This window comes from Etheostoma cragini, chromosome 18 (assembly GCF_013103735.1).
Source record: "Etheostoma cragini isolate CJK2018 chromosome 18, CSU_Ecrag_1.0, whole genome shotgun sequence".
Classification (NCBI taxonomy): domain Eukaryota; kingdom Metazoa; phylum Chordata; class Actinopteri; order Perciformes; family Percidae; genus Etheostoma; species Etheostoma cragini.
The window spans coordinates 8,433,833-8,505,480 of NC_048424.1; the positions used below are offsets into that span (position 1 = coordinate 8,433,833).

Here is a 71,648-nt window from a genome sequence, read left to right on the forward strand (position 1 = left end):
CTTAGTTACATTTCACCGCACATCAAACGTATGTCCAGTGTGGGGAATGTGTGTGATAGTGGTTTGTAGTGATTATCCAAAGCCTCAAACTTAAGAAGGGACCTGAAAGCATCTGAACTAAAATGCCTTTGGTGGTCTTCAGGTTGATTGATTAAAATGTAAAAAAAAAAAAAAAAAACGGAACATTAAATTCTAATCTGGAGCGTTTGACTGTATCACACCGTCCACATGAGCAGATTTAAGCTTGCATGGTTATCGTAAAAATGGCCAAAAGTTCCAGAAAAAGCGAGTAAGTAGAGTTGATTGTTTTTGTAATTGCTTTTCCTAATGTCAAGAATGAACTGTAAAGCCCAAGTGTAAATGTTATTTGACACAAAATGGGATAAAACAAAGAATAATCAAGTTATTGATTTTTTGCATTATAATACAGTTTAGTACATCTTATGCAACATAAAAATAGATTTTGCTTCCTGGAATCCCAAACTACTGCTGAAAACCACTCAGTGTTGTCATGTCAGGGTAGTGTCTAGGAAATGTTCGGAGGTATGGTTGAGTTAACTAAAGCGTAGGGTAATTCCTAGTTTCAGCCTTTCTTGCAATATGCAATTATGGTTACGTATCATGAAAATATGCATGCAACTTCCCCAACACAGTACAATAATTGTTCCCTGTGCATCATCATATTTGCTGCTGCACAAGTATTTGCATATCTACTGATGTGATCAATCCAGACAGTTGATAAGTGGCAGCCTGGATGCTTAGGGAGCCGAGCCAATCGAGAGAGCTGTCAAAGAGGCTTTTCATTGGCCCAGCAGGAAGCTGGACAGCAGTGTCACTGATGGGGACTCTTCAGTCTGGCAGAGCCGGGTGAGCGCCTTGGCACTGGAAGTGGAGCCGGCATTCTGGTGGAGTAGTGACTGGCACCAGGAGCAGGCTGGCCTCTCCAGTGGTTAAAGAGGGAGATCACACACAACCACAAACACACACACACACAGACTCTGCCACACTCCTGCTGAGGAGCAAACGGAGGCTGGCAGGGAGGGCCACTCCTGAAAAGCTGCCGTTGTCTGTTGATGGCTTTCATGTGAATAGGAGTCTTAATAGGCGTTGTCTTGTGTGACGGCTGCTGCATGCTGAGCACCGAGTGAGCCTCTTCTGTTGGCTTATTTAATTAATAAGCAATGTTTGAAGGCCACAATGCACTTGAAGGGACAACACAGCGACTCCTTGGTGGCCTGGATGCTGTTTGTCTTTGAGTCATACTCAAACTCCCACTAAGGTGACCACATAAGTTGGGAGGGGCTGACATTTTTCATAAACTGTTTTCACTCATTGAAAAAATTAAAATAACACTACTAGGTCTACCAGAGCGCTGTGGCCTCAGTTATAATACTGAGAGCTTGTCAACTCACTACCTTTTCTCAAACTGAATAACAGTAATTAGGACCAAAACAATGTTTGTCATTTAAACATGATGGTAAAATGAATCACACTCACATGCATCAAAAAATCCTCTAAATAAAGAGCACCGTTGTGGTCCTTCTCTTCAACAATCTTGTTTATGCTCCAGGAACTAAAGTTAGTCAGTAAAGTGTGATTTAATATTCTGAGTTTATAGTGATGCTGTCAACATTAATCTTATGACAGTGATTAGTCTACCACTTAAAACGACCCACTGATCAACAGATACCCGTGTGTCTTTTCTAAAGCAGTGTAGAAAGGATTGCTATTTAATAGTACTGTAAGGACGGCACCAAACCACAGCTATTGTATTGAGGGTTAACCTAGGCTGTGCTAAAATGAGCACCATACCAAACATATTTACTGTAAAAAATTACAAAGTACAGATGACATAATTCATGAGGACACACACACACACACACACGTAATTCTGTTATGGACTAAGGGTGCCACCTGGTGGATAACAGAGATCACAAACTGAGGTACGCCCATTAAATGAGGAACTTAATATAGAAGTAAATATAATTTTCACCATATGAGGCGTTTGCTTTGACTCCTGGAAGAACTCTAAGATAGGAGTTCTCTTTGGACTCCTTTGGGATGGCAGTAGCTCAGTCTGTTTGGTTGGGAACCAGAGGGTTGCTGGTTCAAGTCCCTGTATGGACCAAAGTATGGAGTGTGGATTGGTAGCTGGAAATGCCACTTCACATTCTGAGCACTGCCAGGTGCTCTTGAGCAAGACACCGTAACCCAACTGCTCAGGGCGCTGGTCCAGCTGCTCACTCTGAGCAGTGTAGAAAGGATTGCCTTACTGACCTATTCATTAGCAGGTGTGTGTATTTCAGGCCTGTGTGCTTTGTTTACAAACTAAACAGTGTAAATTGTAATTTCCCCATTGGGGATCAATAAGCATCATAAATTATTTCACAAAATCAATCTAGGGAACAAATTGAATTATTCTGATTATTAAAATGTACACTAAAATGTATTTATTTTTACAGTTTCAGGGTGTGCTTGTAAGTCTTTTTGTTTGAGATTATTCTTATTTGAAAGTACAGATAGACAGGAAAGGGGGGACGGGTCAGATTCACACCCGACGCGTTGCCAAGGAATCAGAGTACACGGGGCACGCTGGACCAGGTGAGCCACAGGATTCCCCGGGAAGTAGGTCTTGAACCTTTATAGTGTGAAACTGAGTGGCCTGTAGAACCCAACAGCACCTTCTGTGCTACAATTACAGGGTCACACTCTTGTGGTGCCAAGGAAACCCAGACTGATCAATAATAGCACATTTCAGCAAGTTATCAGGACAAAAGGGTAGTAGGACATCTTACAGCAAAGATCATTTTAATGGTCCCAAATATTCTGAACAACTAAGAATACACTCATGTAAAAGGAAAAAATGAAAAGATATGACAAAAATCATCACATCTAGAATTCCACTCAATCTTTAATCAAGACGGGATTACAAATTCTCCAAAAAATCTGCAGTTTCAAAGGGCAAAAAGGGTAAAACTAGCTCACCTAATGAGGTCTTTAAAAACCTGTTCAAGTGTGACTGAAAACGTCCTGAACATTTAAAGGCAGGTCTTTTTTGTTATCATTTACAAAAAACAGGAGAAAGATTGAGAGACAAATAGAGAACAAAACAAAAATGAAGAAACTGCTGGCTTTTTTTTTTTCCTCTTCAGAGAAAGAACGTCCGCTGAGGAACGACGACACTGATGACATCATCAAACGACAACAAGGACAGCTCTTTGCCACATGCTGCCTCCCGTCTGGTCCTATATACTAACTTAAAAAAGGGACGAAAAGCAACAGACAAAGAAAGGGAGAAAGAGCAGAGGAGAAAAAGAAGTAGAAAGAAACAAGGAGGATGGCGAATTCTGGGGAGGGGCATGGGGGGTGCGAGTGTTGGTTCTGGGTCTGAATTGGCCAACCCATTTGGGCCGCTGTGATGTCCTTCCCTGAGTGGGGGGGCGGGGGGCAGTGGGTTATGGTCAGAGCCTGCAAGCTCTCTGGGATTTCAGTTTGCATGTACATGTGTTTTTGTATGTGGTCTTTTCCTCAAGTCGCTAAATAACCAAACTCCAACCTGTCTCATGCTGTCTGAGTGTGATCGTTTCTCTCCCAACTTTCACACGTCTGCTCCACGTTTCAGACGTATCACTCCTGGCTTCCTGATTGGCACTTGTATGAAGTGGGCTAGTCTGAGGAGGCTTCATATCCATTCAACGTCTGCTCCTCTGTTGGCCACCCGCTGATCGCAAGCGGTGGCTTTCATTCATTCAATTTGTTTACAAGTTTGATCATTCCTGTGTAGTCTATGCGCTGGAACTGTCCGAGCACAGCACAAGCGGAGACAGTGGAGCTTCTTTAGGAACTCAGTTTGGACTTCTTCGAAGGTGGCACAGGGTCCTCTTTACTCTCCCCATCCTCCTCCTCTTCTCCGTCCTCCTCCTCCTCCTCCTCGTCATCATCATCAGGATAGTCCACCAGTCCCACTAAACCCTGAAACAAATGACAACACGCACATCAAAAATCTATTCACGGTAGTCCAGATATTTTAGTTTGTAGAGCGGGCGTCCATTTATAGCGGTTTGCTCCTCGACTCAGCTATCCCTTTCAGCTATCCTGTAAAACTAAAGGCCGGAAATACCCAAATTTATATATCTCGCTCTGGCCTATTAATCAGACATGTTAAAGGTCCCATGACATTGTGTAAGCAAGGTGGAGGCTGGGGGTGTGGCCTTGACCAACTGCTACTTTGTTTGAAAGCCTTGATGTCTTTCTCTCATGGGTGGGCCAAATTCTCTGGGCCGGCAAAGCAGAGAAAGGGGAGGTAACCTTACAGGTAACAGATGCCCCTTATGAGGTCATAAGGGGCATCTGTGCTTTCATATATTCAAAGGCAGAGCAAGATACCCAGGGCTTGGTTTACACGTATCACCATTTCTAGCCACTGGGGGACCATAGGCAGACTGGGGGAGAGCATATTAATGTTAAAAAAAACCTCATCAATTGAAATTGTCATGCCACAGGACCTTTAAGTATTATTTGGCTCGGATACTAACACTATACTACAAGCCACCTTGTATACCTGGCTTGGGTTTGTTAGGCTATACTACCTGCAAATTTAGCAGATTAATAGTGTCTGTGTCTCTTCACAACTCTACCACAATCATCTCTTTGTGGTAGAATTCAATCACACCTGGGACAATTTTCAACATCCAAAACACACCTCTGTTTTTTGTCTCAATCTGTAACTCCTTATTGTGGTTTCTTCTATCTTGTATGGGTTTCTAATGTGCATCATTCTCATTTGATGTTAATTTCCCTCTTTTTAGACAATGATGTTGCTATCATTGGTAAATGCACTTATTCAAACTGACTTGACCTGTAAATCCAATGGATTTGTTCATGTGCCATTCCAGGGCTCCAGACTGCGACACAATGGTTGCATTTTGCGGCCATGTTTTGAGAGAGTGCGAGTAAATTAAAACTACTTGCACACGAAGCCACCTGCACATTTGAAGTTATTTATTTCATGTTGAAAAGGAGGCAAATGTGGGTGAGAGGGGGGGTGACGTCCGTGCAGCCCATCATACATTTATGAGTGCTTACCCGCATCCGTAGAGCATCTATTTTGTTCGCTAAAGACTGTACATCTGCGAGGAATACGCTGCGTAGTGATGGCCGGTGTGGAGCTGCCTTAGCCTAAAGTTAGCCCTCCTCTCTTTGTTTATGGTCTAGAGCCGGCTTGCCAGCCATCACTTAATTAGCTGTGCCTTCACTTATTTATTTGCATCTTTGCAACAATGCTAATGTGAGCTCCGACATTTGCCACACGCTGCGGTACCGCTCCCCCACTGGACAAGACAGGTAACGTAAGAGACGACAGGGACCGCTTCTTTGAAGAAAAAAAAAAAGAAAAAAAAAAGGCTGCTAAAAAATATTTACCTGGTAAAAATAAATAGTGCTTGTGTGAGTGTTCTTGTTAGTGTTAGATAGTTAGATACTCCCCTTTCCATGGTCGTCTAATCACTACAGAAATGGCTGCTATTTCAGCATAAACAAAAAAAGAGTGAGGGAGACCCTGTACGGGGCTGAGGCAATAATGTTATAACTGTCAATAATATTATTAATACTTTGTTTACATTTGTGAATGTGCATTTGTTAAGCCCCATTCAATTAAAATCTGACAGTGAAGAAAATCCAACAGCACATTGTAATCTCTGTATTTTTTCCCAAAGCATTATCAGTAAAACACTTAAAATGGGGGAAATGTGGAAAATTGTGTTGCAGGTCAATTTAAAGTGTGTGCCACTAAATTATTTCAGTTAGGGGCTTCAGTACTCCTAGTAGAACAAAGTTCTTAGTTTCCCTCCCTCCATTTCCCTTGTGTTTAAATAAAGAAAAAAAAAAGAAAAAAACGAGTACAAAATCTGTACAGTCCAATTGGACACTGGGGTGGCAATGACCATTCTTTGTAATACACAACAAGGATGGTGGGAGTTGTGTGAAAATTGACAGTCTAAGTGTGAAGATTCATGGTCAAAGCTCATATTCACCAAATTTGTTTGTTAAGTAGTGTAAGATACAGAACAGACATTGTACAAAATCCCTTTTGGCTATAGTACTGAAGAGAAGTTGTCTAACTTCACACAAAAAACAATTCAAGTTTAAAACCCACACCTTTTTCACATTTACATGCCGACATGTACCTTTGTGGTTACAGTTGTGGTGGAGGGTGAGCCCCGTGCCCCTGAGCCAGGAGAACCTGGTGATCCCGGAGAGCCTGGGTTCAGTGAGGCAGATGAAGGAGGGCTGGAGAGGCTGGTTTTAGTGGAGCCAGAGAAGGAGAGCTTGAAGCTGGGGTTCTGCCTGCCTGATAAGCTGGACTTCCCCAGTACTTCTTTGTCATCTGTGTCTTTCACTGAGGGTAGAGAGAGTTGAACAAGAAGTAGTTATTCTCTCTCCATTTAAAAGTTGTTTTTCAATTTAATGGGTTAACAAGATGCATGTTCTGTAACCAGGGTGGAAAACATGCCTTTCCATGCTTACATTTCTTTCTCTCCATGAACTTGCTTATAGGTTCCATGAGGTCTTCCTCACTTTTCATCTTGTCAGAGGGAGGAACCACTGCCTCACCATCCTCGAGGTCATCCTCATCGGTGTTAAACCACATCTCCTCTTCATCCTCCAGTGTCCGTGCATCACGGCGGAAACGGTGGTTCCTCAGGATGGAGCGCATGCTGAAGAGAGTAAAGCACCGTTTAGAGTTGTAAAAAAACATTTGTGCGTTTTAAACCAGTTTTCACTCACAATGTGTTTTAGAACCCCCCTTGCTCACTTTAACGCATATTGTCTCTCACAACCACTGTGCAGGCAGCTGCTGCACACCAGCTCACATTGTACACGTGCCCATTCTGCCACAGCTTTATAATGTACCACAAAATCAACCAATTGGAGAATTGAAGAAAGTAAATTCTAACTATTCTAAGTCTGAAATACAATGGCAAAATAAATATGCACAAAAAAGAACTAATACGCACACAGACGCATCTACACACACAACCAAACTCAGAAATATGTCCTGACGCTGACATTGCTGAGAGCCTTAAAAACTACGACCAGCACTTCTCATTCGTCATTGACGCACATTCTTCCTCCGTCACTTCAGTGATTATTGGCTGCAGTATTGTCAATGTCGCATTACTTTGCTAGGACACAATAGTTCCAAGATAAAGTGCTTGTAAAATGTGGAGATCTTGTTTTTTTGTAATATGTAATGCAATTGTATCTGTGTATATGTACACAGTACATACATATATACATACACACATTGTTTTTCTAAACAGGGCAGCAGTTATCAGATTCCCTCATGTTATTACATATTTGCCAATGGTTTCTCCACTGTTTCTCAGTTAGTTTTTTTGTTTTATTTTAAATGATCAGATTGGTAAAAAGAATGTGCATTTGGAACATTGGATGAATGGTTGCTGATAATGGGCAATGCAGATATTGCATTAATTATACATCATAACTGTATTTTAATTGTAAACCACAAGAATATAAAAAGTGAGCTGTGCAAAAATATAATCCTCACATTGGTATGGTACGAAAAGGTGCTACAACAAAAATCACAGGAGTAAATTTAAATTTAAAAAAAGAAAACACCTGCTGTTGTTGTTGTTGGAAAGAATGCCGAGTGTAGGTAGCGGCCTGACTTACATAATACATTGTATGCACATTGCACAATCTCAGCGGGTCACAGTCAGCAACTATTGTATTGTAACAAGTGTACAAGCAAAATGTCAAAAGTTGATGCAAATAAAATAGGAATTATCTTAGGGCTGGGCGATGTGGAATAAAATCACAACGCCGTATTTTTCGGCTGAAAGGTGATACACTATCTCTGTATTTTTGACAAAGTGGGTGGAATGTTCAGTTTTGAGGTAAAGACACATGGGAGATGTCACAAGCAGTTGTATTAAAACAGATTGTGATCATATCAGAGAGGGAGTGCGATGGTCTGAAGTGTATGATACAAAGAATTCTCGATCATGAAGCAGATTGTTACTGTACAGTTCTCTGGTTTATCAGTAAAGTGTCTGAACTATACTGCGGACTGGACTATCTACTCACATAGTGATGCAGACTGACTGATCATAAACTGGTCCATCGTAGATTGAATGCGTTTCGGCAGGTCAGCAGCATGACAAACGAAATGGGTAATTAAATAATGGGTAACGTAAGACTAAACCATTTAGATACAAATGGTATTGCCTAATCTCATACCTCGTTTAAATCAGCCATACACCATCTAAAACAAAAAGGCACTGCGAGAAAAGGACGCTTGACTCCAAAAAAAAATCATAATTCACAAAAGAAACAATATATTGGTGATTGGTTATTTGAGTCATCTGACTGAAATGTCACACTGACATTGTTCCTTCCATGTAGTGCGAGAGGCTGTCAGGCAAAGGAATCCCGTGCTCATTAAATAATTAGTGATGGTGTAATAGTTGTTGTAGTAGCAGCAGCAGCTGCAGCAGTATTAGTACTGCAGCCATGACTTTCTCACCTATCCAGTTTGGGGTTGTCTTGCCTCTCTCGCTGCTGTTCATACCGCAGCTTTAATCCTTTAAAGGTTTGGACATAGTCAACATCCTCCAGGGCTTTCCAGTAGTTCTCTACTATATGAGCTGTGAGAGACTTCACGTCCTCCTAGGGGCAATGGGAGGAGAGAAAAGGAGGAGTGTAGAGATGCAGTAGTATTTAGAAAATGAAGGGGAAAATATAGAAAGGTAAGACAGGGAGTTTTAGAGTTTTAGGACAGAGGTGAAGCAGACGAGGAATGAAGTGAGGAGAAAATCAGCAAGGGAGAGAGGGGGGGGGGGAGAGAGAACACCAAACTAGTTAAAATGAATCGAGAAAATGTATGTACTACAAGTTTTCACTTATAGGGATGTGGTTTGAGAGCCTACAAATATTGGTTCCTTTTTACAGCGTTGATCTAGAAATATAGTAAAAAATGCATTAAAAAACATTTCCATGTTAACTGCTGAAATTTAGACAGTTTGGACAAAAAAGAGAATGTATGTGAAAATTTAAGAAAATACTCACCACACGGACATACTCAAACATCTCAATGATGGCTGAGTTCATGAGATTGTAGCGTGAGCCGTTGTTAAGGAAGGCCTTAATGACAGGCTCGAAGAGAAAGTTTCTCATGATGTAGCGATTGTAGAATTCATCCTTCAGACCGATGATCCTCCGCATGAAGCGTAGGGCACCTGGGCACAGAAAGATAAAGATTAATATGAAGCTCAAAACAAAGGTTCAAAATTTGATTTTAAAAGTTTAATGACACACACATGTTGTCCAAGTTGACAGGTACTAAGAATTAAAGGGATAATATGGGACTCACATAGGGCCAGGAAGGCGTGCTGAGAGGCAGTGAGCACCAGTACCCTCCTGAGAATGTCCTTGTTGATGATGTAGTTCTTAATGTGATAGGTGTGGTGCTCAACACAGAACGTCAGCAGCTCCAAAATCAAGGCCAGCAATTGGGATGTTTGAAAATCATCTGACAGAAAGGTAAAGGTAGTTAGCAACATGAACTACTTGTCCATTATTCTCAAAGTTGTATTCACAGAGCCAACACACACATCCCGCAGGTAGTCAATACCTTTGCTTGGTTTTTCCTCCGTGGTGTTGGCCAGTAGGGGAGCTGAGAGGACGTGCATACAGTGCTTGTAGAAGAAGCTCAGGAACTCTGTTTTTTCCGTTTTCTGGAAAGAAAAATGAAACAACACATTTTTTTTTTTTACTAAGTAACAAGATTTTGATAGCTATGGCAATGACTGTTTTACACAACCCAACACATGTCTCAATGTTCCCAATGGTGAAGGTGCAGAGCTGTCCCTACCTGTAAATTGACTATCAGGAAAGTCCAGCTATATGGTAAGGGTATTTAATTTCTTTCAGCCAATATCCACATATGGACCACATTCATCTATTTTGCATGTATAAAAAGCAAATGTGGCACCTGCATATTTACAACACCATCTCCCTTTGCTAAGGTTTTAAAGTGCAAACTTTGAAAGGCCACGCTCCCCACACCACAAGACATGAAATTTCTCACACAGGTGCAGTTTAATGTGCTGTAACAAAAAAGCCTCAAGGACCATTAAGGTCCACCTAGAAAATCTTTTCCGCCATTTTGAGTTTATTTTTTGGAATCTCCTCCTACACCGTTGCTCCAATTGCCACCAAATCTTTAGTGAATCATCAATAGATCAAGCTTATTAAAAGTTGAATAAAGTACGTCCATATCTCAATTACCTTTTAAGTTATTGACCAATGAACTTTGAAAGGGGAATGGCTCTAGATATTAAATAACACAAATCAGCAACCGTAAGGCCCACCATCACAAAACTCACAAGGTATGCTTAGATAAGCGCCCCAGATATACCCAGACAGTTTTATATACATACAACCAGAGGGCACTACAAGCACAAGATAGGTGAGTGGCATTACACACATTCTACTATAAATCACATATTCATTGTCCAATCATCATAAATCTCTCAAGAAATGTCTTTGTTAGTACCTGAACAACAAACTGAAAGTTCCGTTCAAACTGAACACCAGGGGCGCTATTAATGCAAATAAATTGCAGGTGATATAGCGCAAATCAGGCTATAAATGACTAAATGTTTGTCTAATCAACACAAAACTTCCAGGAAATGGAACACACTTGCACTGCAAGTCTCATTCAAATTGACCACTAGGGGGCGTTTTAAATGCACAATGACTGGACGTGGAATGACACAAATCCAGGTTTGAGCTTTGAATTGCAGCTTTCGGCTTTATTGGCAAATGTTGTTGTGTTGGTCATAGGGCTGAACAATTATGGCCAAAATGATAATCACAATTATTTTGATCAATATTGAGATCATGATTAATTATCACGATTGTTTGTTGATTTTGACCAAAACTAATTCTATAGTCACATTGGCTATTTATAACTGCTTTCCCATCCATATTGTGCAGCATACGTCATGTAACGCGAAATTAAACCATTTCGATATAAACAAGATTGCTTTGTTTGTGGAGAGGCAGCGGATGCGAGGACGTTAGGTGCACCTTTGCGACCTAGGAAAAATGTTAGTAGCACCTTTACCAATTTTGGTCGTACTCTAAAGCCCTGTGAGCTAACAGACACAAACTAGCACTGGTCATTGCACAGACGGGACAAAATGTTGGGTTTACTGGTAAACTGGTAAACCTTGTGACCAACACATGACAGACTTCTATCTGTTGTGGAAGTCTATCCTCTGTGACTGTCTACATCTAGAAACTAAGCTTCGCGGAGCACGGAACCACTCTGACTGGCACATGATCAGACAGTGGTTTATGGAGCAATAGATAACCTGGAGCATTCCATGTATGGAATGACGCAATTAAAATATTGCGTGATTAAAATTTGATCAACTGTGTAGCCCTGGTTTGTCATCTCCTTTTCTCAAATTGACGTGAACTGGACTGAGCTACATATCACATTGAATTGAAAATAAATGTTTTTTGACAAATCAGTTACAGGCATTTTCAACAAACAAACGGGGGGGACCCTACCATACACATTGTATTAGCCTGTGGGGTTCTGCACAACATCGTGCTGAAAAACAGGGTGCCATAAATGTAGTGACTGAGCCAGATGACCTGATGCCCAGAGAGAAGTGTCCAGCACAGCCCCAACTGGGGGCTATACGAAGGAGACAGGATATTACTAATCGCTTTTAAAAAGGTATAGTGTTATGTTTGGTAATGCTATTTAATACAGGAAACATGACAAGGCACAACATTTTTATTTATTCCGCAGGTTTTCAGTTGTCATTCTGCCATTGACCGGCATATTTTGGCTTGTTTGGCTTGTTTTGCAATATAAAGCTGTATATTACTATTAGGACTACGGAATACATGTGTCAAGGATGTATAAATTAAATAAACTTCAGCAGCAGTCTGATTTACTGCAGCAACACTGTTGACTGCATCAGGGATCTCTTTCTATTCCGCGTTCTTTCTACAGCCTTCAATGCCAGCTTTTAGGATCCCAAATAGGACACACGTTGCAAATTAAACTGAGATATTAGGGTTTCAATCTCCACCTCTGGAAAGCGTTGCTTTTTAGGTGGAGTACGTCTCGCTAAGTCGTAAACTTTAGGGGCGGGGCCTCCAAACCGAGAACATGTGGGACGTGATATTTAGATTCCGACCGTTTCCAGCCGCTGCGGTTATCAATGTACGACCATTATTACGCTCTGATTGGTGTGATACAAACGTTTCATGAATCCAACGGGAAGCCTGTCGTAAGAGGATTTCTGCGCTCATATCTGTGCCGGTTTCTACGTTAGGTTGATAAATGAGGGCCAGTGTCTCTCTTGCATCTTTTATAATTAAATTGAAGGACCAAGGAGTTTCTGTTTGATCAAGATTGACTGAACTGAATTGAGCAAGCATTGTCACTTCACTCACAACTCAAAACATTCAATAGTGATTCTGGACATGGTGGGTCTAAGTATCAAGCACTCAGGTTTACTGTTGAGCCATTTTGTGTTTAAACAGACGTATTTAGGAGTAAAAACGCACACTCACATTTGCAGTAGCCAGCATGTTCTCAGGGTCCACCAGAGTCCGAAGCAGACCCATCAGCTGCACTGCTCCACCTAGCTCTGGGTCTGTGTCACAGATCATGTGTTCTATGATCAGGTTGATCAGGAGGATGTCCTGAAGGGCCAATAAATCATTAGTAACGTGTAAACAATTTATATCTACCTATGTGGTTAAATGATGAAAATCATTCCTTGTTATTTCTGGCAGACTTTATTCAAATACTTACGTCATCATTCTGCTGAGACTCCTGCATAACAAACTCTCGTACCATGGAGGGGTTGTACTCCACCAGATAAGAGAAAATATCTGTGGCTGCCCCACGCACCTGAACGTCATCCATTCCCTGTTTAATAAACATGAATAATATTTGTCAGTGGATTGTGAATGTGACTTTCCCCTCAAGGAACAAAATAAGCCATATTATCTTGATCATGTTAAGATGTTTATGATGTTAGAAAGCAGATTAAGAGCCGGATTGCATTATTTTGTGTTTGAGAGTTTTTGTGATATGTAAGATTATTGCGATTCTTCACTGTATATGGTATAAGGTTAGACTAGCTAACGCTAAGTGTGTACCGTCAGTAGGAACAGGGGGAGGTAGTGGGGTGGTTGTCTGTAACTTTCATATACAATATTCTGTTCGTTTGTGTCTCTACACTCCGACTGGTCTGTACAAACTGTCTTGTTTGTTTCAAATTTAGATCAAATTTGGATCACAAAAAAACTAATAAAATGGAATACACAATCAGATTGCAGAAAACATGGTTTCAGAGTGGCCGAGAGCCAACCTTAGAGCATACTCCTCAGACAACCTGCAGCAGCCACCCTGATGCTCAACTACATATATGTTTAATGAATGGCAATCCTTAAGGTTTAACGTTACAGAGACAATCAATATGTGGCTTGTTTTTATTATAGTACAAGTTTATTTGCTTGTAAAAAAAAACAATGCTGTGCCATGGTCACAATGAGAAGTACTTAAATACCCTTAAACTAGAGACTACCACTTTTTAATGTCATTCACTTCAAACAAGTGCTGCACACAAACAATACAAGTCAAAAAAACTGGTTCCTTAGCCACAACACAATGTAATTCAATACCAAAGTCAACATGTTCTAGTGTTGGGCACAATCCTTGGTGACCAAATAGCATTGCATGGATCAGATGCACAGATACAGTGTCAACACTGTAATATCATCTTCACTTAAGATTTCTGTTTTGCTTCATAATTTTTACTTCTAGGAGTACGTCACACAACTTTTAATTTAATTAGGCACATTCCATGATCTTAAAGCGTTCAGTATACTCGGCATCCCCGACCTGTCGCTCTTATTTCTACGAACTAGAAGATTGAAAAAGGTAAACAATGGCAGAACTGGCAGCAACATTGACGTCAATGTCAACAGTGGCTAAGATGATATTGGAGTCAATGGATAAGGAATAATTGTTGCTTTTGAGCCTGTTTGCAAAGAAACACAGAAAAAGAAGGTGGAAGGTTTGTCCTTTGAATAACGCCGGTCATAAATATGGCGAGTTCAATATCCTTCTGAAACAAATGATGATAGGCGTAGAGAAGCACTTTGAATTCTTCAGAATGTCTCCACAACAATTCAATGACTTACTTGGTCGGATCAAGCCATTAACTCACCATAAAAGACCTAGTCCATGCTTCTTATTTCTGCTTTGTCATGTGTTACAGAAAAACAATAGAGTGGTGCAAAACCTCTGGTCACGCACTTTAAATCCAGCCACAGCAGCAAGCTTTATGTCGCTTTATGTCATTTTACATCACATTGCCGCGCGACAGGTCGGGAACGGCGATTGTGAAGAGGCCTTAATGCAAAATTGGGTCACCCCACTACCAAAGCTACTAAAACCAGGAGCCAAATCCTTTGTATGTCGCAGCAAACTATCCAATTAACTCAATTCTGATTAATTATGAGGTTTCTGCACTCACCAGGATGACCTCTAGCGCAGGTAAAATGCCCATGTTTGACAATGTCTTGAAGAAGGCGTCCCTGTTTTGAGGTTGTAACGTTTGTGAGAATGCACAGAATTCCTTTAGGAAGTTCACCTGTGAGGAAGAAACAAATCATGCGTCTATGAAACAAGGGACAAGGATCCAAAAATTAAGACAGCAATTGATAAATAAACTCTGATTAAGGTCTGGCATACCAGTTCATGTCTTTTGTCGTCATCTGTAGCCTCATCTGTTAGCTGTGCAAAGAGGTCTGTCAGGAACTTCTCATCGTCCTGAAACCAAAAAGAGAGGAGAGATGAGACGGGGTGAGTATCACATTGAGAGTAAACAAATCAGGATCCAGAAAGAATTAACCTTGATCCTAAGATTTACTGAAGGTTAAATCTATTGTAACACAGGTGTTGTTGATCTGTAATGGTATAAATCAGATACAAATAACCAGCAAACAAAAATAACATTCAACCTATTTACCAATATCAGATTTTGAAGTTATAGTGTGACATAATTTGTCTTCATAAACATTGCTTTAGATTTAATTCACAACCAGAAATCACTGTTCACCGTAACTTAGAACCATTGCAGTTTACATTAATCCCATTTACTTAATATAAAAATTCTGAACCAGCATACCAGCATAACATTTGTGGGGTTTATTTACTGATGGATTATGTCCATAAGATTTTTACACACAACACATAATTAGATTAAGTGTTATTTCAAATGAACAAAGACTTGTGTGTTTATATGAAAAGTCTGCCTCAGAATAAGGAAGGAATAAAAGGTCCCGATCAGTAGTGTTCAACTTCAGAACTTCACATAGAACGCTGTAACAGAGTCAACCGCATGCCAGTTTTCCTCTAGCGTAGCATAACTGATTTACACAACACTTCTCCGTCTCTATGGAGACAGCCATACATAAACACTGCTGAGTTGACACAGTACAAAAACACAAAGGTCACATGACCATAAAAGACTAGCAGACAAACTCTGACTGGGTAAAGCGCAATCGGCCAAAAATTCCATCCTACAGATACTGTAATTTACAGTCCTCACGGAATAAACTTTTTTTTTTTTTAATATTCTCTCATGTGTGCCTTTTGAGGTTGTGGCAGGATTGTCTTGGTACAAGCATTTGTAGCATGTGCTTTTGCAATAGGAATATTTCAAAAATGAAAACACACATTATTTGAAAATAGTAAGAAATTTACTGGCAAACCTTAAAATACATATCTGTCTGCCCGTCTCACCTGTAGCATGCCCACAATCTCCACCTTGTTGAAGAAGATGAAGGAGTGCAGGGTGGACAGCATGTTTTCCTCAAAAACAGAGGGGGTGGGCAGCACCATGTCCTGAATATACTGCACCCGATACGTCTGGTGTATTTTCTGACGCAGTTCAGGATCCAAGATGGGAATCACCTCTTTAAAGCGGGCTGTCTTAGTTAGAAACTCCCGATGCCGCCGTGGCTGTGGGAGTGCTGGATCAAACTCCAGACAACCAATGATGTCCATGATGCACTCCTCAGAGAACATAACCTCAAAAAGTGCAGTACGATTGAGCAGGAAGATGCCTTTAATGATTTCATACAGGTGGTGCAGTCCCTCTCTGTTCTCCAAATCCTCACACACACGGAACAATTCCAGAAGCTTGCGAATGTATCCCTCGTTTTCCACAGCCAGGGCCAGTTTCTCGCGCCGCAGTGGGGATGGGAGTGAGGAGGCCACCAGCTCAGCCAGATCCTCCAAGCGGTTCAGTTCACATGGTGGTAACTCCAGACCTGGCGACGACATGTCGTCAAAGCGTTCCTCCTCAGACTCGTCCACCACATCTTGGGTGATGTCCACTGATGGGTCCTTTCCCTGCACCTTAACACATGAGTGACAGAGTATGTGATTAGTTACAGAACCTATTACCTTGAACACCCAAACACACTTGATACAAAATGCATTCACAGATCGAGCAGACAAACACACACCCACGTAAAAGATAAGTGCAGCTACCTGGCATATTTTCTCCCAGATTTCATCACAGCCAGCCTTCTCCTGGAAGCTGAGTGCCAGATCATAATTTTCTGCCTCTGACCATACTATCAATGTATCCTTTCCAAAAGAAAAACAAAGCCAATTTACAAATAGTACACATAGAAGGAAAATCCATATTCTAGCAGTATTCTGCACCATGCTAGATACTGACCTGTTGTTTCTGGTAGGCAGTGTTTGGATTGATTTTGGACTCCAGCAGTAGGGAACCTGTCAGATTAAAAACAAAGGTGTCCCACAAGTGTTGCCAAAATGACATGAAGAGGGTAGGTTACGGTGTTCACTGCAGGCAAATGAGGGTTACATGCATGGTTTAAGGTGATTAAAATAATTATGTGGAAGGTATTAGTTCCATATAGTAAGTAATGAGCATCTATAACGGTGACCAATACACTGCAAGTGATCTCGTAATTGGCATCCCTTTTAATAGTTACATCGCCTTACCATCACTCTCTGCTCGCACCAGTAGAGACGTGCCTTTCAAACGCTCCACATAGCCCGAGGAGACGTGCCCGGTTCCACGGTCATCCCACTGTCGGTCCTCATTGAGGGTATAGACTTTGACTCGGCGACGAGTGTCAGTCATCCTGGCAGGTAGTTGTAACCGGTTTCCCCCTTCCGGACCTTCTTGGCTTTTACAGGGTGCCTGCTTCACCTAACGTCAGTAACGCCACAACTTCAATTCACGGTTAACACCTGATCACGTCTACAATGCAGTACTAACTTAACTAGCTAGCTAGCTAGTGTCAGGGGTCAACCAGTTCAGGTCAACACTTCTTTGAAGGAGCTTAGAAGCGCAACACCCGGACGAGCATCAAGGATGATTCCCGGATCGATTATGCAGTTACGATTATAATATCTGATTATTTTAACGAGCTACGGATAATACGTATATTGCTTGTGTTAGAAGCAACGAGACCCACTAAATAATCTTACAGATCATTGTAGTAAGCTGACGATAGTCTAATATTACTTTACGTGGAGGGCATTAGCCAACATTAGATAACGTGTTAATCGACAAAACAAGGGGTGACGGATATTGCGGAGTCCTAGCACACAGTTAAGAGAGGAGTAACGCTATCCAGAATGAGCCCCACCGTAACGATATTTGGCCCCCAAAACAATCTGTCAGATTATTAGTAACGTCAGTTTGTACGCTAGCGGGCAACGTTAGCTAGAAAACCTAACGAGTTAACTAGCTAGCTAGCTAGTACGCTAACAGTCTACGCTCTATATTGTCAATGTTAAACAACCCTTTGAAGCAAAATGACTAGAGCTATACAGCGATAACATTATTTTTCTATTGCGGACGGCAGACACCGTGTTTACCCTGGACCAATGTTACTAATTGTGTCTGAATAATGCGCCAGCTAGCTAGCGTTAGCGGCTATGCTATTTCTTCCCCAAGTGTTCCGCCATGTTCTGGCTCGGGGCCGCGGAGAGACCACTCTCCCCTTACTGGTATTCATGCATTCCAAAACAATATGCAAACCAACAAACTGTAGTCGTGTAGTTACTTTAAGGTTACAGTTTACATTACAACGCTATTTGCCATTCATTCCCGATGTCTTGCTCAGATAATGGCTAACTGCCCCCCCTGTGAGTATTCAGCCATCTTGGGTCCCTTCAGTCAGTACGGGGTTTCCAGTACAGCAACAACAGGGCAGCCCGCCACATTTAAAGAGACAGTAACATAACAGCCCAGAAATTCCATTTCTAATGGTGATCAGCAGAAATTACTCGTCGAGGTTCCAGCAACATCCAACATCATTCTGCCCATATTTTATACAACTTACCATTCAGCATCACATTTAAGCAGTAGTGCAACTATTAGACAGATACATGGATCCCAATGTAGTTCCCTACCAAAAAGCTATTTCTATATAGAGACTCTGAATAAACAGGAAAATGTATTCCTTATTGTGTTAACGGTTGTATATTCAACACTGTAGACCATTCAGAAAACAGTTTATTTTGTTCATATCAGAGAAAACAAACAGGGATAGTTGAACTCAGATACTACACAAAATGTTAACAAAAACAGCATTTTACATCATGATAGTGGGATAAAGTAACAATAATAATAATAATAGATAAAATATTGGAAATAAATGTTCTGGGATCAGTTACATTAATGGGTTAGTCAATCTGCAGACATGTATGTCAAACAAAATCACCTGCATTCAAAATGCGCAGCATGTTCAATTCCAACTGCCCAGTACATGTATATAAAAAGTGTCAGAACTTTTAGGGAAACTGAAAGCACACTACTAAAATTTTGATCAAAAAAAGTTTTTATCAAGCCTGTGGAGCATTTGTCAAAGCCAGGATCCCTCTCCATCAATAAGTTAGTCCTTGCAGCACTCTGAACTCAGTGTAACAAATTACAGATGTACATATGCTGCCGGGCATGACTCCATTTTTTTTCTACAAACGCCGACATTTCTGATGTTTCCCCTTTGTGACAGCCCCTTCCTTTCCAAATGTATAGTATACATAAACCCTTCCCTTGTCAGTCTGACAATGTTGTCCTTATACACCCATCTTCAAGAAATACAGTGCTGCATAAACTCCTTCCAAGCGTGTGTAGCAGGACAACGCCTCACTGATGCTTTTACTTTGCTGCCTGCTGAGCCTGACGCCGCAGCAGGACATATATCTTTTCCTTGATCCAGTCTTTGTTGTATGGTTGGTATGTTTGAGTGTCAGCTCTGTACCTGTATAAAAATGTAATAGTTATATTTACTGGAAGTCATCAACACTTTCAATGCAAGGTTGACTGTTATTCAATAGATAGACATTGACCAACTAAATCTTATCTTAAAAAAAACTCATACTTACACAAGACAGCTCAGATCTGCCAAGTCGTCAATAAAGTCAAACAACTGACTAATGTCGTAAGTGATGGAGGGACTGTTTGGATTCATCCTCTTGAGATGCTCTTCATACATTTTGCAAACACCTGGAAGACAGATGCAGGACAATAAATTGAAGTAAACTATTTCCAAAAGTTTGCATCAAAAGAAAATGGCTAAAATTAGGCATATACATAAACTTTTATAAAGTATATAGCAGCTTTTGCAACAATGTAACAAAGTTTGAGAGACTGTAAAGTAAATAATACTACAGATTTCACTAAAAACATACAGAAGTACGCCAACGACAGCCATCGTTGGGTGTGACAGGGAGGAGTATCGGAGTCTTGTGAGGGGACTTTGCTTTCTGGTGGCGCATTACCTGCCTACAGCTCAACACATCAAAGATGAAGCAGCTGGTCATTGACTTTGGAAGGTCCAGACCAAGACCGCGACCAGTCCCGCAGGAGTGAGTTGAGGTGGAAGCAGTTCAAATCAAACAAATACCCCAGGCTGTGGCTGGACAACAAACTGGACTGGACAACACACACCAGCCAGGAAGACACAGAGCAGGCTGTACTTCCTGAGGTCTTTCAACATCTGCAGCAAACTGCTGTGGATGTTTTACCAGTCTGTGGTCACCAGTGTCATCTACTACACTGTGTTGTGCTGGGAGGGCCGCATATCGAAGGACACCTCCAGGCTGGATAAACTGATCAGGCGGGCCGGCTTTCTGGTTGGCATGAAGCTGGACTTACTGGTGACGGTGGCAGAGAGGACGACAATGGACAAACTGCTGGACATTACTGACAATGCCAGCCACCCCCTGCACGCCGTCATCAGCAGCCAGAGGAGCCTGTTCAGTGGAAGGGTGCTCCATCCCAAGTGTAGGACCAATAGACTCAAGGACTCCTTTGTCCCTCATGCCATTACACTCTACAAATCCTCTCTCGGGGGGAGGAGGAAATAGGGCTAAGAGAACAGTCCATACACACCTGGACTCACATAAATACCTGGACACTTTAACGCTAACACTTGACTCAATAATAATAATAATTATAATAATTATAATTATTATTATTATTATTATTATATCTACTACTGTTATATTTATACTGTCTTCCTCTTTTTTCTCTCTATACTGTATTCTTCTTGCTAAAAACTGCTGCTGCAAATTTCAAATTACAATTTGAATCCAAATCCAAAAAGGGAGAAAAAAGAGAAATAAAGAGAAATAAAATTCCAAAACTATTTATGAAATATATTCCAGTTGGTTGTCAGGTGAGAAATTACAAAATAAATGTAAAAACATATAAACTTAATATTTCTATAATCACGGGCATTGAATGGGTGCAAAGCTTCCTCGCAGATCCTAAATGGTAAATAGTCTTCTTTTCTTTTTTTAAATGTGAGATAAAAAAGATATGACTACTTAATGTTCAGTGGGTTTAGACTACGCTCAATATACCAAAAAGGTAAAAACAGAAACGTGATGTATTAGAGTAAAGTATTTTAAACAGCTGAAGACTCACCTTCCATACATTCATTCACTGACTCATAGTCAGCATATGTGCGGCCCTCGGGTCTCTTGGTTGGCTGGACAAGCAAAATTGTGTGCGACTGTAAAGATAATTAAATTACGTTACACAAAATAATGCAAGCTTAATATATCACACATTACCTGAATTATTGATGCGTAGATTTATGTTTTGCTGTGATGCATCTAAGCATGACGACGAGTAACGTTAACCTTCTCCCCCAGGTTTTCAAACAGAAGATAAGCGGTTGTTATTGAGCAACAGATCACCTACTGAAATGTCCCGCATAACTTACTTCATTTAGGATTACAAACAGAGATAAGTTGGGATAATTCAGCGTTAACCTTAAAACTAACGTTAGGTGTTCATGCCAAGGGAAGAAACTAGCTAGACAAAATACACGTTTGACTTCAGTAAGTAGCTAGCGTTAAGCATCGTAGCTTGTTAACGTTAGCTTAGCGACGATGGACTAACAGGAGCTAATGTGGCTAATGCTGCATGTTTTCACCTCTTAAAACGTAAAGCAAAACACTCTTACCATTTTTGCGCTGACTGCAGACTCTGTATATTAATTCAGGATGCAAAACTGCAAAAAGAAATCGTTGTTTATTGCTTTTCAATTCCCTGTTTGGTTTAGCGTTAGCTAGCTTGCTGTTGGAGAAGATTTCAGAGGAAATGAATTACGTTTTTTCTTTTTTTTCCGGTTGTAAAGTAAGGTGTCTTCAAAATAAAGTGTTTGTTTCAAAATAAAAGTCTGGCCTTAAAAAGGGATCAATGTTTTAATGTGTTTAGAAATATTTTGTCTGTGCTGGAAAATGCATTTACATACGTGGGTAGCAATCCCATGAAGTGCAAATGCCTTATTGCAAGTAAAAGTCCTGCATTAAAATCGTATTAAGTAAAAGTACTTAAAAAAATAGTATCAAAAGTAGGCTACAGTAAATGGTACTTGTCCGTTTTATATTGCTACAAATTTTATTACTGGATTATAATTTTCAATGCATTTAATGTGTAAATAGTATGCTAATGCAATCGCTGGTCAATGCTGTAGTAACAATGCTACATATTGTATACATCTAAGAAAGTACAATATTTTCCTATGTAATGGGGTAACATGTATATGTACAGTATAGTAAAGTACACATATATTTCTAGTACATAGTAGTACATATAGTAAATGTATAAATCATTTGTTTAAAGTAACAGAAAATGAGTATCCTCAATATTATTACCTCAAACTGTATTTAACTGCATTGCTTGAGTAAATGTAGCAAGTTACATCACACCACATTATTTTGTTTTGTGAAAACAGACCAATAGTCAAAAAAACATATTCGAAGTTAAGTGAAGGGCAGTTTTGGAAATATTGAAAATGAAGATGAAGACAAAGATAAACCACACCATTTTTATTGATTTGGTCGATGATTTAACTTGGGTAATCACATTGACATTATTTTATTGGAGTCCAGACTAAAAGTAAAAATTAATAAGTGAATATAAACTGAGCATCACAAAAAGATAAGAAAATCAGAACCCTCTGCTGCAATTATGTCACTTATATTGTGAGACTAGATCATTTTTTAATGTAAAGTGTGATGTTTAAATGAAAGGCAGGATGGGGTTAGTTGCAATACATGTTTGTGTGTGTCTTCATATATGTACATACTACATGTGTACAAATATCACGTACTAGCTTCATAGATATGGCCCTGATTTTGGGGCATTAGTTGTGAGCATGGTTATGACCTTGCCCTCAAAGCACCACTGGTTGACCCTCTCCTTGGGGTCCCTCTTGGGGTCGCCATACCCCCACACTCTCTACGGCATGCTTCCAGGGACACAAAGTTATTAGCGTTTCCATGGCAGCTTCCATACCAGAACTCAGTACATTTGCCAGTGTCTGAGTCGTAGTAGAAGCGGACAATCCAAGTATCACAGGGGCCCTCATCACGTGGCATGGAGCAAATATTACCAGTGGATGGAGGGGCAGGAGGTGGTGGCTGTTGCTTCCAAAGGACAGAAGGAGAGAGATAAATCACCCTGTATAGCCAGTAAATGTAGCATACATTTTTACAGTTATGTGTAGCAGGGACAGTTGCAGTTCTATTTTTTAAATAAGGTATTAAAGTAATATAGCGTTCCATTTCCGTAAAGTTGGGGGACTTGTTAAAGACAACTTAAAATAATAATGATCCAAACTTTTGCAGCAGGCACCAACATATCCTGATTTTTATTCGTTATTATGGTTCAAGCTCTTAAGACACTGCTTCCCACACTTCCCTTGTTACAACTCAATAGTGTCTTTCGCCAGAGCCTGCTCCCCTGGTGAATGCTAATTTTGACTTGTAAAGTCAGTGGAGAGTCCCTTTAATAAATCTAACGTAAATGAATTGATTGAAACAAGATGAGAAACGGATGTGACACCTACCACAGCTGTCAGGTACTCAGGACATCCAGCCCTTCCAAATCCTTGAGCTGGAGTCACACCATCCAAACAACAGCCGTACCTAAGGAAGACATTTCTTTTCTTCATGTTGGAGAAACTTAATATTTAGCCAATATGCATTTCATCAATTGAATTTATGTAATGTATTTTATCCAGGGAGCCGTGTTACCTGGTGCGAACACAGTCATCTCGGGAGCAGCCCTCGTTCCTGAGCCCTGTGGCAGCGGTTTGGCCGTCAGGACAGCAGCCATAGAATGACTGTGCACAGCGAGGACCAATCACAGGAGGGTAGGTAGCCATGTTTGTATGTGGCCTGGAAGCTAAAGCAAGGAAACACAGACGTGGTCAAACAAGCTTGCCATAGATCTGCTAAAATATGTGTTCATCCTTTGTTAAAGGTATGGGATTAAATTTAGTTGTAGTTAGGTTTGGCTGGATATTTTTTAAGAAAGTAAGTGTGACTTTCAGTAGTAAACTATTAAAATAAACACTTGGGGTTTTGTGTTTGTGAATGAGAAACAAGAAAGCCACAAAAAAGCAGTCCAGTCATGGTCTAGATGGCAATACACAACAAAAGGGCACCACTTCCTTTATTGCTCGAGAATGCATCCAATAAATGCATGAAAATAATGAGAGTAAATATCTAGGCTCGAAAAACTAGTTGTGCATTCTTCCTAACTACTGCTTTGACTGCACACCTAAAAATATTTTTATGTTCAATCACACATGGAAAGAAAATAACGTTTCAACAAAACATCCTCTACATGCACACACCTGAAGGGTCTCCTGGAACATGGGGCAAAAATCCTCTTATGGTGCTTTCATGTGCCCTGGGGTCCTGTACACTCGGGACCGCTAAACATAAAGTACATTGTTTACATACAAACAAGCACAGACAATCAAACCAAAAGAACGTTTGATTGGTACAGATTTGGCTCACTCTGTGCTCTGGGACATTGCTGTGAGTTGCATGTCTCCACAGAGAGAGGTCTACTGGCTGTTCCACAGCGGGCCTCTGAGTAAGGGTTTAGATCTGTATCAAAACAGCCCACTCTCCTCTCTCTCACACCACCACCGCAGCTTCTTGTGCACTGCAGAGAAAAACAGGACAGGGTAATTAATGTTGAGATAAAGGAGAGGCATGATCTCACTTCCCAGTGCACAACGCTTTTTATGCTCGGTTTCACCTACCAGTCCGTAGTCAGTCACATGCCAGGTGATGTGTGTGTGACAGGCAGGTCTGCGGCAGGTCTGGACAGACGTGGGTCTTGCCAGTCCACTACAGGCATGGTCATCCAGACGTTCCCCACCCGGCCCAACACAGGTCACCTCCCTCGTCTGCTGGCCCTCCCCACAAGTCACCGAGCACTGACCATCATATGTGACAAAACATAAAATTAGTTTTCAGTCCCACCAAAAAACTACAATTAAAATATCATTAACAATTCAATTTGGACTCCTCAGCCTAACGATCCTAGATAGTTGAGACCACAGTCAAGACAGTTGGTACTGTACCATGACAGTAACAGTACCAGTTAAAGCAAAATTTTCGCTCCACTCTTGGACAGTGCAAAAATACAGAAAAAGTGAACACAGATTTGTTCACTTATGTTGTATGTTCTACTGTGCAAATATACACCAGAAGTCTTTTGTTGGGCCTTCTTCCCATTCTGTCGCCAGAAACATGCCCTTGCCTGTCTGCACGATGCCCAAAATTTAAGATTCTCTACTGTATGGTACAAACCACACTGAAGCTGGAGACACTGTACTCCGCAGCACAAGGATGCATGTTGCAGGCCTGCTGGCTGTGTGGCCTCTGCAGGCGCTGGGTGATGCAGTAAGACTCTTCCACCACACGGGGGTTCCCTGGGTCCTGAACCCAACACTCCACGTTGCGATACTGCATGCCTCCATTGCATGAGGCAGAGCATTGTCCATAGACACCAGTTTTGTATATATATGTGAGTGTCTTGCTTGGGTGAGGAGCAACAGCAATGGGGGCAGCAGAGTGAACGGAATTAGTGTCCTCATCCAAGCCCATAAACTCTCCCTGGGTCAGTATCTGGAGAGAGACAAATTATTTTCAATCACAATACTGTACTTGTGCACTCCTGAATATAAACAAAGCTACTAATTAAGTAAAACAGAAAATTATATTCTACAGATAAACAGTACAAGAGCTCTGAAAGTCTGTCATCATATTTTGGATCCCAGTTTTTCCCCCACCCTGCAGAAGCCAGCCACACAGATATCAGTGCGGCCCACATAGCACGGAGTCCCGTCCACCACTGCAGTTCTGTGTCGGTAGAAGAAGTTCTCTCCTCTTGGGACACAAGTCAGCTCACATGGATTGGATGCTACAAAAACAAATAGTAGATTGGTAGATCCATTAGTGTACACACTAATTTTTAATATGTTTTGATTGACTAGGGTTTTCTGTATAGTGTGGTGCAACACAAATAGTGTCAGATTGTATATTATGACAAACTTGATTAACACCTACACCTCTGGTAATCAAAGGAGGTTAAATGACACACTAAGGAATGTGGATGTACCGAACATGATAGGTCTCATACCTCCATAATAAGGCACCCATGTCTGCCTCTTGCTCTGAAAGTCCATTCTGTCCAACTGGGCGCACTGCTCCTCCCTGAAGTCCCGTGATCCAGCTGGACATTCCTGTAATGACACAACTTGTTGGATTATTGTCATATTTAAAGACCCATTAGTGCAGGTTGTGGGTGGATGCAATTTAATGGGAGGAGGAAATAAATGGTTTAAGGATAAATACATGTGTGTTGCAGGTTCGGAAGGACTTAGAGGAGCCTCTGCAGTTATGTCCCCCATCTGTCCTGTAAGAGAAAGGAAAGAATGCTTTGCACTTGCAATCCAAATACATCTCTTTACTTTTAAATGTATTTGGCTTGATTGGTCATGTGTGCAACATATTTAATAGGTGCGTAACTTTACAATTTATCTTATTGTGATGTTTTATAAAGAATAAAGTAGTAACTGAAAATCAGAAGGCAAATAAAAGAGAGCCATAGATGTAGAATATAAAAAAGAAGATGATTTGACAAGTGATGTGCTGCTTTTATTCCTGATAAAATCCTAGCGGCCTGCACCCTACGTCTCCATGTCCTACCCATTGACTGTAAAATTTGTTTTAAAATGTATAAACAGTCTATGGTCCTACCTCGAAGTGATGCATTTCCTGGTTCGCATTGCCACTCCCGTGCCGCAGGTGCGGCTGCAGGGCCCATAGGCTCCAAACTCTCCCCAGTAGTCATGGGTTGGCTGTGTCAGCTGAAAAAAAACAACAACAGTAAAACTCTGATTCTGCAGCTCCGCCTCTGGAACACACAGTACTCTCACACACCATATCATAATCCATCACAAACCACTAACACACACTGGGGGCATGTTAGAATCACCAAAAATAGAAGCCAGAACATTTAACCTCAAACTGTCCCCCACAGGTTGCATAAAGTTGCTTTATGGCATGTGAACAGCATCATTGCTTGCACATGTGTCAAGTGTTCTTTGCTATTTCCATCCATACTAAAGCGCTTACTACTGACATGAACTTTCAAATAGTAAAATGTTATTAAAATCGTTAAAGTGAGACTCACAGTAAAAGCAGGTCCAGCCAGCAGCTGTAGGAGAACCAGGACTTGTAGGGTCTTCATTTTCAGGATGGCTGCAAAATAATTCAACTTTCAATGCAAGTACGTCTTTTCATTAGATGAGATTAGATTAAACTTTATTGTCATTATACAGGTACAGGTACAAGGCAACGAAATGCAGTTTAGGCCTAACCAGAAGTGCAATTGCAGTAAGTGCAGGATATACAATGGTTCCATTAGTGCAGGTTTCCATTTCAATTTTATTTATAGTATCAATTGTTCAAAGGTCCATTATGAATGATGAGTACATTAAATCAAAACCCAATTAGTGATTTCCTTGGACATTTCTTTACTTGTGTTTAATGCATGCATTTCATCTGCAAAGTATTTCACCTGGATAGATTATGTAAACTGCTAATAACATCATCAGGTCGGGTTTTGTCTTACCTTTTTGAAGTGAATTCCCAGCTGGTCAACGAGCAGTCCAGAGGGATGTGCACCTCACTAGTGAAGGTGAAGGCACTGACACCCAGCTTTCTGTCTTCTCACCCTAGCTGGTCACCAACACCACATCTCCTAAAGTGTCAGGTTTCATCCACACAAAGAAACTGTTTCCCCCCACCAAGAAAACGTGATTTTTTTTTTTTTAACGTTGAATATAAGCTGTGATTTCATCTATTTGGAGCACACGTGTTCCCACTTAAAACCCTCAGGCTGTCAGACTACTTATAGTTTTATATCAAGTATGCAGCCATGAGTTTTAGTTAAAGACGTCAAAATCAAAAAATGGGGTGTTGTGCAACAATTGAGTGAACTTATTTGTTTGTTCCAACACAAAGGACATTTTGATTAACAAATTAAATGGTTGCACATTGCAAATATGGAAGAAATCATATCCTTCATATGAGAAACCCAAAATGAGATTGAGGGTAAAACACATCTTTAAATTACCCATTGATTGATTTTTTTTATCTTGGTTGCTGGCCACTGATTATCCCTTTCACACACTCCACAACCACTAAATACAGACTAGTAAGTCAGCAGAGGAGCTGAGGAGCCCCAAGGCTCCATTTAGGTCTATTTTAGTGAGAAACCACAGTGGAGCCTAGTAACGTATGTACTTAAGACTGTCAACAAAGTATATATTGGTGGTGGAAGGTGTTTGTGTGTGTGTGTGTGTGTGTGTGTGTGTGTGCGTGTGTGTGAGCGGGTGCGTGTTTGAGTGTGTGTGTGGGTGGGTGGCCAGAAAAAAAACACTTATGTCAGCAGAAGTCATAGTAAATCATTTGTTGAGACACAGCACAGATCTTGGTGTTGATCCAACTTTATTATTTTCTTAGGTTGCATGCATTGTAATACTGGACTGAGTGTAGCGATACAGAATCACGCATTTTGCAAACTCTGTGAATGTGTTTGTCAGATATAGACTTAAAAAGCACAATTCGCACAACAAAATTTGTTATTTAATGCCATTCAAGAATCCCATTAAAGCAAATCTCAGCATCTCACTCCCCCTCCACATCCACATCCACAGCCCTCACAGTTTTGTTTTATCCTCAACGAGAAACCTTGCAGGCCTTCAGTCACTTTCTGTCCTTCAAAGCTGCTGGTCCAGTTTCTCTGCTTGCTTCTCTGTGACTTCGAAGTCACTCTTGGTGTTGAACAGGCCGTCCATTGTATTTACGATCTCCTGCATCTCTCTGGATAACTCACAGTAACCTTCCTTAAGGTCTTCTTGCTGCTGCCTCAGGTCCACCGCCGCACGAATCAGCTCAGTGGCCTGTTGGCTGCAGTGGCTCCGCAGCTTCTCCACGTCCGACAGCAGCACCTCCATGCTCTTCATCAGCTGCTCCAGCCGGTCGCCGGTTGCCTCGAGCCCAGATGAGTCCAGGGTCCCATCCTGTGTGTTGTCTATGGCCTGGGCCTCAGACTCCAGGTCTTCCTTTGACGCCATCCTCCAGTTGAAGTATCTCTCAGGCACCTGATACTCAATTCAGACTTCAATGAAACAGATGCTGTATCTGGAAGAAAGGGGAATCATTTAGCAGGCAGCCAATGGCTGTAAAAGGTTAAAGGGTAAAAACAACTCAATTATTAAGAAAAAGGCAGAGAAATGTCAAAGATGTGAAGCTGCTCCAACACTTTTTGTCTCTCTCAGCAGGGTAATAAGATCCTTGCAAGGTGTGAAAAATGCACTTCTGACTAATCCCCTACGCTTGTACACATACAGTGTGTGTGTGTGTGTGTGTGTGTGTGTGTGTGTGTGTGTGTGTGTGTGTGTGTTTGTGTGCAGGTCCATGTGTATGTGCGTTCAGGTGGCCTTTCACTGACTTATGCTGTCCTGTAATCCATTTAGGGAAGCTGCCCAAAGCGACACCCTCCCCAGTCCAGACCATCGCGTGGTCGAGTGAGCGGCAGGCGGGACATCAGATTACGTGGTTCTTCTTCCTCCGAGCCTATTCACTGCCATGGCTGTCTGAGTAGACAGATTAACCCACATCTTTCTGCGGGTGGCCTTGACGCTCACATGCACACACTCATAGGTGCAATACAATCTGAGTTTTTTAGTCTTTCTAACCACTCTGTCTTTCCATCTGCTTTTTTAAGGTGTTGCTCTATTATTGAACTTCTCACTGTGTGTTTGGGCCAAACTCTTGTTTATAGTTGATGGTATCATCAGTTGGTTTAAGACATACTTTGACAACTTTGAGGAGATAAAGCTCATGCACAGCAGCAGTTAGTCAAAGACTTTTCCACAGTGCTGCTGTGTATACATGTTAAAACTCATTCAAAACATTTGACAATCAAGCTATAGATACACGCATGTGAAGCTGTCTTTCTTCTATCTTCTATCAATACTTTACACATTTGTTTTAAAGATCATGTAAGTGGTTTAATCAATCAAACACAGACAATGGTTACAAACAATTTCTCTGGATTCTCAGTTTTCAAGTTTTAGAAAGAAAAGTGTGAGATGACGGCTCATTTGTTTGAGGGTGCTCCATTAAGAATAAAGAAAAGAATTACGACTTATATTCTCTCACATGACAAACAGCATATTCCAACTGTTTTTCTTCAGTCAGTGAGAAAGGGATGATGGAAGTCCACGTGTTTAAACACAAGTTAAAGAGCCATGATGGGTACCAGCCCTTTAAATGGCTGTGAAGATAAGGAGTCGAAATGGTGACCTCACCACCTTCAATCTCTTATCAAAGCAAGCAGGCTTGCTGCAGGGAGGGCCGCTGTCGGTGGAAGATTGCACTCTTTCTGAGAGGTAAATCCAGCAGTGTAAACACTAGCTGTATCAAAAGGGGCTTTAAGGAATTATTCATTTCGGACTAAGTTTTGCATCATCAACCATGAGAACAATTCAATTAATTAAGACAAAACATATAAACATGAACATACAGTAAAGCAAAATGTTTAAATACAGGAACAAGAATATAGTAGTTTTGTTGCACCTTAGATCAATAAAGAAACACACATTTGGTACATTTGGGATGTATACATGTACATGTGTATGTATCATAAATGAGAATAGTAGGCTAGTTAGTCAGTATTAAGGCATCAGCATTAGACACACAATCAGCACAACATTGCAAATTAAAAAAAGAAAACTGCAAATGTTTGGATTTAGTAAGTTTGTAGACCTAACTATTAAACGTAAACACATTTTTTTTAGCAGACATAATTGCATTTAAGCAAGCATAAAATAAGAAAATAAAGTCTTACTTGTTCCTGTGGTTATTTACTGTCTGCATCCAGTATGTTTCAACGTGTTTTCAACAGATCAGATAGTGTCCAGAGCACAGCGGCTCTGCCCACCTCACAGCAAATATATTCCCTCATCATGACGATGGTCTTGATGTTTCTATTTCAGACCGAACACTAAATGGTGCTTATCAGCAACTCACACAGAATCTTTAGTCGTGCGAGTGGTGTGACAGGCAACATCTGTAAAATTCCTGCAACCTAAAGGCACTTTCAGACTTACTATGATGAACTATTAATTCAATCAATAATAAGTATTACTATTTACCCTGTATATGTTTCTTGAGTTCGCAGAATTATTTTACAAACTACATAGTCACCATTAAAAGACACAAATGCCTGTAGGGCAATATGACTTTAAACACACTAACGCAAATGTACATATATGAACAGAGTGTATACCAATACTATTACAACCTGAACACATGTGATCATACCTTTCTTTTTGATAGTGTTCTTTCTCTGCCAGCTGTTATTATTCTGCAGGTGACCTGTCATTGTTGTAGTGGTTTAGCAATGTACTTTCCCAGACATCAAACACACATGCCCAATACTTTGCCTAACCAGGGAACAAGGCTGCAAATTATCTTCCTTCACAGCCTATATTACGTGTGAAAGTAACTTTTTACATTTGAAAAATTGCATTTAATGTGCTTCAATACCCTTTTTTTACCCTCTCTCAATTGTGTTGTCCTTAATTTGCTTGTAAGTTTAATGTTTGTGGGGGTTTTGCCTTTGCTTTTATTGTCCTGTGTAACAGGGAGCCTGTGCAAAAGGGAGTTAACTTCTCTTATTGAATTACCCTGTTTAAATAAAGTAGGAATGTAGAAACAAATCAATTCACTTATCTTAACATTACACACATGCATGTCTTTTATTTTTAATTGGTCCGGTTTATTAACAGAAATTGTGGCAAATTATAATTGTGAAAGAATTGGCAATAAATTGAAATACTATTTTAATAAATGAACATCTTTTGAAACAAAATGTATTGTAAATACTTATATTGAATAAAATTGTTGATAAGGTTTTTGTATTTTATTTAGATTGCAATGAATAGCTGTTTCCAGCAACAGCTTCCAGTTAGATCAACACTGCAGTGTCTGTTTACAGTTTAATACGCTGGACATGTTGCCACATTACTGAAAGTTAGATTGTTCTTCATGTCTAATGTCTTCAGTTTAAAGAATTCTATGCCCCCATGTCAAGAGTAGACACTGTTTGGGTACTTTTCTTTTTAAAAGTTATTGGGAAGAAGAAAATACATGAATCAAAGCGTTTGTGTTTCTTCAATGTCTCCACATGAGGGCAGTGTTGTAATTTTGGGGTTTCTGATTCTGATTTGCGCTCATGTAGATCACCAAGTGTTCCTGTGTAATGTCTGCCTGTTTCATTTGCTGTTTGAATGTGAGGTGTGTGCTTATCCTCAGAGGGTGAGTTGTGTGCTTGTGAATTCTACAAGAAGTGAGACTTACGTCTAAACGAGCCCCCCCCAACACATGTGACCGTTTAAGTGCCAACATGTGTATTCATGTGTGTGTTTCTGTGTATGTGTGAGTCCTGTGTGGGGGTTCAGGGGTATGGATTATTCCGCCCTGGGTCGTATTCAGAGAAGCCAGCCAAGCGTGAGGCAGAGAGGAGAAAGGGGGCATTGTTGTTGTCCAGATGAGTGTCATAGGTGCCTCAGAAAATGGATTCAGTCATGGGGGTTTAACAGAAACACACTTCTAACAACTGCCTTACCCCTCCGACTATGCCGAACCCCTTTTTTACAATAGTGAAGTGATTAAATGTATCAATTCTTGTGGTATAGCATCTGTATGTGGTTCATGTTAGCTGTAACTGATTGGATTTACAGTGCATTGCTTACCAAGGAAGTGTTGGAGGAGAGTTGACAAGAAAGCATGTTAAAAAGTGTATTTAGTCTGGTCTGAAGTAAAACTTGATGACTAAAGGAGAAATTCTTTGAGGTTGTATTGTTTGCTGAAAGCGTCAGGTGGTTCAGGTGTGTCAAATCAAGGTGGCAAAGATAGTAACAGGTCAGTACTAATGAACCTTAGCACTTTCAGGCACTTATTCCATCCTATTGTGGGGGAAAACACTGTTGTCTGGTATTGGTAAAAACAATCCTATAAATAACTTGAAAAATAACTTGGCCCAACGTCCCTGTCTTCTGCTATCCCTGCTTTTCTTTGTCTCACACGATCTCAATCCAGACATCTGGTTTGTCTCTGCAGAACGTTTCCAGACAAGCCACCATCATCACTGGCCACGGCTGAAGAGAAAGTGGATGGCATGTGTTTCCCCTCTATAATTTACTCACAAGTGAATGAGAGCATTAAAAAGACTCTCTGTCACTAAAAGAACGGGAGAGTTATAGGCCTGTGCCTCGGCCCTCTGGACCCTTTGGGGGACCAGGGGCTCGCCACAATGTCTTCACCCTCAGAACTGTTCCACTATTTATGGACCCTCCTGGGTATGCATGGGGCTGTGATTTATGGCTCTCCATCTGGTGCTGTGGGGGCATTGTTGTCGATACTTGGGACATGGAGTTAAACATGGAGTCTCACTGCGCGGAGGTTCATGGTTAGAAACATGGGGCTCAGCGGGGTAAGTTGGTTTTTTTGACTGGAGATTGGGCAATAAAGTATGCATTTATGGATGAAAGGTCAAGGCTTGAGACATGTAAAAGCTTGAAAAGATATATAGGAAAGCCATTTGGAAGTGACCTTTGTAGAGATGAAGCCCTTTGAGAAACAATTTGTGATTTTGGGACAAGGTGAGAGACAAGAGAGAGTCAAGTTTATTGCCTTGATCACAAAACAAATTCAACATGTTAATCAAACTGTTTATATAGAAATAGATTCACACCACTACGTGTAATGTTAAAATGGACACTTGTAGTGCTGACCCCACACATAATTGCCAACCAACAGAGCTCATTTTAGCATCTTTCAAAAAACCAAACAAAAGGTTATTTTGCTCTGTGTCTGCGGATGTGTAAATAGGACGTCGTTTGAGACACACCATACATGCACACAGGGCAAAACTAAAATACCAAAGAGATGTGTATCATTTAAGTCCACATATTCCACATGTTCATTTCCTGAGTGAGGATCCCACAACACCACCATGACATTCTGTTTGAACGTGTAGGCCTTTACATGTGTAGGCCTTTGTCGCTGGTATTCTCTATCTATCTATAGAATAATGACTGTGCTTTGAGAAGCAATTTGAAAAATGCCCTTAGGATGACAACGATGCAACAAAAACAAGTTGACCTTCAGACCTTCAGAAAGATAATTTTACGTTGAATAGTTGAGAGGTATTTTTTTAAATGTACCTTTACAGTTTCTTTCAAATGACAGTCATTCTGAATAGGAGTGACAGTTACTGTAAATCCCTATGAAAGAAAGGGTTAATTTCTTTATAGGTAATGTTGAAAAGCATTGTAGAAAGGCGAGCAGTCAAAGAAAAACAACTAAGCAGCGGTCCACCCAGAGCCCTCAGATCTGGATCAGTTTCCCTGAGACGTTGCCTTCTTCTCGTAAATGGGTGGGATTCCTGATCTCGTCCCTCCGGGGGAGTACAAGTGCATGAATAGCTAATGTTCCAACGAGAACTCTCCCGCTTTCATTTGGTGCCATAGAATTTCTTCTCCATTATCAGACAAACAACAATGTTAAAGTCCCACTGCTTATTGGTCAGAAACCCGATTCAGAGGGGAAGTTGAAGTATTTCCCCCAAGATTTGTCTGGAAGAACGGGCCTGGATTGTTGAACATGTGGGATTTATGTTCCTATTGGCACCTGTTGAAAGAAAAAATGACTCATCTTCCTGTTAAAATATCGGTTGTGCAGTATGGGTTGGATAATTTAACAAAAGTTAGGCTTATAAAACTGTATCACCTGATCGAACGAATCCAGAAAAAACTGTGCAAGTCGTAGTGAGTCTGTGGAAAGACCTTGACAATCAGCAGTATTCTTTTCAAATTACAGGGATGTAATTTAAGGTGGAATGCATCAAGTTGACCTTCTTGTGACTCATGTCCATTATGAATGTCTAATGTGTCCAGAGTGTCAGTCAAGTGAAGCATTTGGCCCTGTTCAGGATAAGCAATACACATGACATTGACCCACTCATCAGCCCATAACACTCCATTGTTTGGTCTCCAATGCACCTGATGTGTAATGCATGCCAGCACTGTACTCCCTTAACAGAGCTTTAATTGTTTTTATATCTAGTCAACATTCTTAGGGTTTACAGTTTCACCTCTGCACACATTCACACACGTGTTCAACGTACACGGATTGAAGCAACACTCATCAGTCGTTATTTTGTCTTTCCTGTGAAGTGCTACGCTTGGCCAGAAGTATTAACTAATACATAAAAGTGGAAATGTGGCCTACTCAGGAATTCCTAGTCCTAAAGTAAAACCACATTTTAGATTAGATTAGATTAGATTAGATTCAACTTTATTGTCATTACAGAGGTACAGGTACAGGGCAACAAAATGCAGTTTGGGTCTTACCAGAAGTGCAATAGCAGTAAGTGCAGGATGTACAATGGTTCCGTAAGTGTAGGACATGGATATGTACTGAATAAATATAGAAATGAATACTATTATAAACAGAATTTTAAAGATGGGTTTGTCCTATATTTTATCCAAGCAGAGTTGCGTAAAGATTATGTATGAGAGACATTTACTGTAAGACACATAATATTCCAGCTCCCCTGATTGCAATGCACAGTATAATAATAATAATAATAATTTATACAGTTTATTTATCCCCAGTGGGGAAATTACAACTTGCACTCTGTTTTTGTCAGTAATCACTACACACAAGACTGAAACACACACACATGCTAAGGACCTATTCATGCAGTAATGGAGAGATGAACTCTACTGATAATTTCTTTACAGGTCTTGATGAGTATAACTTGTGACAATGTGTGTGATATGTGACAAAAAGCTGTCTGTGAGAAGGTCTGATAATTTGTCTAAAGTGATGTCCCCTGAGTCGACATTGGTTGAGGCTGACGACAACAAGATTGGAAACAATAAAAATCTGTGTGTGTTAGAAAGAACAACCTCTTGTGGTTGAGAACCAATGTTCAATAAAATGGAGAAAGTCAGGCTAGTAAACACTGATTAGGCAATGTGAAATATTTTTCCTTGTCCTACCACACAGAAGAACACAAATTTCCATTCCCATGCTCCATAACTAAACCACACTTGCATCAACTGTTAGATAAACCTTTATGTATAACAGGAGCTGCCGTGTTTTTCTTTTTGTATATTTCCTGCTGCTGCTGCCAGGACCTCATTTACTCTTATTCAGGGCTGGGAAACGGGTTTTAGACACCGGGGAAATCTGGTATGCCTCTGCTCCTCTCACAGCTAATTAGTGTGTGAACTAATTGCATTGCTAACTTTAGCAAAGCGACAGCCTAGTTCCATCTGTCTGCTATCTATAAAGTAGGGGGGAAGATGAAGTTGAGCATGCTGAGGACATCCCAGCACCTTTTAGAATATTCTAGCAAGAACTTTTATCTCGGGAGCCTTCAAGATGATCCAGCCTGGTTCAAATGATCTTTTTGTCAGTTTGGCAATACACTTAAGAAGATGGATAGCTTTTGCAAATGACCATGCATCTGGTTTACTGAGACTCAACATCAACTTTCCAAATGATGTTGTGTACTGCAACATGGGCAAATTAAATCCTTTAAAACACAGCTGCTCTGAGCATCCATCAGGCTGTCAGACCTCTAATGTATTAAAGAAATACAGTAGCTAGTCATTTTGGGAAATGTGAACCCTTTGAGGCCTGCTCCTAAAATCATGTCTTTGCTCAGTTGTGTCATGATCTTGTATTTTCTTCTAACTGCGTAGACTCACCAAGTAACACATGAAAAAATGTGCACACTGCTACAAGCAATTCCAAAAAACATTGCTGTGTCACCAAGTCTTCAGATTGAAAGATTTCACACAACTTTTCAGTTTTGCACCTTGATAATAATGGCCCTTGTTTAAAGCTTTAAACACTGCTCCCTTTGTGGCAGTCAGACGAAACCAAAGTTTGTTTGAGGTGAGCCAGAGGCTCTTGTGGTTTGAGGACCTAGACTCCCACTGATGAAGAAAGCAGACAACGACTTCCAACAGACCCCCCACCCGCCATTAGCCTTCCTGCAGTTAATGTTGGGTGGGTGGATGAGACTCAAATGTGACATGCAACGCAACAGATGACAGGAGAGGATTTAAGTCAAGGTTTGCAGCAGTGGATCAGGTTTCTGGGAAATTGAGGTGCAGGTTTCATGGGGCTGACTACAGAGGAAATGGGTGGGACTTGACGTCTAACTTACTCTTTAAAGTGAATATGTAAATCAGTCACAAGAGATGGTGGTAAAGTGGCACCTGGTTTAGAAATACCAGGTGCAAAGTGGAATGCTCTTAAAGGTATAATGTGAGATCAAAGGTCAGGGTGTGGGGCTGCTGCTGCTGTACAGTGATCCACTAGGAAAAAGGTCAGCCAGGTTAACCCTAATGGTCAGTTTGTTTCCGTATTTTGTCACCTTCATGAAATGTGAAAGCCCAGTTTGTTGCAAGTGAAAGAGTAACCTTCAGTTTTCCTATTTATATATCAGGTTTTTAATAAGGTCAGAAGGAAGGATGAAATCTGAGATAAAATTGGTCTTGGTTTTGGTTTTTTTCTGTTTCTGTAATATATCTACAGTTAAATCAAGCCTGAGATAAGGACTCATCAATCATCATCGTTTTAGTTAAAGCATTTTTAACTTTTGACAATTCACTTCCATCATTTAAGTGATTGAGCAACAGATTCTCGAGTTATTTGTGTGAACAAGCTGAAGGGATCATCCTTTCAGTGCAGCCAGATCTTCACCCAGATGACATCATCATATCTCTACAACTTGACACCAGGTAGTAATGTAACAAAAATATGCAAAAAATAGATGAAAAGGGCCAGGGCACCAGACATGATTCACAGAAACATTATCTACTTAAGATTAAACACTAATTTATGTGTGACACCAGGTGTGTCTATGTCTTAGACTGATGTCTTTTGCATAACACTGCATGTCATATCTCTTCACAGAGATGATAAATCTATCATCCAATCTTGTGTCATTGTTGGCTAACGCACATGCTGGCATTACTGGCCCACAAAGTAAGATAACCTGTTCAAAGTGGATTTGTAAAATGTCCTAAACATTATCTGATTTCCTCTTTATACCATCATAATCATGCTGGCACCTGCCAACCAGCTGCTTGGATGTTCACCTTTGTTATTTAGAAAATTTCAACTGCTGAGCCAAATATAAAAACAGTTTCATTGTCAATCAGTAAACTCTATAGAATAACAAAGTGTGAACAAAGTGTGTTTCCTGAGGATTTTGTATGAGTCTGGTGACACTGATGACAGATCTCTGGTAGTTTCTTCCTGTGCTGATTAGATAGCAACTCGCTGTCTCTGACTCACTAAGTGTGAAAGACACACATAGGGGGCGAGACTGGGCTCAGGCGCCTGTCAGACATCAAACTTTCTCTAACATGGATTTTTATGTTTGCAAGTATACCGTACAAATAACACAAAAAAAATCATACAATAATAATGACAACACAAAATATATATAACGAGTTGAGTCATGTCTGAATTCAAATATAATCCTACTATCTCTGAGGCTCTTACCGTATTTAAAACTAAACAAGTCTTTAAACAAGATGTTTGGTGGGGACAAGCCAAAAGCAAAAGCACTGTACAAAGATGTGTGTGTTGTAAAAAGATAAATGGGAAAAATAATAAACATGAAGTGGTATGCTTTTTCTTTTGTCTTTCATTCAACTAAAATTCTATAATTTGAGACCAAAATGTAAACAGTTACACACATGGTGATAATTTCTTTTGATTTCAATTATATTTCAACTGAAGGCAACTACAGTATTGTAAAACATACATTGCTAAACATGAATGTGTAGAATAGGGTATACACTCTTTAAAAATCACTAGAATACACTGTATCTTTTTTTCAAGATCATTATTTTGGCATTTCAGGTGTTTATTCGATAGGACAGCATAGACATGAAAGAGGAAAGAGAGGGAATGACATGCAGCAAAGGGCCACAGGTCGGAATTGAACCTGCAGCCGCTGCGGTGAGGACTGACATGGGGTTTCACTCTCTACCAGGTGAGCTATCTAAGCGCTGCGGTTTCTTAATGTATAATAACAGCAACGATACAATCATTTTTTCTGAAATATCTCAGCATATTTAGCATCTCAATCGTGTGCTGAACGTACAAAGGCCCCACCTATATCAGCATCAGCATACATAATGCAGGAGCCACATGGACAGCAATCCGAGATAGCATTACACACCCTCCGAGGCATTTCCTGTGGCGTTTCCTGCTTTCTTCACAACTTCATGTGCTAATGTCCCTTAATCCTGGCAAACTCTCGACAGCTCTGTCTGTCTCAGGGTCTGATATCACAAAGGCTCTCTGTCTCTCTCTCTCTTTTTCCTCTCACCCAGTTTTTCGCATTGAACTAAAAGCATCCGACCGGGGTTCCCAGTATTTCACAGCCGATGGAGGAGATAAGCTTTCTAATGAGTGTAGGTGCACAGTGTACTTTTGTGTTTATGTATGAGAGGCAAAACCAAGATATGAGGTGTATACAGCCCTGGAAAATTGTCTGGGAAAATGTAAAACAGATGCCAAACTGCCCAGAATCTGTGTCAAAAAAATGCTAATTCAAACGGATGTATTGAGGTTATGGACATGGGGGCATGAGCTAAACACAGTGTTTAAACCTGCAATGCATTTTTTGGACTTGTTGTGCCTGCAAGGCTGTGTTGAAGAGTTTTTTGGAAACCAACATTGTGTGTCATCTAATAACACAGTTTTCTCTATTATGGCTGCCCTCATCTTTTTTTCAGTTACAGAATTTGTCTGTTGGAGAGCAACATTTCTGTTCCTATTTTTGGCTTCTCATCTGTCATAATGCCCCCTGACACCATGAACACCAGACATCATTTATCTCTAGCGGGACTCAATTCAACAGCAGTCTTTGATATATCTCCTACTCAGTCTGCCTCAGATAAGCTTGCTGTTGTATGAACAGCAGAGATTTAGAAAATGAATTTAGATTAAATGGGTTTCTGCATCCTTGTCTTCAGAAAAACATAAATAACATTAATAAGATCACGATAGGAGGGGCCACATCTCGCTCACCCAGTAACAGCGTGCGCCTCATGTTGGCTGAGTCCTTTTGCAGCGGCCCGGGTTCCAGTCCGACCTGCGGCCCTTTTCTGTGTGTCATCCCATCTCTCTCTTCCACCTTTCCTGTCTATCCATGGTTACTGTCTAATAAAGGTATTAGGACAGGAATAGGATGGGCTCTTGGGGTTAAAGAATTCACAGAAACATGTAAAAAAACACATATTTAACCCAACAGTAAATTACTGGTTTGCTTACTAAGAATGTTGAAATGGCATAGCTTTGGACAGCTAAAATGCTTAGCAATAGCTTACACAGATAGAAAAACTAAATCAACAAATCAAAAATCAACATTTACAAAAACAACTGTAAATAGAGTCGCTACATACAATGCTGACATTGACAATTTAGGAGTAGATAAAAGTCAGAAATACAAAATACAGAATGGCCAACAGCAGAAAAGAAACATGGATATCCACTTTTTTAGCAGAAATGTCAGCAAGTGCTGTAAAATATATTCTTCAGAATTTCAGTCATATGCTGTAAAGACATGGTGGGAACAAATAGACAGCCATGGCTGGAAATGACAACAACTATGTTATCCAATGTGCATAAACACTGTTAAATGCAGGAAATATCTATCTTGAGGTCAGGAAGTCATTTTGTGAGTCATCTGAGATAAATGCCTGTTTTCAACAACACAACATTTCCTGAAGTTGCAAAGTGTTACTGTACATGATACAAGGCACTTTGACATTGTAAAGTTAGCACCAAGTAAAAACCTATTTCATCCGGAGATCTTTACTCTGGAAAACCACAGCCATGTCTCAATGATAGAAAATGCACAATGCAAGACGAAATTCACCATCAAATTATCAAAATCAAATTGGCGTCATCATGTTAGCCAAACAGCAACTGATCCAAATTGATACATGTTTTTTCATCTGATAACCACTGAACACATTTCTGTGAAGTCACCAGCAAAATGGTAGTTGTTTTCAAGCTAAAGGGTCATGAACGCAACCTTTTTACTTGAACTCAAAACTATTTTGACTATGGGACTTCCATTTAACTGAAAATGGACAGGCATGCCTGCACACGTATGGACAACAACAGATATCAGCCAACTGTAATTTCTTTTGCTGGAAGATTAGACACTGACATGTTGAGAGGACAACAACATTTACAGACAGCTTTGGCATTGTTTGTCTGTTCAGCTGTTACCTGAGGGGAAATCCTCATCGCTTTTAGGATTACAGCAGTTTCAGTTGACAATGAAGTCATCTTGCTGTGAGAAGGATGATATTGTATGGAACGGTTGTGGGGTCAAGCCTATCCTCTGTGGAACAATCATTTAGTCCGCAAACTCACCATTGCCAAAGGTTTTACTAACTAGTCGGCAGAAAGCTTCTGACCAGTGAGTCACAATGTGAAGGAACTGTGTCAATTTTATCATCAATACTGTCCAGACAAAGTGACATAAATGAGTAAGATGAAAACACAAGCTGCTACACCCCTTTTATTACAATGAAACAAGATTACAGTGAAGTGTGCAGACAATAGGAAGGAGGAGGGGGGGGTTACGACTTGAGGAATAGGTACGGGGCTGTTTTCCGTCCCCAAGGTGTTCCTCACAATGATCCAGTTTTCATTCAGTAATCACAGACACATCTTGCCCCTACACTGTGTTTTTGTGCCCTAACGATGGGCTGTCAATAAAAACGAAAGGACTGAGTTTGGTTTTGGGTTTCCTTTACTTTCTGTTTGCATGCTGGAGGTTTCTGGAATCAATTGCTGGTACTGCATGAATGTGTGACAAAAAACTGTTGTCCATTTAAAGCAATTCCCATGATTCCCACGATACCCATTTCAGCCACATGATTTGATCTATATCATTGCTTCATCCAATGCAAAGAGAAGAGATCAGTAAAATAAAACCAAGGAAATGATCTTGAAACAAAGGGAGGAAATAATATAAGTACAAAAAGATCAAACCCAGCGATGTATTAGGGTTGTTAGTCATTAGTCTAAATTATTCATTGAGCTTATTTGAAGAGATGAACAGAAAAGAACTGCTTTGTACAGAATGTTTTTTGTGCAAGGACCTACCACAAACTAATGGGTTGTGCAACATATATGGTAACAACTTATTGTCATTCAAGTAAAATATGCTACTCAATTAAAATGAAAGTTCATAAGTTAATATTATTGCACAGATTTATGATTTATTTAGTATTTTCTTGTATTGAATTAAAGGATAATGCAAGAAAACTGCCACACTGTATCTCTGCCCCACATCAATAGACACACTCTGAGTGCAGTAACTTTATAAACCAACCTAGGATTTTTATTATGTATTTAATCTTTTGTGCCTTTTCCGTTTCAATTTGTTTCGGTGGGGGAAGGTAATTAAGTTTACTCAAGTAGGCTACTGTACTTCACATACTTTATATGAGTAAATCTATGTTATGCTACTTTACTTTTACATGTACTTTACTACATGTTAGAGGAAAGTATTGTAGTTTTACACTACTTCAATTATTTCATGGCTTCAGTTGCTCTGATTTTACAAACAAAACAAATGATCTACTTGTGTAACAAGATCATATAATGTCCCTGGGACAGTATATTGTTACTTTACTTAAAGCACTTTACATTGTGTCAACCTGATGCTAAATAAAGATTGATTTTTGATTTGGTTGAAAAAATAGTGTTTGTAATGGATCAAAAACTTGTAAAGTTATTAGCAATATTACTGCACCTCTGTGGGCAACTTTGGGCCCCTAGAAGAATCTCAAAGTCCCAGATTCCCCACCTATCCCCATACACATCAGTGGGATGATGACGCAACGTAACAGGGACCTGTGCAGTGTGATTGATGGTTTAACAGCTGGCAAATATGCAAAGTTGGTCAACATGAGAGAAGTTTCGTGAAGCGAAAAGGAGCACTTTTAGGCGATTTTAACGAAGAACGGCGTCCCCTCTGCAGAGACATCGAACAAAAAGAGTGAGTGAAAATTGTCTAATGTTGAGTCTCTTTTCTGCGTTTATGAGCCGAACCACTATTAGTAGAAACACGCGTTTTGTTGTTGTTCAGTGCTTGTGCTGCTCAGGTACCTCTCTTGTCCTTGGGCTGACAGATGGACGCTGATTAAAGACAATAGAGAGATTGATGGTGTAACAGGTTGCATAAGAAGGAGACATAACGAAGACCATGGGGCAGTGAAATTCCCTCTAGGTTATGAAATGGCATGTTTGTAGGGGTGAGTGCGGTGGACAGGAGGAACATGGCGTTATGCCGAAGATTGATGTTGTTCTCTGGACACAGACAGTAGGCCTATGTCATGATTGACAGTTTCAAATCATGCTTTTTCTTTTCACTTGGACCGACTTCAGGATGTTATGCAATAAAAGCAGATGGAGGAAGGAGGTAGAACTGAACAGTTTTGTTTAGCATTCTAAGATAACTTTCACACTTCACAGGAATGATTAATGCTGAATACCATAAAACCAAATTTTAAAGTTTTCTGTCGTTAATTGACAAGACCCCTTTGCCACATTGACAGCCTTTCCTGCTGTTGCGTACCTACTGAATTAAAGTAGGCTAATAGTCTGAGAGTTTGACATATCCACTTTCTGCCTGGAAGGAGACGTTAATACACAGTTGAGCGTGGTATATTAAGCTACAGCCAGCAGTTAGTTATATTAGTTTAGCATAATAAATGGATACTTTGCTAGGAGACAAGCTGAGAATCCAGGAAATTACTGGTGCTGAAAGGTGGATGGTGGTATCCCTTATTTCCAGTCTGTATGCTAAGCTAAGCTAACTAGCTGCTGTTCTTATGTGATATCAATGTTTACATTAATCTCTTGACAAGAAAGTAAATAAATGGATTTCCTATGCAAATGTCTGCAAAAGTATTCCTTAAGATTATTTACCTTATTTTTAGGGATCATCATTGTGTGCTATGTCATAGTGTTTCCTATGAAAAATAAGTCATCTTTACATAATTGGCTAAACTGTGTGTCTTTACTCTGCTTCATCCTGGATTAGAAAACAAATTAGTTTCCTTCTCTTCAGCTAGAGAAGGATGACAGGTGTTCTTTCCACTTCTAAATCTCGTGAGAATGTAATCTGAGATGGGACGACCTAAACTCCTTCACCTCACCCCCCCCACCACACACCCATAGGGGGTGGGTGGTGTTTTTTTTTTTGGTGTGATACTAGTGCCAAAGCAATACTTTTAAAAACGGTGCTGTTGCCTAAACGGCGCCTGAAATGATAACTTAAAAAATCGAAAACAAAGAAAAGAGCCCAAAACGACAGTTGGCGACATTTAATAATGTCTTGTTTATTGTTAAGGCCATATTGTCAAATTTAAAAAAAATATTTAAAATGTAATAACTAACTTATTTCACCACCAGTCAATTGGTGTCAAACAACAAAAAGAAGAACCACTAGAATGCAGAAGGGTACTTCACAAAAACAGCTTGAGTTTCTCGAGTTTCACTTGAATGCACCATGAGTTTATGAGGTGCAACTGAACCATTAAAGGCCCTGAAAAGCCACACAGTAGTTTTCAGTTAATCTGGCTGATTGAACCTCTTTCCAAGACTGTGTGGGTGTGTCTAGACAAATTGACTGACTGTCTACAACTCCGGCAGTGACCATGGTGGCTCGTAAAATGCAGCTAGTCTACACGGAGTCGTTAGCCTCAGATTGTTGCACGTCCCGATGTTGGGATCCAGTTTATACAGTTTAAATAAAAATGTGTGTTAGACTGTTTAGCTTACAGCATTTCATCTAAGTCAAGTCATCTGCTAGCTAACAGTAGGCTAATTACATGCTGCCAAGTGTATGGTTAACTAGCGCCACATGCAGTGGTATTTCCGTTGCCTGTAACGTCCGTTACAAAGCACCAGAAGGCAACGTGTGCATTTCAGTGGCACCGAAATGAGGCACCAGCATCTGAGTTGTCATTCTGTCAGGTAGATACTAGTCGTTAAGGAACCATATTGGCACAGGGTTTTCGGGACTCAACCCTTATTGTTATTGTAAGCATGACAGCATGCTGGCTTGAGCATTTAGCTCAAAGTAAAGTCTCTGAGAGGTGTGTGTGTGTGTGTGTGTGTGTGTGTGTGTGTGTGTGTGTGTGTGTGTGTGTGTGTGTGTGTGTGTGTGTGTGTGTGTGTGTGTGTGTGTGTGTGTGTGTGTGTGTGTGTGTGTGTGTGTGTGTGAATACAAAAGAGTCAGTCAAATGTATGCAAATAAATTCTGACAAGATCTTACCATGCTTAGGATATAATTTCTGTGGAAAGTCAGTGGTTACCCATGTCCTTGTGTACCATTTCCTCAAACCACCTACTCATTTTTTCACAGGGAAACAAAACTTTATTTATGATGAGCTGCAGCTGTCAGGTAGCTTTCTCTCTGTCTTCTGATTGATGTTATAACTGGAGCCCTTTAGACGGATGGCTCCACAGGATGTATTTGGTCCCACGCTGTATCACGTTTCTCTCGCTTTAAGATGATCTTAAATCACTCCACAACCTGCCCTATTTATATGAAGGTCCAGGTGTTGTGTTCGCAAGTGTACAAGGCTGTGTTTGATGGCGATGGTTTATATGAAAAGCTGTTAAGCGTGTGCGAATGTATATACGTATGCCTGTGTTCAATGAATATATATACCTGTGATCCTAATGTCCATTGTGATGCCCCACTTTTATCTGTTCTGCCTAAAGCAGTTCCAGATGTCATGCAGAGTTCAAACACACTGCATGAGGAAGAGACACAACTGTGCTTTCAGATGTGGCATGATACATATCTTGAGCCTATTGGATGACTAGAGCAGTTATAGTATGTTTTGTGAGACTGATACTACAATAACAATAGATTGAAAGAAGGGTTTATTTTAAGAGGCAAACCTGAAACAACTTATTTTCTCTATTGAAATCGAGGACATCACGAGAGGAGAGAAGTAATGAGAAAATGTGTTTTAGATGGATGAGACGTCCTTTCCTCTAAAGAGTCACATGAATTTGTCAGCTGTTTGGACGTTGTTAGCAACTCCTTGAGCTGCACGGCTTCTGGGACGGCTGCGTTATGTATCCTCGGCTATAGCTCCTCGATGATCACTCCTCGATGCTGGCTTCTTGGTCCTCGGGGAAGAAATAAGACCTTTGAGACGGCCTTCACCGAGGAGGGACAGAACAACTTCCGCTTCAGTCGAGGACCGATTAGTCATGGGACTATGCGATGTACCCTTAGTGTTTTGAAACCCTCCCTGATAAACTGTGATGTAATATCCCCCTGTTTTTCTTATCCATGCTTGAGGCTGGGAGGAGAGCAGTGAGTCTTTGTTTGGGGGGTCATAATCTTTCACCTGCTGCTGGCAGTCCTCCCTGCTGGGAGGTCACATAGAGGGGCTGTGGCGTGAAGGAGTGGACAAGAGAGGGGAAGCAACGGAGGATGGGAAGAGAAGGAGGAAGAGGAAGATGGCAGGGAAAGAAGTTAGTTGAATAGTTTTACCTTCAACACTTGTTGTGTCATGTAGAACTCGAAGCATGATATATGAGTGTTTTTAAGCAGGGCTTTAAAATGAACTGTTGGATCACCAGCCATCATGGCTAGCAAGTTTGAAAAGTTACCACCCAATCCGATTTTCCACTGGCAACATGTTTATTGCTCCTCTGGTTTGTTTCTCGCCGATCTGTTTGCCTTCTCTGTTTCAGCGTAGCTCATAATCAATACCACTCACTCTAGACACATAGCCAACGGTTGTATGACACGTCATGACACAGTGTTCATGGGAAATGTAGGATTAGTACTACAAGCAGTGTTACCAGATAAAGAGTACATTTCTAAGCCAAACACGCACCAAATTTCCCAAATTTCTTGGCAAAAAGAAAGAGAGAGATCTGGCAACACTGACTTGTATCAATGTCAAATGTATCATTTCTGCAGCCTGCCAATTCAAACAGATTCATCACCGGCCAAATTGGCTAGTAACTTTACAATGTTATTTTAACCCACATTTGGTGGGTAGGCGGGTGTGAATTTAAAGCCCTGTTTGTAGGGGTATCAACAATGCTGTAATACTAGTGAGACAAGCAGGAGTAAAATGCAGTCCTGGGAAGCGGCCACATTGTTGCACATCTATCCTCACCTTGTTTTGTCTCAATCAAGCAACCCTGGTTTCAGCTGCACAGCTGAAAGTCCTTTTCCTGCTCGTCATACAGGAAAAGGAAGCAAGCTGTCCTCACAAGCAGGTCATCCAGCTTTAAATTTAGCTTCTTCATAGATGCATACAGACACAGGACGCAGACTCCTTTACAAAATCCCTGCATTGTGTGAGGCGTAAAGGTTTGCTCTATAGACTATTGCAAATTTTTAGTGAATAGAGTGTCAGAAGCCTTAGCACAACCCTGATATTAAAAGCTTTTCATTGAACTTGTCTCGGTAGAAATGTCAGCATTAAGACACGTACTCTTATCGGAGATTAAAACACCTGTCATTTTCGCTCTACCTGTCGTGAGTCGAGATGCAAACAAAACTGCCGATCTGCACCAACATGCAAAGCAAGCCTTTTCACATGCAAAGCTGTGTGTCAGCCATACAAGGTGCAGCCCGGCATCAGGACCGCAGTGTTTCAGCATAATTTCTGGTAAAATTCATTAATCTGTGACAGGGTGCAAATACATTTTAAACACACATTTTCGTTAGTTTATGATCTTACATTTTACTGTACATGTTTTAAAACTGTTGCTTAGATGGATGAGCTGCTGTGACTGTGCTTCCTGATGTAATTTCCAGAATCAACGATTTAATGCCACTTTACGTGTGTGTGTGTGTGTATGACGGAGGACATAAGGTTGATGTTGATATCGCCATGTGTTTCCTGTCATATACTTAGGTGTGTGTGCGTGCATGCATGTTTGCAGTTGCTCATGTGTCTCCAGGTCCAGCCCATATTTCCGTGGCCCAGACTGGAGCTGCAGACAGACATGCAGAGACCTGCTTTGTGCTGCACAGAGATATTTTTGGACTGTTGTGTTACTGTGAGACAGGCTGTGGGGGGAACTTCCTTTTCAAAACCCAATTTTCTTTTTCCAGGTCTTGAAGGCTGGATTGCCTACATAGCTTCAGGCTGCAACGTTTTTATTTGAAGTGTTTAACTACACACAGCATTATAGTGCACTGCAGTTATGAGATTAGAGGACGAACAATTCACTGTCCTCTGCCAAGACCTGATCTAGATGTTAAAACTAACCCAACCTTCTTACCTTAGGGCTTATTACAGATAACCCACATAGGGAACCTTGGCCTGATCTCTACGTGTGTGTGTGTGTGTGTGTGTGTGTGTGTGTGTGTGTGTGTAGGCACTTGTGTGTATGTTACAACTTATCCTGCGCATCTGATAACATACTAGTGTCGATATTTGTCCAGCACGGAAAAACATTCCAGCAGACATACCTATAGGCTGGGATTTAAGTGCATGTGTGATCTCAAGCCTTTTCTATACTACTAACCACCACTTAAAGTACTTTAGAGATCTGCTGTAAAAACATGTTGCAAGTAATTACAAGGTTTGTGACGAGGACGGGGAAAGTTTGGCCCACTGACTTTTACATTTAAAATGGGAACCTTAGAAAATGTTTTAATGAATGCTTTCAGAATAGCTTTTCATACCCACCTGGTTGCACAAGAACTGTTCTTAAGAGAAAGATTACCAAGATTGTAGTTGCTTAGGTTTGTTTAAGTGCCACTCTGCAAAGATTTATAGTTGTATAAATTACAATGCCCATAGGGAAGATACTGCTAACCACTCAAGCATGTAACACAGTGTCAGAATGTACTAACACTTGTAGTGTACTTCCTCTATAGTTGCATTGTATTGGCTTGTTTTCCTGCATATTCCACGTTTTATTATTTTAAATGTTTTATTATGTCAACACCTGTCATTACTTAAAGATTCTGCCCTTAGGGAGGACGTCTACCAATTTTACGCTGATTAACCAATAGCCGCCACAAGTATACAACATCAGAAAACTTTAGGCCAAACTGTCAGCGATCGAGGTTGCATTGTTTGTAATGTAAGCGCCAGGTTTTCCCGAAAAAGAAGAATGTGAGGAATATCTCTGTTTCTGCTGCAATGGTGCTTAATGCGTGGAGCATTCTTTTAACACACATTTGTTATACTGAAAGCACAAAGTGCAGAAAAATCAGGGTGTTGCAAAGAACCAAAGCAACTCTTTGCATGGTGTCACTGCAACCTCCTGAGACGTGTTTGCCCATGCACTTGCTTCTCACAGATACCTGCAGGTTGTGGCTGTGTAAACTAAAGGCTAAAAGGTCATAGGTTAGTGGCAAAGTGAGACTGAAATACACCTGCTCTTAATGCAGCAGGCTAATTCCAGATAGCCTGAAAGGAATCCTAATAGCAGTGGCTATATATGGGAGTCTACATTGTACTGTGGCTGTAGACGCTATCACTGCCCACTAAGAGTCTGTAATGAAGGGCTGAATGTGGTGCTCCGGTCCGGTCTGGACTTGCTGTACAGTGGAGAGTTAATACTGTATAATGGGCATGTAAACACCTGCTGATGGCTAGTGTGTGTGTGTGTGTGTGTGTGTGTGTGTGTGTGTGTGTGTGTGTGTGTGTGTGTGTGTGTGTGTGTGTGTGTGTGTGTGTGTGTGTGTGTGTGTGTGTGTGTGTGTGTGTGTGTGTGTGTGTGTCTAAGGTAAAATGTATTTATCCCTAACATCATGGACATTACAGTGCTTCCCTTCTAATCAACCAACACTCATTACAGAACATAGATAAAATGCCTAAAACAACAACATGAAACATATTTCATGTCTTAATGCTGTGATGACTTTTAGTACAATTTCCCTTATGTGAAGGATAGCTCTCATAGAATTGTGGGATAGGGAAACGTGCATTGACACAGCGATGGGAAACAAAAGGACAGATCATAAGAGCACTTTATTTTTTTGCAAATTATGGTGATATTTGCCTGGAAAATCTTTTGTGACGACAAAATGATGGGCCAAGAAGTTAAGTCTTGTAAAAAAGATTATGGTTTGGTTATTGGTTTCTGGGATCCCTATTTGTTTATTTTTTGCCTCCAAGATTACAGATTCAAACAAAATGTGGTGCTTGGTTAAACATTAAGTAAACTGACCATTAACTAGCTTGTATGTTAACATGTGGTGGAGGGTGCATAGTTGTTTGCTTCCAGTCTTGAAAATAACATCATATGATATAATAATTCCCAAGTCTATATTGAGAACTGACCCTTATGGGGCTTTTTTTACTCACTTAATCATGTTTCTCAGTAAAACAGTCCTTTAACGATGCATTGGATTTTTCCTGCTGGGGGAAAAAGAGAAGAAGAGTGCCAGGATGGGTCAGGGGTCAACAGCTCACTAAAGCCATAGAATGTCCCATGACAACCTGTGGCATTTTTATGCCAGTCAGACAGATTCCTTGCTAAGTTTATCAGCTTAATAAAATGGGAAACTATGTGGAGTTAAACTTTGCGTTGGAACAGTAATTCCTTTATTATTATTTAAATATTCCCTCAGCTCTACATTGGCAGTGGGAATCTTCTGATAAAGAGGAGGTTAGGAAGAGGGACTATAGTCTCCAGCTCTTTCTTTTCAAAATCTTAGCTTTGCTGTGATTATTTCTTGAATTATGAAAAGTATGAAATCCCCCCCTGTGCTCTTCTCTTCTCGGGAGGTCAGTCACTGGTTAATCGAGCGTCTCCTGACTATCCGGTAATTATCTATTGTGCGACAGAAAGTCACGTGGTCATGACACAATGACACAAAACGTGAGATACAAGGTAATAGAGCCTTTGATACATTGTTGTGTTTCTTTAGAAATAAACAATGGACAAGGTCTTTAAACACTTTAGATGTTATTTACTTTAAAAGTGATGCCAAAATGAATGGCAGTCAATGGAATGCTAGCAGAAGGGAGTGGCTTGTTAGTCTGTGAACCTCCCTGTAGGAGGTATGCTTTAGGATGCTCGATTACTTTCCTCCCACCAAACCGGTGATGTCATCAAGTATAAATAAGATAGACTAAAGTCTGGTGAGTGAAGAGAAAGCTGTGGGAATGACATTGGGATTTAGTTGGGGGAAAACTTTCTGTTTGTCTGTAGTCACTCATAACACTGCCAGTGTTTGGTGCTAATCCATAACAGCCAAAACACACAGGGTGCCAGTAGCTATTTTTACTTTTCGCGCCCCTGTTATGTTATGTCATGTTACCTGTCCGTTCATTCCGGGCGCGTAGCATCCACTGCGGCCCGCCCTCTGCAGCGATAGTTTCGGGTCTCCTCTATTTTTTTCCGAGAGACGCGGGCATATGTGTAGAATCACAAATAGGAAGACCACAGTGCAGCTGGATACCATTCAAAAATAAAACACATGAAAAATAAAACATCTAGGTTCATGGTTATTTTGGCTGTCTTGATTTCACACAGCGAGACACACGATCATGCACAGGGAGAGAGACCAACGGACCAACACGGAGAGTGAAGGTACAGATCCATTTTTTCAACACGACTAAAGCGTGTTGCGATGTCATACATCCATGGATGATGCTCCACGCCCCGATTTGCAGCTTATTGGACGAACGTGTCACGTAGGTCTGGCTCCTCAAGAATTTCAAACCACTCGAATGCCATATTTGACAACAATAGTTCCCTGAAACGTGTTTCTGAAAACATTTTAAGCAAGAAATAGGCCACATAGTTGTTGACTCTGTCTTCATTTCAGATTGACAAAGGCTAGTTTGAAAGATCTTCGTCTACTTCTATTGGATTGTCGCGTCACGTTCAACAAATTAATTTGTGTAAAGCTGGGCATCGGCAAGCTTTTTGACACGCAGCATTTATTCCAGTGGCTGGCTTCTTTCCTCCCTGATTTTGTTATGTCTACAGCCCCCCCCCCCCTCCAACTACACTGCCCTATTTATGGTCTCCATTCATTTTAATGTATATGTGAAAGTTGCTGCCAAGTGAAGGAGGCATGGAGTAAGAGTAGACGAGTGAAAGCGGATAAGAGGCAGGCAGGCTCTTAAATGTTAACAAAAATAAAAAGCTGTGGTGAACATGTTGGCGAATTGCTACAAACACACTTTTTTAGCTTTGGTGTTAAAATAGAGACTAACCAGCTTGACTCATGTAACCAAAAATATCACTATAAATTTGATTTTGGGCCTCCAGTTGCAAATCGGTTTCCAGTCTCTTCCTTGGCTGACCGGTGTTATAGCAACAGGCTGACTTGAGTGAGTAGCTGTCGCCAAAGGCTGTACCAACGCATGATTTGTTTCCTACAAACAGTCAGGTAACTGGCAACAGGTTGTCAAAGGTAATTGGGGCAATGGAATGAGGATACATATCCAAAGCATGAAAACAATAATAATGTAAATTTATAAGCTAACATGTTCCTGAGAATTGGCCTTGAGCGCCAATGTGTTAGCTGCCATGATAGGTGAAGGACGACACAGCTTTTCTTGATGACTTGCAAGAGCAAGCCTAATTTAGTTTTAAGAACAGATTGAAACAAAGTTGAATAAATAAAAAGGCTAGACTTCCACAACCAGTGTGTTGCTAGTAGTGCCCTTTTGGAAAATTGTGAAGCAATTTTATGATGTTACAAAGACTAGATTAATTCAATGATATGCAGCAGGCAGCTGTTTTCAGCTAAAAAGCTCTAAAAACAAAGAGAGGGCTCAATTTGGAGTGAAGTGTGTGTTTTTAACTCACAATATATTACATACACAAAAAAACTCTTTAACACACTAAAAGGTGGGGAAATCACCAAAAAGCATCATAAGGTAATAATTAGCTAGAGAAATGAAACCTGGATTTAAAACGGGGGTAAATGTTGATGTCTGAACTGCACCTTTCGACCCCCACACACACACACATACACACACAGACACAGACACACACACACACACACACACACCTGGCCAGCCTCTAGCTCTTGACTTAACAGTAGCTCCTAGTTGTCATCTCCATCGCTGTGTTTTGCAGGTCTGTCAGCACTCTTCAGGTTTAGCCATGGAATGAAACACTGGTTCTAATAAGGAGAATTCCTTAGAGACAGAAGAAGAGGACAATCTTTAAGTAAGACATTTAGACTGTGAATGTTTGTGTTTGAGTTTGTGCTCGTTAGGATGCCAACAGGTCTATGTGGTTAAGCTTTTTGAGAAAAACTGAGCCAATGTAAACGTGAGCCGAACAGTATAGCTGTGTCATTGTGCGCTTGTCGATTTGTGGATTCCTAACAAGACCGGAGGGGCTTCCTACCCTAACGGTAACGTAGCCTGAACTGGCCAAAAACATAAAAGTAATTTATTTCACTGAAAGAGAAAAGAGAAACTTCCCCCTCCTTCCTCTGGCTTTCTTTTTCTTACGTCCTCCCCCTCATTCATCTCTCCCACTCAGCAGCTGTTCCTCTCACTTTCAGACCTCCCTCCATCCCAAACCCACCCTGCACCCATGCATGCTCCCCCAATATCCCCCACCGGCTCCAGTATGATGGCTTTGTTTTATTGCTATGCAGCGTATGGCATGGAAACCCCCGTCTGGAGCGGGGCAGGGGTCTGACCCCTTCTGAATGCCTGTCTATAGCAATGTGGGTGCCCAGATAAGCAGAGGATTAGAAGAGATGGTTCATTCAGAAAACAAATGTCTGCTTTCTGAATGAGCTTAGTTTTGGCTTTCCACAACCACTTTTAAAACCTGTTTTATTTCAGATGTGAAACTGAATTGAAATCCCATTTCTGTGCTAAAGTTGTGTTAAAAGTGCAGGTTGATTTGTTTTACTGTGTTTGAATGTTAGGTTTGTGTTTTTCACACCTGTTTTTACCCATACAATTTGTTCCTGTGTTAATGGAGAAAACAATCTCATAGGCTTAAATCAGCTCCAGCCTATGTTTTTTTTTTTTTTGTATGATTGGCTTAGAAAAACATGTATCACATGTCCGCTGCGAGATCTCTCACGCTGCTGCCAAATGGACCAAAAAATCCCCAGTCAAAGACAGGAAACAAACACCATTTATTTGTGGTGTTGACAAACGGCCGTTTCCTGCACAGAGGAAAAAATATGTAGAGAGAGGAAAAATCAGGAGCAGCCTCTGTTCTGCAGTACCAGCTACATAATACAGCAACCGCGTGAAAACTCAAGGGATGCGTGTTTATCCTCAAACCAGCAATCGGCATTAATATTGTCCGAAGGGAGCTAGGAAGAGCCCTGGTGTGTTTCTGTGAAAGTGCGTTTACTGAGGAAATGTTATGTACGTTGCGGTATGGATTATACAGCAGTTATTTGAAGTTATTTCTTGTATACACCTTTGCTGGGATTGTATTTACTTTTTCTGCAAATTTATTTTGAAGGGTTTTTTGTACCATTGTTGCTCTATTCCTCTTTTTAGACCAACGTTTACATTTAGGCTTTTTAGAAATAGGTCTATAAGTAAAGTCAATTTTGCTTGCAGTTTAATAAGTTGTAGAGGGTGTAAACTTCCTAAAATTGCAGGCTTTTATTAGATGTCACTGTGTACCTGGAACTAATTTACGGATCTCTGTGGTGGTAAGGTTGAGTTAGCGGTTTGAGAATGAAACCCATAGTGGTTTCCTGTACCCATAGTCTGCCTCACCACTCTACCCCTGAGGCCTGCTGGTGGAGAGTTAGGAAGATGTAGATCTGAGCTGTTTACCCCGCAGGGGCCATTTTGGGCAGCTCCCGTCCTCCATAGGAAATAACTCACAGTAAATGGCTAAAAGTGACAGCAAAATTTTTAGAATCAATGGAATTGAAGGTCATTGCATGTCTGTGTGTGTTTTTAGTAAGAGCTCAGTCGATCCTACAAGAGTTATGTAGACCTGCTAAGTTATGTGCTTGCTCTTCAGTTGTGAGCCAACAGCCTCTGGGCCATTGAGGTTATGAGCTGTCCGGTGGCTTTTTAAAGCCCCTAACTGGTTTCCTGTTGTATTAAAGCTAACAAAAAACAGACACGCTGTAATGAGCTGTCATCCTCAGCACTTGTCCAATTGAGCCAATAGAACTAAAATAAGGCGCCTGTGCAGTTTGTTGCGTTTGTCTGCAGGCACGTGTGAATTACTGCATGAGTGGATATGCGTGTGTGTGTGTGTATGTGTTTGTGGGAGACTTGTGTGTGTGAGGGTGTGTGGGTGTGCAAGAATGTCAGGCTGTGTAACAGGTGGTATCATCTTTTGGAATTCATCTATTGGATTAGGAACAAAAGCAGCGGATATTTCTGAATGCTGGCTTGTGTCTGACTGCTGCCTAAGTATTTGTGCTGTGTGTGCTTGCGTGTGTGCGTGCACATGTGTGTGTGTGTGGTCAGCTATATGGACTGGCCATTGTGCCCTTGGCCCTCAGCAGATGTGGTCTGAACAATGAGCTGGGTAAATGAAAGGAAGTGGTGTATATATAGCCTCTTACGTCTGCATGAGTGGAGTTCGTGTGTGTGTGTGTGTGTGTGTGTGTGTGTGTGTGTGTGTGTGTGTGTGTGTGTGTGTGTGTGTGTGTGTGTGTGTGTGTGTGTGTGTGTGTGTGTGTGAGAGATCCTGTTTGATGTGACTGAATTGTACTGTATTGAGCAGTCCACAAAGGTGCTTTGTTTTTGTTACTGGCGACATTAAATTTACAAAGATTTTTCTTTTGTTGTGAGTTAATCTCAGTTAAGAAGATCGGCTGATCCAAAACCTCTCTTTCAGATTTTTTCATCTGTATCTCTCAGCAATGCAATGTAAACAAACTTTACAGTACTTCATAAGCCTCATGGCAGGTCTTTGGGCTGGGCAATATATCAATATGAACTGATATTGTGATATGAGACTAGATATTGTCTTAAATCTTTGAGATCGTAATATGACACAAGGCTGAAAGTAATTTTCTGAACTCGCCAAACTGTTCTCGCAGTTCTATTATTTGCTTTTAACAAATAATCATTAAATCCACTTTGACACACTGATTATTATTTATCACAAATTTCACTGTGTAAATATTTTGTGAAAGCACTCAAACCTACAAAGTTGTCGCAATATCGATATCAAGGTATTTGGTAAAAAATATTGTTCGTTGATTTTCTCCATATTGCCCAGCCCTAGACTTAATGACCAATTAATAAACTGTAAAACAATTCAAAAATCTGAAAATCAGGTGAAACCCTAATAAATAGAAGGTTCATTTATACGCTTTATAGTTTTAAATACGGTGTATTAAGCTGCGTGTTTAACGAGTAAAATATTGTAATGTAAGTATTGTAATCTATTTTGAGTCATTTTAATATCAAGTATTGCAGACTTGATGTGTCCAAAACTAAACACGGATAACATCAGAAAGAGTTGGAGGTAAGGAAAGAAAGGTAGAGTTACAGTGGAATGAAAAAGGCGTCAGTATCTGAGGCTTTATTTATAACTGTTACACTTCAGCTTGGATCCAGCACCAGTATCTGTTTCAGCTGCTGATTTTGACCTGTCGTAAATAAATTATTAAAGATTTTTGGATAATTTATGCAGTAAAACTGCATCAAATGTTGCTGCGTGCACCCATTGCCATTTAAATGCAGAAAACTCAAATATAGCAATGTAGTTCACTAAATGTTTCCAAATAACCACAGTAATAATGCTATATTTTCTCTAATTCATCTCATTTCATTTGCAACAACTTGGGTCAGATACTGTGGATGCGTACTATCTGCTTTGTTTTCTCCAGGGTGTAGAAAATGCTGTCAGGGTGTCTGGGTGTTGAAGTGTTTATGGGGCCCATCCTCCTATTGGTCCCATCTGGGTTGAGTTAAGACCTGTCACTACCATCTGTATTTCCTGTAAACACAGGGATCTTTTTCCAGTTCCAATTCCATTTCAACAACTTTATTTAGATGGACTGTAGACATATTTCTAGTCTTGGTGTCCAGTTGGTATTACAGTGACGTGTGACCTCATACTTTCTCTGTCAGCTGGACCACAGTTTGACTCCTGTTTATACAGTAGCTTGTAGTTGAGAGGCTGCAGATTCTTAAAAAAAAAACACTGGCCATGGATCATGTTGCTAAGCAACTATTCAAAACCTGTTAATACCTAAAATTAATATACCTCAACAGTTTAATCTCTTCATGTGTAAGCCAGACTTCATCTGTGAAACATTCACTTTAAGGGATATGGACGGATGGTTATGCCTGGGCTTGAACGCATGTTATCACTTGTCATCTTTCAACACAAATTTCCTTGTAATTTTGATTAATTAATGATATGTGTATATATATAACAAACTTTAAAGAGTGCCAGTAAAAAGCAGGGCACCATTTGCTTTTAGGTTATACTGTGTATGGCACATCTAATCCATGTAAATTGTAACCGTATGGAAATAGAAAACATTACTTTTGACGTTTGTAATGAGCCTAATCTCCCCGTCTTTAGCCAGATTTGTGATGCGTCTAGTTTCAGGTCCGTGTTTTTGTGTGCAAATAATAATTTCCCCGAAGGAAGAAATGTGAGGCTGCTGTGTAAAGCTTTCAATTTATTTATATTTGAAGTTCACCAAATGGAGTTTTTCCTCTCAGAGGGATTTATATGATCAGTGTGGATTGTCTGCCTGTTTTGAATGGCTCAGTGAAGATAGGCAAAGCCACGGTTTAGGGCTTACTCCTAATTTTGAGCTTACAGGCTACAAAACCCGCTGTTTACTTTATTATGGTGGGGCGAGAGAGTTAGAGAAAAAGACACAAATGGAGGAAAGTGAAGCTATGGAGAAAAAGTTAGACAAATGAAAGGAAGGGATTGGAAAAGGGCAAAATAGGGGAAGCATTACAAGGAGACAGACTGCTGACGCTTGGGGGGGGGGGGGGGACTGTTTGGGAGAAGAGCGATTTTCTTTTGGTACTGTAAATAATAGCCCCTGCTTGAGTTGGACGGCATTCACAGCTCCTTTTGTGTGCAGTGACATCTTAGGTTCCCTAAAGAGAGGAGAGGGCCGGAGAGGGTTCGGCTTCCAGGGTTTTCACTGGCATGGGAAAGGCAGAGCATTAGCCCAATATGAATATCAGAGAAAATAAAGCCTCCACAGGTCAAAGGGAACCTGCCAACACTCACTCCTGGCTCCTTATTCCACTCAAACCCCCATAAACAGACATGCAGCCATTTACAGTACACACACACACACACACACACACACACTCTTCCCCCCCCCCCTGCTTAGTCTGAGAAATAATGCATTTTGCCTCTTACTTCTGACAACAGCAGCCCAGTGGTTGAGTTGTGGCATCGTCTCTGTTTCTAACTGTAATGTAAAGCTTTTAGTCTTAATGCCAAACACATGAACTTACTAAGATGTCCAATTCATAGCATAGCATAGGAGGTAGTATCAGTTACACGTTTAAAACCACACCAAGAAATATTATTTTAATCAAAGTGTTTTTTGTATTTCCGATGACTGTGATGACTCATTCAATAAATCACTGTAATGCTGATGTCAAGGCTTCTCTACACTGCAACACTGTCAAAAGTCAGGACCACATACGAGGGAGGCATCCCACCTTGCCTGGGCTGAATCGGTTCCATGTTTTAAGATTGCAGTTATGTTACATTTCTTTCCCCCCTGCTAGATGTTTGGCACAAATAATGCTTTGGGCCTCCGGTGTTGGGTATATTACAGTAATGTGATTTACTTTTCTCAGGAACATGACATATATAATTATGTAATGCTTTTGTTACTTTGCAAATTTTGGGTTCAACTTGTTTGCTTTCTTTCCAGGAGTTTGATGGAGCCTTTATCTAAATTTCTTCAAATGTGTCCCTGTGTCAATTGCTCAGTTGTTCCTGAAAAACCTGTCAACAAGACTTCAAGGTTATTTTTTATTAAAATGTCCCATTTCCTCTGTAAAACATTACATATTTGTGATGACTTATCTTGAAATCATGGGTGGTTGCATAAATTGTGATTTGAAATGATCACATTGCACCTCATCTGATCGTTAGCTTGTAGGTGGTAGTATCTAGCAAAACATCATGGGTTTGACATGGGTTTTTTGGAAGAGTGTGGTTGAGGTCTAATGTGTTAATTTCTCCCTTTTTCTTCTGATTTAACAATGCAAGTGGCAGGGAAAGATGGAGGAAACTCCTCCACAACTAGGTACAGTCACTTCAGCGCTGAAATCTCTGTATTTTCAGGAGAATTGATTTAAACTCAACTCAGGATGAAAAGAGGAGCTGCAGCAATGTGCAGTGCAACAAAAATATGGCAATTTCTGAAAATTCAACCACATAAACCTATTCTGGTACAACCTCTAAATATAATTATGAAGCTGAAAATGAGCATAATATGAACACTTTAAAGGCAAAGTATTAAAATAAAGTAATAAGTAATGTCAGTAATGATTGGTAAAGTACTTCTTCAGTGAGTCATATGTAATAAGTGATTAATTAGAGGTATGAGTAGAACAATAATATGACATCAGAGAAACGAAAATCACGTCAAGAGAATAAACAAACAAGAAATAAGTTTCTAAATTAGGTACAAATTCTGGGTGCTGTCTATTTGGCGCCACCGGTAAATCCCTGGGTGGAGGAGATAAAAGCGTAATGTCCCGTCACATGAGTATGATTCACCTACCTGATGATGTCACATCCTGTTTCATTCCTTCGTCAGTAAACAAGCAGCTACAGACGGGCAGGAAATGGTGGTGGGGAAGGACGAAGGGGGTGTGGCAGGGGGGGCTTTCTGCTGTTAGTTGGGGAGCTCCTGAGGTGTGATCTAATTTCCACTTTTATTCTGTTTTCCTGTAGGAGAAAACATCCGTCCAGTTGTGTCAGACAAGAATATGTTGACCTATTTCCTTTTTCTATCAAATACAGATGAATGAAACCTACAGTTGACATCAGTCATGTGTGACATCAGTGCAAGTTGGAGTTTTTAAGGCTGCAACTAACAAAATTATTAGCCATCAATTTGCAATTATTTTCCCAATGAGTTGATCAATAATTTGGTAAAAAAATAGTAAAAATGGCTCACAAGAGTCATTACAATTTACAAAATGCAACTTGATTTATTTGAAATATTATTTTGAATGCCAGAGCAGGTCTTACTCAGAAAACTGGGAAAAATGTCAAACAGGTCTTAAGTCCAGAGCTCTGCAAAATGCGGTTCATCTATTGTGTATAGCCTTACTGTGTATAAGTAGATTACTCAGTCACAGAATAAACAAGAAATTAAGGAATACATCAGCCATTACGCGTTGTCATAACCTTATTGCATCAGCTTAAGATATATTAACAATCACAGGAAACCGTTGAAGTCTAATTTTGTGTTTGACATGCTACCTGACTCTTAGAGTAATCCCCACTGGTCTTGTCCTCGGAGCATAATTAAAGCATTGATAAGAAGGAGCAGTTGGCAGCGGGCTATCAGCTTGTTTTTCCTTAGACTCTGTGCTATCGTCCGTCATCGTCTTTGTGTTTTAGAGTGCAAGGTGTGGTGTTTGGTTACAAAGGCTCAGCACTGTGTTTGTGGGTACATCCAGGTTAGGATAATAGCAGCATGTCGCTGACCCACATCAGCTCTGTTTGTATGGTCACTGCTAGAGTAGTTTAAAAAAGTTCCTCAAGTAAAACCATGTATGCTAAAAGTCACTATGTATGTTTTTAAGAAGATTTAGGTAATTTATTCTTAGTTAAGTGGATCTTCGTTGGTTTCTTATCAAAGGTCAATGATTGCCATTGGCTGTGATTGCAAAGCCACCACGTGCTGTTTTGTTTTACCTGGAAAAACGGGAGGCCGGTAAAAACATGGAAATGAGAAAGTTTGTGTGCTAACGGGGCCAGGAGCTACATTATCAATCCCAGGAAGCCTTGCTACCAGGAGGCAGGAACAACAGCCACTGGCTCAGAGAAAGGGGACTTTCCTCCATCCTGCTCTGTTAGGATGCAGAACAATGCCAAAATTACTCACATACACAATGACTACTGGCTTGGATATTTTCTGTGTGTGCTCATACAGACCAGCTCACAGCAGGTTGCACTTTGAGCTCTGAGCCCTGTGATCTCTGCTCACTGGCTGTGTTTATGGGTAGTCTAACCCTTTACCCTTACCTGACCTCTTTTATTCATCAAGCTCTGATATTAAAATGGACACCGGGGAGTCAAGTACAAGAAAGTGGCTCTTTCTGAATTTAATGCTGAATTTAATGTGACCCACATGTCGTGTTTTGTTTTGGGTTAGACTAGACAGCTCGTCCTTGTGCTGCCCTGTTTTTCCTTCCTATTCTGCACCAGCTTTCTGTCTCACCCACCCATACCACCTCTCCTGTTTATCTCTATTATCTCACATTAATTCTTGATCGTTGTCTCTCCTCTCCCTTTTCACAATTTTAGAGACAGCTCACTCTCGCTTTGATTTCTGTTACTTGTGTCGCCTGCATTGCTGGCCGCTTTCCAGTTCTTGTGGCCATCCCACACCTCAAAGTAAGAGAGGAGAGAGAGCACGGGTCCAGTTGGAAAGAGGGAGAGAGACTAGTCTTGCAGCAGTAATTGGTCAGGAAGTGAGCTGCTTGGATGTGCAAGCTCTTCTCTCTCCCTCTCTCTCCCCTTCCGCTCCCAGTGGGCAGTTAGTTCAGTTACGTTTTGCTTCCATCTGTTCCCCTGTCTCTCTGCCTTTTTCCTCTCAGTGTCTCTCTTTCTCTTCAAACTGACCTCCTAGAGGGGTGGACCACCGACCTGGCCGCCTCTACACAAGCCCTACCTATCTGTCTGAAGCCAGTCTGCGTTTCTAACACTGTATGTGTGGTGTGAAACTTTTCGAATGCCTGAACATGGATCTAACCTGTGACAGGATACTGGGATATCAGCAGCTGAGGAAAGTCTAATCGCTGGAATGGTCTCTCTGAGGTGAGTTGTCATTGTCTTTGTTTGGCGCTGCAAACTGACAGGACACAGAGTGTGGCCCTCTTTCTTTTCTCACCAGCCCAGATTTATTTAATCATAATTGTAGAGGTTGACTTTAGAAGCCTCAATTTGGCATGACTATATTGGCACCTTTGCCCACTTGTCTGATTAGGAGCCGCCGTGTCAGACGGCAGGACTTTTACACTACCTGTCCAGGGGTAAGCTTCGGAGCCAGAGGCATAACAATGATGATGCTCTTTTTACTTTTTGTGTAACTGAGAGGATGTTCAACATGGCTTTTATAGGTGTGTTTGTGTTGTACCGTTAGACCTAAAAATCAAATTTGAAGAGACACTGGCAACCATATTAAACCATGTTTGTTGTGCCGTTTCAACATGCGTTTGGATGAGAAAAACAAAGTAGAAAAAAAGAGTAGCTCAAGTCTTCGAAGTATCATAGCTTTAACATATGTGCACAGAGAAAGTTTGATAATGAACATTGTATACAACAGAAATGTAATTAGTCAAGTTGTGGTGTAATTGCAATACAATATTTGTCGCACTCTTACCTGTTTGAGTGCGCGTGTGTGTGCGCCTGTGTGTGCAGGCATGCATCTTTGCGCACGCATGCGTTTGTGCCTGCGCGTGCACGCTTGTTCTCCTTTGTGGTGTGTCCTCATTCTGGGAGCTCTAACTGGAGCACCCAGCTTCTGAGGGACACAGATTCTACAGACCAAATGGGATGAACTCATTTGTTGTCATGTGTGACTGCAGTAATTCTTAATGATTACGATTTATGATTTTTAGAGGACGGGTGGTCATTGTTTTTATTGTGGCCCTGGTTTCTAGTACTTTATGCTATTCTAAGGTATTACTTGCACGCCACGAATCAGATAGTTGCATTTGGATAATTTTCCAGTATTTCTAATCATAAAACTCGCTCCGATATTCTTGATGATTACCTGATGATATGGTCTTTAAAAAACTCAAGGATTTACGTATCCCTGTATACTAACTTTTGTTATATATTACTTTGTCTTTAGTTTCTTCAAAAACCTTTTTTGAATGTAAAAGCCATAGGCAACAGATCAGAAATATATAATGATCAATATCATAAAAAGACCACAAGTGTACATACACACATTCCTACTTCCTCAAGAAACATATTATTTTGTATTCTCATATGAATTGTAAACATATTCTATAATATATATATATATATCTTAATGTGAGTGTGTATATGTGTGTGTGTGTGTGTAGAGTGTATATGTATTGTATTAGCTTATGTCACGTGTTTCCCCAATGGGACAAAAGTTCCTATGTCTGCGCTCTGCTGGTCTCCTTTCCTGTAGCGGGACCCTCGTCCTGCATTTTAATCTGGGGCCAAACACAGCTTCCTCGGTACATCCGCCACACACACACAAACACACACACACACACACACACACACACAGTATGAAACAGTAAATGCTTGAGCTGCGTCATCAAACAGTAAACAATAACAATGTATTGCTTGTGTTGATGTGTAAAGAAATATCTATCTGCAATCTCCCCAGCCAAATAATATTTACTTCTAGGAAATGTAAGTTAAAGTTCCTGTAAGCCACCTGTTTTTCTCTTTTCCTCCTCCCCGCTGATTTCTTTTTTGTCATTTATCTGCATCTGTTAATGTGAATACCAACTCGCTGCATAGTTGAATACTGACATTATCTCCCATCGTAAATTCTTTCCCTGGGTTCTGCTGTGGTCGTGGTGCCACCCTGCTCTATCATTAGCTGCGGCTGTTGACCTTGTTGTTGTTGACGTAGCAGCTGTAGTTATTTCTGTGTCGCTGTTGTTTAGTCTGCTGGAATGGCAAAGACGCTCCTTGTTTTCCTGGACACAGCTATGGTCAAGTTTTGAGGGTTTCCTGCTCTTATATAAGCTGAATCTGGTGCCTCAGTCGGATTTCTGGCTGGCAATTGTCAGAAATTCCTGGTCTTGTCCTGGCACTGGTAGCAGACTACTGTGTGCTGGGGGAATAATGGCCGTGAATCTGGAAGGCTCATAAATCTGGGATAGGGAAACTCGATACAGGATATTGAAAAGTTAACCAGGATTGTAGAGTTTACCACTTCCAAGTTGTCAAATACTGACGCTTGGTCAGAGACTCTCAGCGTTGGATACCGACGCAAAAATCACCTTTAAGCTTCTGGACGGGTCACACTGGGCGGAGCAGCAGCTCGACCGCAGCGCTGTAAGGTGACGTAATATTAAGAGCGACAACGGTAGCGTGTAGAGTAATAGACGTCAAATTTGCATAAGGTGGTTGGTTGGCGTGGTGGATGGGTCAAACAACACAGGACTTTCATCAAGAGGCCGGGGTTTGCGTCCCGTTCTTGTCCCGTGTGTCACTGAAACGTACATTTTGCAACCCTACCCACAATCTTATACTAAACCAAACTATCCCGTTCTCTTGCCACATGTCAGTTAAATGTGCATCCTGACCCAGAGCGTCAGAAAGTGACGCCAAGAGTACCGACCGTGCACGTCTAAATATGACACCAAATAGCTTGACGACCTGAGAGCGTCAAAAAGTGACCCCAAGACTCCCGACAAAGTCTAAATAAGACTTTAAATTAGACTTTTTGCTTCGTCAACACATGCCAAAGGCACCTGACCAAGCATTGCTTGGCTGTGTGGCCAAACTTTGTTCAAATTCACAGAACTAACTTTAAATACTTGTCAGATGTTAGTATGACAGAATATTGTGCAAATCTGTATTAAACAGTAGCCTGGATGCTCTCTTTTACAGCAGACATTTTAACTTGTAGCACAGATGTTACAAATATTCTTCAATACGCCTTTAGTCTCTTTAAGTGTTCCAGTGAACCATGACGGTGAGCCTCCATGGCACACATGAGGGTGGTATCAATCTTCTTATGCAACACTCTGCCAGAAAGCAAATAAGCATATTTCCCCAAATGTTTAATTGGAATATTTTAAAATCAACATTGGAAAGAACTGTTGTGTTATTTGCTGCTGATTAGTTGGGTGAAACAAAGAAATATATACTTCCATAATTATAACCATGTGATTTTTTTCTTTTCTTTTTTCTGTAACCATGACATAGAAGGTCCCCTAACCTTCAGCCCAAACCTTTAAGAAGTGCTTTTTTCAACCCAAGACACAATCTCTCCCTAAACCTGAAAAAGTCTTTCTGCCTAAACTAAACTTAACCATAGTGTTGTCACATAAAAAAACTCTTTCAACAGTGATTTTTAATGATTTGGGAGGAAACAAATGACAAATGATGTTGTGCTGCTGATAGGGGGGTCAGATCACAACACACTGTGTGATTTTCCTGTTTCATTTGGAGGACCCGCAGAATACATCAGACTTACAGACAGTGATGAATGAATTTTCAAACCTTAAAGTTAATTAATGGGGAAAAAGGAAAACAAAAAGCTGTGTGTTAAGGGGTAAATAAAGAGCTCAGGCGGCAAGAACAAAAGCTTTTAGAGTTGTGACACTCAGAGAGAGAGAGAGAGAGAGAGAGAGAGATCCATCTCACCAGTGACAAAGACAGACAGGGTCACAGAGGGAGGGGGAAACTGTATATGAATGACCCCTCCACCCACAAACGCCTGTCATTACTCACAGACTCTTCTCAGTCTGAATCTATTCCCTCAGTTTGGTCCACCTATGCACTGTATGCGTTACCACAGAAACAGACTACACTCTAAATTGTGGGACAGCTGAGAAAATGAAGAAGCTGTCAGGCTGTCTGAGCAAGAGAGACGGCTTAAAACACACAGACACACACACACACACTCTGCCCACTGCAATAACAATCATCGAAAAAAAGTTTTCCGCCTGCCCTCGTCCCTCCAGGACATGCTTAACTGAATGGGGACAGTTTTTATTTTTCATTACACACACAATCTCGCTAAAACATTTTCAAAAGGTTGTGGTCTTTTAAGTTTGACTTTACAATGCTGTTGGAAAACAAGTGATTGTGTGTTTGTTTGTACCAGTTAACGTTGAATAGAGTGATATGAACCCTGTGACTTGTACCACTGCTTGCAGTGAGTGTTTTGAGGAATGCAGTGGTTTATTGACGAGAAGTATTTTCTTCTCGCTCTCTCTCTCACTCACACACACATACACACACACTGTCTTCCCACATGCCACTCTGTCTTGGAGATAAATGCCTTGCTGTCGTCATAGTGACCACCACAGCGCTATGGCTCCCAATCATCTAGGCAACAACGCAACTCCAAAACCATCAATTCTGACTCCGTATGTTTGTGTGTGTGTTAGTGTGTGTGTGCGTGTGTAAGTTTAGCTTGTTGTCAGCCTTGAAAAGGAGAGAAATAAAACAAAATTGATGCAGCAGAGGCACACATAAAAACATTGGATCCTACATTTCCCACAATGCCAAATTGTTGTGTCTTCGCTAATTGTTAATTTTACATTTCTTGATACAATGTGTTATCTAGTGAGCTTTAGAAGTGCTTGTTGGCAGATCTTTTTACCACTGGACAGAGCCAGGCTGTTTCACCTGTTTCTAGTTTTTATGCTAAGCTAGGCTAACCACCTCCTGCCTTTAGCCTCATATTTAGAGAGTGGGATCAATCTAACTCTTTGCAAAAAGGAGAATAGGCTTATTTCACAAAATGTTGCACTATTCCTTTCTGGTGTGACAGGCATTTAACACTCTTGACTATTGATGATAAATTATAATCCTCAGATGATATCAATAATGAAAAACATCAGTACTGAACCACACACTGCGCATTCTTTGTTTCTTCAAAGGAAAGATACGTAAAACTTCTTTTGCTGGATCAAATCTGCAGCCAGACCATAAAGTAACGCTAATCTTTGATTTTTTTGAGTTGCCGTCTCCCCTTTCAACTTTTTTTTTTTTACTATGTCTACATGTGTTGCAGCTCATATACTGATTGTCAAATCCATTAATATCATATCCTGCAGGATGGCATCAGATAAGCTGGACTGCTGCTGTAGGTTTCTGTCATCAACAGGTTGTGCATGGCTGAACAGAGTAGGTGTGTGTGTGTGTGTGTGTGTGTGTGTGTGTGTGTGTGTGTGTGTGTGTGTGTGTGTGTGTGTGTGTGTGTGTAGTCAGATTAGGAGTGGAGGTAAAGGGGCATTGTGGGTCAACGGAGCCTTAGCCCATTAGAGAGAGGGGTCATGCTTCTTGGGCTCTGGTCCTTATGTGTGAGGATAGTCCAGGGGGTCTCTATTATTGTATTGGTGAGGAGAAGGGGGTTGCGTTAGCAGGACCCCATGCTGCTGTGACCAGTCCCTGTCTTTTAAAAGAGGGACGACAAATAGTCAACACATTTGCTTTAGTCCTTGAGACTGAGGGCCTATTGTCTCATGTGTGTCTTCCTTATGGGACCCATGAGTGGTCCTAAACTATAACTGCTTAATCAAATGATACATCTTCAAGTTCCCAACCTGGAGAGATGTGGCACCTGTGCAAGGTCACAAGAGGAACTTGTGGGGTCTTAACATACAAGAAGACTTTTATCTTCTTGTATATTAATTAATCATTTAAGTTCCTCAGGCCTTTAAAATAATTAAATTTAAAACAAGGAATACAATATACATAGGGCTTGATATTATTGTTATTGCGGAGAAACCAAAAAGCTTTTTAAACTCTGTAGAATTTAGCAAACTGTCAAGTGTCAAAAGTTGGCATTGGTGTTATATTGAGTCTTGGCTTGGCTGCCTTTTATTAAGGTAAAGTTATTGTTCAGCTCCTCGTGTTAAGGCTAGGTTAAATGGATTTTATTTTGCACTTCCATAAAGGTCAGAGACTTAAAAGAGACACATTGAAATTTAAGGAATGGTCACAATCGAAGTAGCAGAGATCCACATATCCTGACATCAACTCCCTAGTATTAGTACAACTCCAAAATATATCCTATAATTACCACAATACAACTCAGTAGTGTCTTTTATTAAACCCTCTCCGGCTCCTACGTGCCTCACACGTCTTTATATTTAGAATTTACTGCTCAGTTATTTTTTCAAATGTTGGAAAGCTCCCCGAGAGCCACATAAAGCACCTTACGACTGTTGACTGTGTTGAATTTGTAAAAGCTGTGTAGTGTGCCTTTAAACACAGACGCACTGAAAAGTTTTTGTTAAGTGAAAGAAGTGGATTTGTAGAAAAACTGTTTATTCCTCAAAGGAAGCGATTGGGAGAGAAAAAAAAAGTAATTTAAGGGTTCACAAGCTTAAAAGGTTGGGAACTACTGTGTAACTATAATTAATCCATTTCAACTGATGTTCATGTAGGTACGTCTTGAATCCCACTTTTGACATTTTGTGCGCTCATTCTGTCCAGCCTTTCTCTGATGTGGGACACAATGAGCAGGGCAGCGTCTCACAGTGGACGAGAAGCTTTTGTTTGAGCTGGCTCCCGGCCCTATTGATCAGCCGTAACACCCTCCTCCTCCCTTCTCTCTCTCCCCCTTGTAAAGTGTGTATACGTGTGTGATCTCTGGAGCTGTGCAGTTCAGCTGCCTGCTGAGCACGCAGCAGACGCACACACACAAAAGGTGTCGCCAGCCCTACAAGCGTTACGGACCGAGCTTAAAAGTTTGATTTTGGAACGAGAGAAGAAGAGGCTAAAATGAATAAGAGGGGGGGGGGGAGAGAAAGATAAAAGATGGGAAAGAAAGAGAGGAAAATGGAGAGGAGGAACTCCCAGCTCCTTGTAATTTGCTGTGGGAGAGAAGGAGGAGGAGTCAATGGGAGGGGAATACCCAGCAGGGAGGGAGCAGTAGAGAGCAGAGGCCATTCACTCTGACACACACACACAACCACACACACTCACACTTGCATGCAAACACACATATGAACACTTTTAGATACACACATGCAGGCGGTGAATGTGTTGCCACAGGAGAGAGGGAAGGAGAGAGATTTTCAGACAGAGGAGCTCCTTAGCAGACTGAAGTGAGAGGAAGAAAAGACATCAGGCAGAGGAGTGTGTTTGAGTGTCTGTGCTAAGCAGAAAACCTGAGAGTGCATGCTCCTGTGTATATTTTGAATGAGCAGACTGCACATTTGCTCCCAGGAGAAAGGATCCACAATGATTTTGGAAATCTAAGGGAATTTTTCCAGGCTTTTGCTGGCAATACTGTTTGGAATACTCCTGGATATGTGACCTGTTCTGGGAAATCTGTCTTCCTTTAAACCTGGGCCTCACTTTTTTCCTTTTCATAAACTCATTCACTCTAATTTCTGTTGAATTGGAGCCAAACCACAATGCCTACCGGTAAGCAGCAGCTTTTTTTGAATTCTTTAAATATGCTCCATGATGTTTCCCAGCATGTTTAAATTATAGACACTCACACAGGTTTTTTTTCCAGAGGTGAAGTGGTTCTCTGATGTGGTGGCACTAGATTTTGCTTTCTGCAAGCCTCATCAAATGGGATTAAACCATTTTCATGTAGAAAAGAGTTACACGGTACACAATACATGTCTCTTTGGCCAAGTGAGGAAGTTATTGATGATCAGAATAAGATATCATGTGTGGCAACACAAAAAATAAATAAAAAGTGGATCTTTTCAACTAGTCAAACTTTAGATAGCAGCTTATAAATACAAGGTCCATTTACTAGCCATTGATAATTTGGCTGTTTGTCTTAGTGGCTCTTTTGTGTGGTGTGTGTGGGATTTTTGTTCCTCAGCTGACAGCGTAAAAGGAGTGTGTATATTAAACTTTAAAGTCTAATCAGCATTTAAGGCTGGTGGGATAAGTGCCTCTGCAGCGTCTGTTTCTCTGCAGTACCCTTGTATGAACGTCTTCTGGTTGTTTTCTCACCCCTGGTGTTGAATGCAGCGTGTTTGCTTTCTCGCAGACATCGCGGATTAAATTCCTTATGATGCGGAGATGATTGTGCACGCAGCTTTCTGTTGTCCTTGCACAATTCGAGTGGTTATACAATTGTTAGTTACATATATCATTTTCAATGCAGGCACTGCAGTTAACAAAAAAACAGCTACATCTGTCACAAAGCATCCCATTTACTTGGTACATGGTCCCTGAATACATTTCTAAGTCTTTTGCACTCAAGGACAGCACGTGTCAATTTCCTCTTGCTGGGTGTAGGTTTGACCGAGTATTGAGATGCCATTCTGCAGCCTGTGACCCAAATTAGAGCCTTAAGGGCAGCGGTTGGTTTGGGGTGGCTACAAATGGGTATAGAGGAGAGCAGAGGGGGGGGGTAATTGCTGTTTAGAGCAAAGTCTTTGGTTTAGAGGTGCTGGAGACAATGGACCCCTCCGTTGTCTCCTCCCACCCTGCTAGTCTAGTCCTCTGGGTGGACATCTGCCCCCTCAACCATGAGCACCATCACAGGATGGGTGGAGGGGAAAGCAGGGTGCAGAGTTGGGTGGCTCCCTTTGGAGTAATCCGTCTAATATAGATAACAAATCAATAGTTTTCCAATCCCCTGTGTGTGTGTGTGGGTGTGTGTCGCTATAGGAGCTGCAGGACTTCCCAGAGTGTAACTTAAGTGAATGCAGAAAGTCCAGTGGCGAGTTTTTTTTTTTTTTTTTCTTTCCATTAGGCTGCAATCCAATCAGGTCAGAGAATGAGGCTAGTGTGTCACACTCCGAGGGAGGCCAAGGGTGTGTGCAGCCAGGGTCGCGTGGGTATCCCGAGGGTTGGTGTGAAAGTGTGTGTCTGAAAATAGGGGGGTGTAAGTTTGCAGGTGGACATTTCTTTTTCCCACAGAGTTTAAACGTAGCTGCTGTCAGCTCAAACTACGCTTCCCGTTCTTCGCTGATGTCCACAGTGTCAATAACAACCAAAGAAACTCTACAACCTGAAGATAAGGGGGGTGTCAATCTGCGTGTATAAAATGTGTGATAGCAACTGTGCATGGCAGATGTTTATATGTTTTAGTGGTTTTATTTTATTGTTAGAAAAAGCCATTTGTTGCTAATTGGCCTCCCAGCTGTGTGCGTGTTTGCTTAAACCACGTTTTGTGAGGCAATGAAAGCCATAGGAGTCTATTAGGTCGCACCTCAAGTTTAAACTCCTGTCTTTACCAGCCATGACGTGTGTTGAGATGTTTGAAATACTGTCTTGAGATTGTTGGAGCCTGTGCAACTTGTTCTGTGCCAACACAGTAAAGAAGGAATGCTTATTCTCTCTTCTTCTCTTTTTCCACCCATCTCCCGAAACATCTGCATTATGATATATGTCGAGCCCTGCGCAGCTCTGTGTTGGTCCAGTGATAAGTCGTTCAGTGGAAAACGTCCCCCGTCTCCAATTCTATCCTCTTCCTCTTTCCGTTTCTCCCACCTCTGCCCTCTCTCTTCTTCTTCTTCTTCTTCTTCCCTCGGCTCCAGTTGTTTGGCTGTTGTGTGAAATCCTGAGTGACACTTTAAGGTCCTTAGCGTCAGTTGAGATCACGCCTGTGTCTCTATCCCAAACAGACACAGACCTTTAAGTGAACGCGGCGGAAGATGTGAGACCGTAACAGACAGTAGGTGCTTCATTGTGATGTTGTGTCACTGCTCAGACTCCAGGGAACAAAAACTCTAAGTAGTTTGCATCT

General features: G+C 40.8%; 4 protein-coding genes across 7 annotated transcripts in view; 1 reads left to right on the forward strand and 3 right to left on the reverse strand.

Moving 5' to 3' along the window:
* Positions 1-2,791: 2,791 nt before the first annotated feature.
* On the reverse strand, positions 2,792-18,313 carry smek1 (SMEK homolog 1, suppressor of mek1 (Dictyostelium)). Of its 3 annotated transcripts, none has more exons than XM_034900093.1 (15): positions 17,108-18,313; positions 16,818-16,873; positions 16,625-16,723; positions 15,872-16,489; positions 14,819-14,896; positions 14,601-14,717; positions 12,869-12,985; positions 12,625-12,756; positions 9,656-9,758; positions 9,395-9,553; positions 9,091-9,260; positions 8,549-8,691; positions 6,526-6,716; positions 6,186-6,397; positions 2,792-3,972 (listed from the first exon to the last, which is right to left on the reverse strand). In XM_034900093.1, exons 1-15 carry the CDS (start codon positions 17,247-17,249, stop codon positions 3,838-3,840), a joined length of 2,472 nt encoding a protein of 823 aa, XP_034755984.1. In that variant the 5' UTR covers positions 17,250-18,313; the 3' UTR covers positions 2,792-3,837. The 3 variants fall into 3 exon arrangements, with proteins under 3 accessions (XP_034755984.1, XP_034755982.1, XP_034755981.1); XM_034900091.1 differs by having other exon boundaries at positions 6,183-6,397; positions 8,549-8,688; positions 17,108-18,312; XM_034900090.1 differs by having other exon boundaries at positions 6,183-6,397; positions 17,108-18,312.
* A 668-nt stretch (positions 18,314-18,981) lies between these two features.
* Positions 18,982-21,784, reverse strand: erh (ERH mRNA splicing and mitosis factor). Its single transcript, XM_034900590.1, has 4 exons — positions 21,595-21,784; positions 21,051-21,138; positions 19,505-19,625; positions 18,982-19,380 (listed from the first exon to the last, which is right to left on the reverse strand). Exons 1-4 carry the CDS (start codon positions 21,595-21,597, stop codon positions 19,278-19,280), a joined length of 315 nt encoding a protein of 104 aa, XP_034756481.1. The 5' UTR covers positions 21,598-21,784; the 3' UTR covers positions 18,982-19,277.
* A 663-nt stretch (positions 21,785-22,447) lies between these two features.
* Positions 22,448-27,890, reverse strand: paplnb (papilin b, proteoglycan-like sulfated glycoprotein). Its single transcript, XM_034900626.1, has 14 exons — positions 27,576-27,890; positions 27,321-27,327; positions 27,135-27,196; positions 26,699-26,808; positions 26,294-26,354; positions 26,079-26,181; positions 25,729-25,859; positions 25,247-25,564; positions 24,694-24,870; positions 24,443-24,593; positions 24,277-24,357; positions 23,672-23,822; positions 23,485-23,563; positions 22,448-23,062 (listed from the first exon to the last, which is right to left on the reverse strand). The coding sequence occupies exons 3-14, from the start codon at positions 27,189-27,191 to the stop codon at positions 22,796-22,798; spliced, it is 1,686 nt and encodes a 561-aa protein (XP_034756517.1). The 5' UTR covers positions 27,192-27,196; positions 27,321-27,327; positions 27,576-27,890; the 3' UTR covers positions 22,448-22,795.
* A 33,837-nt stretch (positions 27,891-61,727) lies between these two features.
* Positions 61,728-71,648, forward strand: part of LOC117961084 (pleckstrin homology domain-containing family G member 1) — a 38,716-nt gene continuing 28,795 nt past the window's right edge. The window contains exon 1 of one of the 2 annotated variants that reach the window (XM_034899470.1): positions 61,728-62,065. Coding sequence is in view for 1 of the 2 variants with exons in the window: in XM_034899469.1 (XP_034755360.1) it covers positions 69,346-69,355 (10 nt within the window). In the remaining variant the exon portion in view is untranslated. Of the gene's footprint in view, positions 62,066-68,844; positions 69,356-71,648 lie in introns of those variants that run through there. The other variant, XM_034899469.1, reaches the window with a different exon arrangement.

Coding starts and splice junctions, on each gene's coding strand:
- smek1 (XM_034900090.1), bottom strand. CDS start 17,249: ATGACTGACACTCGTCGCCGAGTCAAAGTCTATACCCTCAATGAGGAC. Junction 6,717..8,548: donor GACAACCCCAAACTGGATAG/GTGAGAAAGTCA, acceptor TACTCTCTTCAG/CATGCGCTCCATCCTGAGGA. Junction 6,398..6,525: donor GTTCATGGAGAGAAAGAAAT/GTAAGCATGGAA, acceptor CTCTACCCTCAG/TGAAAGACACAGATGACAAA.
- erh (XM_034900590.1), bottom strand. Junction 19,626..21,050: donor AGTGAATGAATGTATGGAAG/GTGAGTCTTCAG, acceptor TCTGTCTTCCAG/GTGTTTGCAAAATGTATGAA. Junction 19,381..19,504: donor GCAGATCTGAGCTGTCTTGT/GTAAGTATGAGT, acceptor ATTTTTATACAG/GTACAGAGCTGACACTCAAA.
- paplnb (XM_034900626.1), bottom strand. CDS start 27,191: ATGAAGACCCTACAAGTCCTGGTTCTCCTACAGCTGCTGGCTGGACCT. Junction 24,594..24,693: donor ATGTGACTGACTACGGACTG/GTAGGTGAAACC, acceptor TTTTCTCTGCAG/TGCACAAGAAGCTGCGGTGG. Junction 23,564..23,671: donor GATGACTGTGTTCGCACCAG/GTAACACGGCTC, acceptor TGTCTTCCTTAG/GTACGGCTGTTGTTTGGATG.